Raw genomic sequence first — 72,089 nt, forward strand, 5'->3', positions numbered from 1 at the left:
ACCCCATGAAATCCATGGCGGTGAGCCGGGTCATGATCCCGCCGGCGGTAGTGTGACGGCCGCCGGGCTGGAGACCCAAGTCTCCAGCCCAGCGGTCGTCTCCGCCATGGCGGTCTGATCGGAGAAGTGGCGGATGACCATGGCGGTAACCGCCATGGTCATAATTAAAAAAATGTTACTGCCAGCCTGTTGGCAGTAAAACCGCCACTTCTCCATCAACCGCCAGGGTCGTAATGAGGGCCTATGTTTCTTACCTTAAAGCATCAATATTTCTGTCAGATATATTTTGTGTCACGATATTAAAAACTCAAAATGTCAACAACTCAATATTTTGTAATCAATATTTTGTCCGGATACACCACCAAGCATAAGAGATAGAGGAGCTCCTAGATGAAATGGCTCAGTTAGGATGTCAGATGAAGTTAGAACAATGATGTTAGTAGAGGTTTGTGAAAAATTAATAGAAAGTCTGAAGAGCAGAAAACAGAGAACGTACTTAATGGGTCTGAGTAAAAAGAGTTGGAACACACCAAAGCATGAGGACACTTAAATAATATGAAATATAGACATGAAGATACTGCATACATGAAGACATTTGCTTTGAAAATTGTAGCCAATTGAGTAGAAGCCAAAAGCAGAGTTGATTGATAAAAGACATTCATGTGCACCTCTTAGGGGAAGTGGAAAGTGGTAAAAGAATAATCAAACTATTAGAAGAAGTATGTATGATCATAGAAATATCCATGGGACAAAACACTGTGCAATAGGAAAATAAAATGTGAAGCTGGATGGAATGTACACCATAAAGGAGTGCAGATTGAAGGGAATCTGATTGTTTTCCTTCATCCTGGCAATATTATTTAAAGCTCAGGTTTATTGGTGTTCAATAGCAGTCTTAAAATGGGTATGGATGGGCAGCGGAATGGTTTATATTTTGTGCTAATTGCTCCTGGAGTATGGGCAGAGCAATAGTACATGGGGTGTCGACACCCTTGACAAAATCTTGACAAATCTTTCCCAAAAAAAGTTAATTAATCTCAGCTCCCTTCTGGAATGTTTTAAGGGTGATTCGTCAAGTGAGGGCAGAGGTTGTGAATAAGTGGGTATACCACAATTTCCCCATGCAATTTCCTTGCAGATTTTGGAACAACGCTATCGAAATGGCTGCACAGAATTACACCAAACTATAAGTCACACCCCGCAATGCACATTGTTGTCATCAAAGGTGTCATTGCAAATGTTGCAGTGACATTATCAAAGATGTCATAGATATCATGACTGATGCAAAACCCATAGAAATTCACACAAAAAAATAATGGTTACAGGGAAGGTATAGTTAGATTCACTGTTTACATGCACAACACCATAGAAATTCAGCAGTTATAAAAAGAGTTATCTCAAATAGCTATAACTCATGCTCTAAGGTAATAACTTGCACAGTTTTGTTATCAATAATTTCACAGCAAATGTTGCAGTGATATTATCAATGGTGCCATAGAAAATGTAATCAGTGATGTAATACGTGGGGTAATTAGCCGTGCATGGCGAGGGCATGAGTTGTAGTTACCTAAAGGCACAAGTTGATATAAGTATGACTGGTGAGTTTCAATGGTTTTGTATATTTAAAACAGCATTTTCACCTAACTATAATGTCCCTTTAAACTTTGATTTGTTTTAGTGAATTTCTAAGGTTACTTTATGCACAGTAAGATATTATTACCATTCCTAGCTATAATGTCAGTTTATGCTTTATTTTTTTCAGTGAATTTCTAGGTTTTGAAATGTAAATTTTCTTACCAAATGTAAGGTCAATCCCCCAACCACACATGACAGAGTACCCAACCCTGTATATATTAAGCAGATCTAACATCATTTAAAAAAAAAAAAAATCACTAATAACTTTAATCAAATGTGTATTTTAATACTACACAAAATGCAATGTTTATTACTATTATTACTTAAAATATTTAGTAATACTTTATTAAACTACATGTATGTGACTCTTTCATTTTACATCGTTTTCATTATTACATTTTAAGGATGAAAAATGTGTAATGTGGTTTTAAAAAAATGTCTCTGAATTTTCCTTTTTGCATTTTGTGGGCCATAATAAAAATCAACCACAAGAAAGCCTTGCATATTTGTATACATTTTCAGGCCACATAAAATGCAAACACAGTATCATCCTCCAGAGGGAGCTACCCTCCCAGCTGTATCACAAAAGCTCCAGCTTGGGAAATGCTTTCAAAAATTATGGCAAGTTCCTGGGGTCATGGTTTAAATAGGAATGGCTTAGGGGGTTGCATTGAGCCACTGCTCTCACATTCCATCTCAAAATGTGTTTTTAGATAAACCAGAGATCCCTAACATTAAAGGTGAAAATGTAGGTGCCCAAGGTAACTGATTTGGATCCCTACTTTATCCAGTTATACTTTATCGAAGAACTCCCTCCCTCTTCTTTGTCCCTGGAGGCTAAGTTCACCCTGGTTGTTGAGGTTTCCTATGATGAAGCACGCCACAAATAGTGAGTGAGTCTTCCTCTTCCAAAACATTGCCTTCCTACTTTTCACTACAAGCTTTATGTGACACCTAAAAAGGGCAGTGATTATTCATATCTTGAGGGAGAAGAAGTCCCCTCCCTTTCATAGCTACCATACTTGAGTGTGTAGTATTCCATTGTCAAGGGAAGATGTGTGGTGGGGTGACCTCTCCCATCTCTTCACTTGTGGGATTGGTGTCATGGTTTCAACGACCAAGGAGACATATTGCTTTTTAATGTTGCTGGTGTGCTGCCGAGCTCACTGTAGCTGCCCACAACATTTTAAAAAATGGTGGTGCCTTTGCCTTTTCTAGGTACATCACCAAAATCAAAAAATATGTAAATACCCCTCAGAGGGTAATATGGTGCTCCTTAAAGAAGTAGTGAATAGACTATGGCCACTCATTTATTATTCACATTTTAGCTTCCTATTTAATTTTCTGGGCAGCCCAGTCCCATCCGGGACACCCTTTATGTTTTATTTTTGATAGCAGGCTGTAGGAGGAGGCCTACGGTCCTTGCTGTCCCATTGGCTCTTTTCAAGGCTGAGTTTCTCAGGTCGTGCACGATAAGGCTTTTTTAAAAAAAAATTTAATGTCCTGGTGCCCACATGGGGCATTCCAAACATTTATTGTTCTTTGGGACCACAGGGTCCGTGCTGGCTCCTAGGTCCTGCAGGAGCCATACAACATATTTTTTTGTAATTAGTGGTGTGCCCCAGTGCTCACCCAGGGCATGCCACAGCTGCTCCCTCATTGGGGCTGCAGGGGTAGGCTTCCAGTCCCAGCAGCCATGCGGACTCCCTGATTGCACCCACCATGGGTGGAGCCAGAACCTTCATTGTACCCAAGTGATTGGAGTAGTTTTCTTTTGCTCCTGCAAGGTGAGCAAAATTGAATGAATGTCCCTTTCGAGGGCCTGGGCAGGGAACTGTTTTGTTCTCCCACTGGACAGGAGCAGTTTTCTGCTCCTACCCAGTGGGAGAACAGTTCTCTTTCCCTGTCTTTACCCATGGGCAGGGAAATAGATGGTGTTCCAGGGGTTGTCACTGACCCAGCCCCATTCTATGGCTCGAGAGAGGGCCCACATGGCTCTCTCTTCCTATCAACTGATTTGTGGCTGAAAGGAATGGAATTCCAAGGGCATCTTCTTGCTTGGGGAGGGAGCCGCATGGCCCTCCTCCCATTTATTAAAAATATGGACTCTGGGGATATGGTCACTGGACCTTTATAAGCTCAGGGAGGTTCGGCTGCATGCCCCTTTCTTATTGTTATGGCCCAGCTGAGTGGAGACCCCAGGGCATTTTTAGGCTTCAGGAGGTCCCTTCGTTAAAATATCATCCTCAGTGGATGGGGTCCTACAGGCCTCTAGTGTCTTCGAGAGGGGGGCCATACAACACTCTCCTCCTAAATTACAAATGAACTTCCTTGGGTCCTGTCCCACCTAGGGTTTTTATTTTTTTATTAGGTGGGAGTTTGTGCTTTAAAAAAATGTTTTACTGCACAATTGCAGATCCTCCACAAATTTGTGGCAAAAACTAAAAAAATATTTTTGATCACAAGTGGGAACCCTCTGACCAGGTCTTTTTGTAGACAGGGTATTCCGACCCTGTTTTCTTTATTTTAATGTTTTGCTTAAGACTATGGACTGAGTCCTAAGATTGCTACCGCCAAGCTGTTGTTGATGTTGTGACATCCTATCAGATCTCTCTAAGAGATCTGTGAGCCCTGCGGTCCTACACAGCATAAAAAATACAAAGTTTGTGAGCATCATTTACTCTAAAACAACTTAGTGGATTTACACCAAATCATAAAAATCACTCTTTTTAGACCAAGTTCTATGTTTCTGCCAAGTGTGGTGTAAATCTGTTCAACAATTTAGGTTGTAGCTGTGTCTAAATTTCCAATGGAAACATTTATGGGGAAAATACGTTTTGGACCCTCTTTTTTAATGTCCCTGTTGCTGGGTCACCCCAACAAACCTAAATGTTCCAACTAGTCACAAAGTAGCACTTTTTTGGAACGTTTCAGGACTATTTGTCAAATTTCACCACCAGAGTTATTTGTAACACAAAAAAGGCCTTTCCTAGATAAACATGATGCTAACTATAACTAAGCAGTGGCAACCGCCGCTAGGTAATTCACAAACACACACACACACATATAGAGAAAAAGAGAGAGATAGCGAGCGAGGGAGATTTGAAGAACATGATATTTTCAAACTGTTTCCAGACTTTATTATTAAATATTACAGGTTGATGAGCAAAATGTGTATACTACATAATTGGTTGACATGATACAGAGGACTGCTTTGTAAGGATGTGAGTGCAATGGTTAATAAACTGCAAGGGTAGACTCCTCTCTCTAGGAACTATCCTAGTGTGTACCTTCCATATGTGGCACACATTAGCTTTCACTGTTCGCATGTTGCAGCACAGACTCTTGGAGTAGGAAATGACTGTTTGGACACTTCTGGAAACTGCACATATATTCCATTTGAAAATTACTTTTTGACATCTGTAATTAATTGCAATGAATTTAATTACATCTAAGGCAACCAAAGCTGGATTCTCACTAAAAATACAGAAGGCAACGGTGGTTATTTGACAAGAGCAAGTTGTTTGTGATGCTTTGCCTTTTTATCATTAGCTTCTGGCGGTTTCTAACTTCAAAGCTGCAATAGTATTTATTTTCTTTTTTTTTGAGTGCTTTGTTTTTGTTTAAAGAATGGGTTGCCTGAATCACTCAGCAAAGTCTTTGAATCAGAGTTAGAGATTTTGTTTGATGTATTGAAGCATTTTGTGGGTGAAAAGTCTCATGAAGCCATATTAGCTATACAAATGGCAGTGAGCATAATCCCTGTGAAGGAGGAATCCCATTAAAACAACATGGCAAAGAGGGATATAGAGGATTTGATTAGGGGTGTGCGGAGCTCACGGAGTTCCTCTCTGGAGAATTCTGCAGAGTTGATTTAAAACTCTGTGGAATTCCGTGGAGGCGGAGTTTCATGAACGGCGTAGTGCCACTGCTGCCTGCCCTAGTGAACCCTTAAATTCAGGTCAGGGCCGTAGGTAGCAAAAGCTGCCATTGCAAGCCTCTTGCTCATGGGCCTGCACACAGGGCAGGCCGGTGCACAAGAGGCCTGAATCAGCAGCTTTCCCTGTGTTAACGCGTCCGTCTATGTCAATTTATACACATCAGGACTCGTTTTAGGTCGATGAATCTTTGGACCCAGTGGAGAGTCTCCGTAAGACGAGATTACCAACTATTAAATCAATAGCATTATTAAAGGTTAGTATCAAAATATATATATTTCACAATAACCATTGATGAACCTTCGGCGCATTCATCAATTCTCATACTCAAATAACCACACCTTGAAGGAGGATTTTGTGAATTTATTCCCTATTGATTACAATCTAATGATACGCATTAGTCTCAAAACCAAGAAGCATAAGAACATAATCACGAGGTAGCAACTACGATAAGCTTTCAATAATACGATGATCAGAAACATAAGATAGATGCGTCAGCGTGAATGGAACACAGTGCATAATAATCCATAGAATATCAGTTCAGCATAGCTACATGTAAGTCACGTCAGTTCCGTCAGTCAAATGAGCACCTCATCTAACCTCAAATTAGCATTAGCATGTTGGGCTTCATGCAAAACAATTTAGAATATCAATTTGAAACATCTAACTAAACTATCTAAATAAACATACAGCAGTTGGTACCTAGAAAGAAAGGCAAATAGATTTCGTTAGCATTAATAATTACCCTCCTCGAGATAGGTCAGCATTCAGGATCAGTCTTCGTCTTCAGGACATCAGTTAGTTCACCGTCAATCTATCTAAATTAAAGGCAAGGGACACTCTCCTCATAAGGAGAAAAGTGTAATAGGGCAGTCTATGGGCTAGGATGATTTCGTCTAAGTCTCAAATCACCAAATAAAGTGACAGAGTTTCTGGATGCAATCGATATCATTCCCTACCTAATGTGTCTCGTCTCTCGTGTCATGAGTTTTTTTCCCCTTTCGTAATACATTCCCCCAAAATTCTATTGGTTAATAACTACACCCCATTCTTGGTAACCAATCAAATTATACATTAAGTAATGCATTTGTCATTTCTTGATATTTGCTCGTCTTCTAATTGGTCTTCATAATCGACATCTCGTAGGTGGCATGTCCGGGGTTACTTCACCATTTTGGCACACATCTCAGGTCAAAAGTTCTCCTTCCTTCGTCTCATTGTCCTTGGAAGTGTCCATGTTTGTTTCGAATCACATAATTTTTTAGCTAAAAGCTACTAGCATACGAATGAGAACATTCCTTCATGTTTCTAACAAGTACAGAAAGAACAATAGCTGGGTCATGGTCGTTTGCAAGTCTGCATACTGGAAAAGCAGAAAAATACGCCTTTAAAATAAGAGTTTCACAGCTAGTTTGCGACTCATGCTAACTTAAGACATACGAGTTCTAGTGAATACAGTTTTGATCGTAATAATACATATAATCGAAGGATTATTATTATTAATTCAGCATTAGTGTTCACAAATGAGTAAATCACCATTTTTATTAATACATTTCAATTATTAATTATTAATATTGCATTGTCAAATGTAAGCGTTTCACGTCTATAATATATATTATTTAAATTACGCTCTCTCAGTCCCTCCTCTGATGACACTCGTCATCACACAATCCTTGATCTTCAATTTTTCACCTTGCGCATAATGAGCATTTCAACATCTTGCCCTTTATGTGAACTTTCCCATATTTCATTGAACATTTTCTCCCTTTCACTTTCTTCATTCAATCTGGCTCTTTTTGACAGGTTTCTTTTAATTTTGTCATTAATTTTGCATGCTCCCCATAATCCGAATAAACAAATCAAAACAATTAGTAAACCTAACATAATTTTAGCAAGAACTCCATTCCAAATGTTGGTAAACCAGCTTCCTACTCGGGCAATTCCTTTTCCAAATTTTTCCCAAACTCCAGATTCTTTTAGATCCTTCAAATCTGTACTATCTCTAGTAAGGTTAGTAAGCATACTTCTAATTTTCTTACTATTATCAGGTATGAATGAACAGCAGTGACGTTCATTAAGCATTTTGCACACACCTCCATTCTTTGCTAAAAGAATGTCTAAAGCAAGCCGATTTTGAAGAGTCATGGCTCTTTCTGCAGCAAGTTCAGTATCCATCAATAGTATTACTCCTGTAAAATTTTTCAGCATGTTATCCACAATAGTAGACAACTTTTGAATTTTCATAGAATTCAAGATAACCCCAACTGATGGGATTATTGCTCCAAATATGTCACCAATGACAGCAGCCACTGATTCTCGTTTCTGTCTAGAATGTTGTATTTCAGAAGATTTAGGTATTTGTTTTAAGTCATCAATCTGGTATATCTTTGGGAAAACTATTCCCAAATAACATGTCCCATACCATCCCTTTGGGAGACGGTAATATGCATTTAACCCACAGATGTAATAGATTCCAGGAATCGCTGGGTCTTGTCCATTTAACATGAAGGTCCATTTACTCTGAAACAAAAACACATGCCTACATTCACTCGTACCTACAAACAAATTGTCTTGATCAGATTTTGGTCTATATATACATAGCCTACCTACGTGTAATGCATGTTTTGCTAATTTGCCTTGTGTTTTAATAGCTGTGTAAGCATAATCATTTGCATAAGTACGTTTTTCTAAGACTTTTTCTAACTTCTCCTTTAATGCTTTGCGTCTATCATCTGTGTGATCTAAGAAGCTTTTCTCTACTGAAGACAATAAGCAAGTCAAGTTATTGCGATGTGCATAAGCAGTTCCAAATGTAAGTGTCGGCTCAAAGAATCCTCTAACTATTTTAATATCATGTTCTTTAGCTAACTTATTCAAAAATTCAATTACAGGCACAAAAGAAAACACGACATCCAGATTTGAATAAAAGTATTGTACATGCTCTTGATTATAGAATCTTGTTAGTAACAAGCTGCAGCTAATCCCATAAGTAAGAGGGAGGCTATGATAAGTAACTCCCTCCTGCACAGATGAAGGAATTTTAGTACACACATAACAATCTTTTGTATCCATAGTTTCCACATACTCATTTAATAAGCGATAGAACACATTAGTAGAAAGTTCCCCTTTTATATTAGTTCCCTCATGCAGATGTTTAGTATCTTGTTCAAATTTCTCCCATGGTGATAATTTATTAGCAGTAGTAGTAGTCTCTGGTTTTGAAGTCGCGTTAATAGTTTCTCTCTCTGTCCACGGCATTCCTACAATCACTCCTACAATCATTATTGCACATACAACACCTACCATACATCCTAACCAACCACACACCTTACTTCCTTTGTTACTATAAGCCATGTTTGTATAGAATCAGAATAGCAGATCAACAATCAACCCAAGATGGCAAACTCTTTCTGCGTATTTATAGCGTCTTCTCTCACTCCAGGACCCTTTTCGTCAGTTAAGATTAGCAGCGTGTCGTAATTCGGTTTCTTGATGTCAAGTCCAGGTTTAATTGTCTCTTTTTTTTTTTTGGTAAGTTTATAAAGTCTCTTTTCTTGTAATTTTTATCAAGGTTTTCTTTTGTTGTTTACCTTCAGGTACCGTAGTATTGGCCTGGCACTTCTCGATCAAAACAAAATGCTAAGAATTCTTGTTGCCATTCAGAAGTTGTAGCATATGCCCATTCAGGACCTGTGTACCTTCGGTTGGCTATTCTCTTTCTTTTTAATCTCCGTTCACCTTGCTGTTCTCCTTCACTCAGATCATCTGCCTGTGAAGTATCGCTTTCCTCTATTATTGTCTTGTTTGCTATTTCTCTTATCCTAAGATGTGATTTATCTGGCCATTTATCACCTCTATGTGTCTTGTTTTGGTGTTTTCCTTCAGGATGCTGAACAGCACCCTCCTCTTGTGATATGTTGTGTTCTCTTGACGAACCTGCAACTGATTCAGAAGACTCTGATCCGTTTTGATTTGAATCTATTATTTCTCCTTCTCTGCTGCCTTCTGGTACTATACTGTATTCAGGCTCAGAATTATATTTGTCTGCTTCTGGGAGAACCTCTCCTTGTCTTAGTTCTCCTGCTGCCTCAACTGAGATAGGCACTCTGTCACCTCTCTCGATCTCACTGTCAGCTTGAGTGACAAGGCTGTCCTCAGTGGGCTCATCCGCAGTCTCAGATCTTCCTTGGTTGATCTCTGTTTCTGTGGTCTCTCCACCTGAAGTGACTGTACCAGATTCTTCAGGTTCCTCTTCGACAGGACACGTTACCTTCTTCGTATGACTGGCATGTATCCAGTTGGGGATTCCAGCACACTTCACAGCAGTAGTGGTAGTCAGTATTACTTGATATGGCCCCTTCCAGCGTGGTTCAAGACACAATTTCCTCACGTGCTTCTTGACATCCACCCAGTCGCCAGCTTGCAAAGAATGTCCTGGTTCACCGATTGGTGGCAATGTGTTAGCTTCCACCTGGTGAGAGAAAGAGCGAATCACGTCAGCTAAACCTTTGCAGTAATCCAACACCATATCATCTGTAATATTCACTAGGGCATTTGCAGGTACCGCTGGTAACCTCATTGCTCTACCCATGAGGATTTCATGGGGGGACAGTCCCGTTTTCTTATCTGGTGTGTTTCTCATGGACATCAGTACTAGCAGTAATGCATCTGGCTATTTCATGTTCGTTGCTGCACACATTTTCGCTATCCTTGATTTTAAGGTACCATTCATCTGTTCAACTAGTCCTGATGCTTCAGGGCGATAGCTACAGTGCAACTTCTGCTCGATGTTAAGTGCTGCACACAGAAGCTTGATCACCTCATTGTCGAAGTGTCTTCCCCTATCTGATTCTATAGAAACCGGAAACCCGAATCTTGGTATTAACTCCCTGAGTGATAGTTTTGCAACTGTGAGACTGTCATTTCTGCGTGTAGGGTATGCCTCAATTCAATGACTGAAAACACATACAATTACCAACACGTACTTCAATCCTCCACAAACAGGCATTTCAATTAAATCCATTTGTATTCTATTAAATGGACCTCCAGCTCTTCCAATGTGGCTCAAATTTACCACTGTTCCTTTGCCAGCATTCATCTGTTGACAGATGATGCACCTCTGTCAAGTGATTTCTGCGGCATGTCTGAATTTTGGATTAAACCAAACAACCTTAAAAGATCTGATCATGGCATCTCTTCCTAAATGTGTTTGCCCATGATATAATCGGGCAAATTGTGACAGAAGACTATTTGGTAAGACCAATTTTCCATCATCTGAGACCCATATATCATCTGCTCTCTGTACACATTGCATTTTCTGCCAGGAACGTTTTTCTTCTTTGCTAGCACGATTTTGAAGTGTCTTTAATTCATCTAAGGTATCAACCACTCGTAATGCTAGATTCAAAGTTGTGTCATTTTCAGGCTGTGGTAGCAAATCCCACTGTTCTTTAAATGATATGCAGTTCAATGCACAAAACCTTGCAACCTGATCTGCATAACCATTTCCCATTGACACAAAATCTTGTGATCTGGTGTGAGCACTGCACTTTACCACAGCAATTTCAAGAGGTAACTGAATTGCATGTAACAAATCTCTTATTTGTTCTCCATTTTTCACTGGTGATCCAGAGGAAGTCATAAAACCCCTCTGTGACCAAATCTGACCAAAATCATGTACAATTCCGAATCCGTATCTGCTGTCAGTATAGATTGTAACTTTCAGATTCACAGCAGCATGGCAGGCCTTCGTAAGAACTATTAATTCTGCCACCTGTGCAGAGAATACCTTTTCAAGCCAAGAGGCCTCAACTATGCCAGATATTGTACATACTGCATAGCCGGCTCTCAATGTCCCTGTTGAATCTCTTAAACAGGACCCATCCACGAACATAATGCAATCGTTTTCTTTTAACTGGGTGTCCTGTATGTCTGGGCGAGGTTTGGTACAGAGGTCAGTCACCTCAAGACAATCATGCTCAAATTCTTCCCCATCTTTGATTTCTGTATTCTCATTGGGAAGTAGAGTTGCCGGGTTCAGTACTGTGCATCTTTTCAGTGTAACATTTGGTGACCCCAAAATAATCGTCTCATATTTGGTAAGTCGTGCATTTGTCATGTGTTGTGTCTTCGTTCTTGTCAACAGGATTTCAACAGAATGTGGGACTAATACTGTCAAAGGGTATCCCATGACTATGCCTTCACATTGGGAAAGGCTTTGACCAACTGCTGCAACTGCTCGCAAACAACCCGGTAAGGCTGCTGCGACAGGGTCCAAAGTAGCTGAAAAATATGCTACAGGGCGATTTGCATCTCCGTGGACCTGTGTTAAAACAGACAAAGAACAAGCATCACGTTCATGACAAAACAACAGGAAAGGTTTCTCATAATCAGGCATTCCTAATGCTGGTGCCATGCACATGCATTCCTTCAGCTCTAAAAATGACTCAAGCTCTTCCTTTGTCAAAGTGATTGTATATGGTTAATCTTTGACATCTTTCCCTGTCAATTTTATTAGGGGCTTTGCAATGATTGAGAAGTTGGGTATCCATTGACGGCAATAACCCACCATTCCCAAAAACATCCTGACATCTCTTTTTGTTGTTGGGGGATTCATCTGTATGATAGCTGTTATTCTCTCCTTTGATATCCTTCGGGATCCTTTCTCAATTAGATGCCCCAGATATTTTACTTCTTTCTGACAATATTGCAGTTTCTTAGGTGACACCTTATGCCCATTCTTTCCTAAATGGTTCAACAATGCAATGGTATCATATTTACAACTGTCTCTGGTTTTGGATGCAATCAGCAAATCATCAATGTACTGCACCAGAGTTGAATTAAAAGGCAGCACAAGAGGTTCCAGATCTTTCTTTAATATCTGATTAAAGATGGATGGTGACTCAGAAAACCCTTGAGGGATTCTGCACCAACTGTACACCTTATCCAGGAATTTGAAACTGAACAAAAATTGGCTGTCTTCATGTAGCGGTATTGAGAAAAATGCCTGTGATAGGTCTACCACAGTAAACCATTCAGCATCACAAGGAACTTGGAACATTATTACAGCTGGGTTAGGTACCACAGGGCAACATTTTATCACAATTTCATTTATTTTTCTCAAATCCTGCACAATTCGAGCCTTCCCACAGGGCTTCTTCAAACCCATAATAGGTGAGTTACATGGACTGCTCAAAACTTCTTTCAAAACTCCTTGTCTGAGAAAATCTGCAATTATCTGTGTCACTTCAATGAGTACATCTTGAGTCATGTGATATTGTGGTATTTGTGGGAATACTGCATTTAGTCTTATTTGCACCTTGACTGGTTTAACCCCTTTAATTAATCCAACCTCTTTTCCTGTCAAATCCCACACTCTCTCTGTTACGGACCCTTGTAGGTCAGCAGGTAAGTCGATTAGAGTGAACACTGGGAATAAAGTAATTAGAGGATAATCCTCACTCGTCTCCCCTCCTTCTATGAGCTGGCCCTCATCTCCTTCATCATCACTGTTTGTCTGAACTTCTATTCCATCGTTGGAACAGGTAATTGAACATTTAGTCTTACATAGTAAGTCCCTTCCCAGTAGGGATACTGGACTTGAGTCGCATACGACAAACCTATGCAGGCCTTGGAAATTTCCAATTTCAACCTGTACTGGGTCAGTAATTGGATTTGTCAAATACTGGTTAGCCACACCAACCACTCGTATAGTGCACCCTGACAAGGGTAGTCTCGGTACTTCTACGCTGCGAACTGTAGAGCGTGTAGCTCCAGTGTCAACCAAAAATGAAACCTTATAGCCCATCACCTTTCCCTCTACATATGGGCCTCTCTGATCTACTTCTAACGAGGCTGCAAGCCTACACTCTTCACTGTCTGAACTGTCATCTGACCATTCCTCATTCATTTCACTTTCACCTCGCAGTGGGAATGTTGTACAGTGTTGTTTTGACTTGTCACCTGACCTGTGACCTGCAGAGGAAGCGTCACCTGTTGCTGTCCCATCGGAGTTAAAGGTAACTGCATTTGCTGTCTAGGCACCATAGGAATCTGCTGTTGCATCGATTGTATTGGCACGTTTTGAAAACGCGGCATTAACATTTGTTGCATAGGTTGTACCCCTGGCATCTGCATCAAATTATTCTGTAAGTTCGGGTTCTGTTGTCTCATTCTTGGACCTCGCGTATTCTGTTGTGCACCAACATTAATGCTCTGCTGAACTGTACCATCATGCACCATATTTGGACAATCCCGTTTCCAATGTCCCATGCCCCCGCATGCATGGCATGGTGACATCCTTTTCACTACTTGCCCGTCATTTTGAACGACGACATTATTCATGTCCAAACTACGATTCACAAAACCTCGACCTCTACCTCTCGACTGTACCTGAAACCCACAGTTCGTTTGCGGTTGCTGATGCATCATTTGCTGAACACCATTTCCCTGAATTCCAGCTTGTGCAGCTCTTATCTGCATCACCATCACCTTCTCTTTCAGCTTTTTCTGCTTCAACTCGATTTCATCACTACAGTATTTCGCATACTGTAACACCTCATCAATCGGTTTAGCTTGCCAACAAATCAAATGATTCTTAATCATCTGACCAACCTCTGGTCTCAGCCCTTCAACGAATCTGAACACAAGATGATTCATGTCTTTCGGTTCGATCATCTCAGTACCACTGTAATGCTTAAATGCCTTTAACAATCTCTCATAATAGGCATGTATTGATTCCTTAACCTCTTGCGAAGTCCGATCGATTTTCTGCCAATCGGTCACCTTCGGTGACACCTTTTGTTTCAAAAACTCAATGACCTTATGATAATATTTCATCACCTCTTCAGAAGTTCTGCAGTTCTGAATTTCTCAGTTCTGCCTCAGTGTAGGATTCCAACCTGTTCACTCCCATTGTTCCTTCCACTAACTCGGCATCTTCTGCCCCTAGCCGTACAAGATTCAGATATTCATCTTGTTTTCCCTTCTCAGGATCAATTTCGGCTACTGTAGTTTTTCGAGAAGTAGAAGTTTTTTCTAACCACTCGTTTAATTGCTGTACTGTAAAACCTTGCAGGGAGATGTTTCCTGCATGTATCATTGGAGTATGTGAGGTATTCGTACTCAGTCAAAACTCCCAACCCTGCTTGTCGCATTGCTTCAAGAGGTGCCCCTATTGGACTAAGGTCCATTAAGGGTTTCTGTTGCTCACATACCCGTTCTTCCTGGGCCATTATCTGTGGAGTTCTAATAGACCCTCCTCTTATCGCTTCATGAGTCATAACTCCCTGTTCACATGTCCTGGTTTTCTCTTGGGCATATAATGGCACTGGGGGACCGACAGTGATAGGTAGTGATATAACGGCAGGTGTCTGACCTGCTCCCAGGCTTCTAGGAGCCTCAACACCATAGGTCTGTTCTAATGTACCTGGTACAGGTACTAACGGGGGTCCTGCTACAGGGTTATATCCTGGTATCAGCTGTGGCGGTTGAGACACTAGCCTTGGAGTTGACTCAATCTGAATCAGCCTTGGCTTTGTATATATCGGGTCTGGCGGCACCACCAAGTTCGTAGTAGTCTCAAGCACTGGAACATCGGGATAAATTATTTTTATCTGCGGTGGAGGCTGTAACTGTATCGACGCGTCTGGTGCAGTAGGTACACTGTCACCATTCTGTATCAAGGCTGTATCACTAGTCTGTACCGTATCAGTAACTCCCTTTTCCTGCGTCTGGTTCCCAGGATCCAAGCTAGTACTCGGAACGTCGTCGCTCACCGCATAAGGTGGTGGTCGATCATGTAGCAATCTATCCATAAACTCCTCATCCTCTGAGTCATCCTCTTCTTCCCAGGACCTTTTTTGTTCTTTAACTTTGCCTGAATCTTTGTTAGTTTTGCAAGAAGCTTTCTTTCCCTGTGTATCTTCTCCCTGTGTTATCGATGGAAACAGCTTTAACCCATCTACTATTCCCCGTCTCCACATTTTATTCTCGTTGTCCCATCTTGCTTCTGCATAGGATTTTTCTGCCCTTGTCAACCTCCTGTGAAACCTTTCTTGCCTATGTTTAAGAGCCATCAGGTCCCAAATCGCTAGAGCCTCATATTGTGCCGGTCTCGGAGGTGGTTTCTGCGTACTTAACATCCACCTCAGGTTTTCTAATACCTTTGGATTGAATGTCCCATGTTCCGGAAACGCTAGACACCCCTCTTTTTCTGTCAATTTGCGCCATTGTTTTATCCATAAAAAAGGTGCAACACCTTTTTCCTCCATAACTGTATAAGCTGGAGTACCCTCTGGTGGCGTAGGTTCCCCATCAGTTGCGACAATATACACATCTCCCCTCAAAGCGCTTTTGAATGCCTTAACAAAATTCATTTTTGCAATTCTTTTATTTCGTTTTAATCAGAAAATGGCTTAATTCCCAGGACACTCTTCGCCTACCCTTTCCTCAACCTGTTGCCTCTCATGGACGGCAGCCAATCCGTGCGCGACCCCTCTTAACATCTGACCTATCTCAGCGCGGCACCACTGACGTCACACTCACACACTCTGCAGCTGACAAAGTCTAGTGGCTTGTCCAATCTCACTAACTCATACACTTCATACAAACTAATGCGATTTATTGCAGACACTTTAAAATGACAGTACAAATCTGCCGGTTTACTACAGGAAGGGTAACACATTCGCTTCAGAACTTTACGGGGATTTCACTTGAAGCCTCGGCCGCTACTCTCTCCTTCTCAGTTCCCACATGCGCATGCAGAATTTGACCCGCAAATCCTACTCTCGACTTGTCAATGACTCCCTCTAGTGCACTTTAGAGCTCGTCAAATCTCCAGCGAAGGTTTCATACATACGTTATGACTCAAACCTGACTTGTCAATCACGCCCGATTGACCTATTAAACCACACAGATTACAACATGAACCATATTTCTCATTCTACTCCAGAGTCTTAGACCTCAACAGGTCCGTATACATTAACCAACCACGTGGATAATTTTGAACAATAAGCGCTGCATTCACATGAAGTACGCCGACTTCCCTACTCTCATACTGTAGAGTACGCCCACACCTACTAAACAACACTTAATTTGGCCTAAATACACACAAATCTTCACAATCTCCTGCAAGATGCATAAGCTTTAAGCAAGCGCAGAGATCCTAAACACACACACTATGGCGCCGAGAACATTCCCAACTCATCTAGACAGGCTCCGAGATCCCGGGAAAGCCCATGGTGAACCTAGCCACTCATCGTTTTGCCAACTTTCATTATCATAGAAAACAAAATTAACAATGAAAACTCCGTCCTAGGGCCCCCAAGGGCCAAACCGTCGCTCTGCTACCAGAACTGTTAACGCGTCCGTCTATGTCAATTTATACACATCAGGACTCGTTTTAGGTCGATGAATCTTTGGACCCAGTGGTGAGTCTCCGTAAGATGAGATTACCAACTATTAAATCAATAGCATTATTAAAGGTTAGTATCAAAATTCCAGTATGCGGACTTGCAAATGACTATATATTTCACAATAACCATTGATGAACCTTCGGCGCATTCATCAATTCTCATACTCAAATAACCACACCTTGAAGGAGGATTTTGTGAATTTATTCCCTATTGATTACAATCTAATTATACGCATTAGTCTCAAAACCAAGAAGCATAAGAACATAATCACGAGGTAGCAACTACGATAAGCTTTCAATAATACGATGATCAGAAACATAAGATAGATGCGTCAGCGTGAATGGAACACAGTGCATAATAATCCATAGAATATCAGTTCAGCATAGCTACATGTCAGTCACGTCAGTTCCGTCAGTCAAATGAGAACCTCATCTAACCTCAAATTAGCATTAGTATGTTGGGCTTCATGCAAAACAATTTAGAATATCAATTTGAAACATCTAACTAAAATATCTAATTAAACACACAGCAGTTGGTACCTAGAAAGAAAGGCAAATAGATTTCGTTAGCATTAATAATTACCCTCCTCGAGATAGGTCAGCATTCAGGATCAGTCTTCGTCTTCAGGACATCAGTTAGTTCACCGTAAATCTATCTAAATTAAAGGCAAGGGACACTCTCCTCATAAGGAGGAAAGTGTAATAGGGCAGTCTATGGTCTAGGATGATTTTGTCTAAGTCTCAAATCACCAAATAAAGTGACAGAGTTTCTGGATGCAATCGATATCATTCCCTACCTAATGTGTCTCGTCTCTCGTGTCATGAGTTTTTATCCCCTTTTCGTAATACATTCCCCCAAAATTCTATTGGTTAATAACTACACCCCATTATTGGTAACCAATCAAATTATACATTAAGTAATGCATTTGTCATTTCTTGATATTTGCTCGTCTTCTAATTGGTCTTCATAATCGACATCTCGTAGGTGGCATGTCCGGGGTTACTTCACCCTTTTGGCACACATCTCAGGTCAAAAGTTCTCCTCCCTTCGTCTCATTGTCCTTGGAAGTGTCCATGTTTGTTTCGAATCACATAATTTTTGAGCTAAAAGCTACTAGCATACGAATGAGAACATTCCTTCATGTTTCTAACAAGTACAGAAAGAACAATAGCCGGGTCATGGTCATTTGCAAGTCCGCATACTGGAAAAGCAGAAAAATACGCCTTTGAAATAAGAGTTTCACAGCTAGTTCGCGACTCATGCTAACTTAAGACATACGAGTTCTAGTGAATACAGTTTTGATCGTAATAATACATATAATCGAAGGATTATTATTATTAATTCAGCATTAGTGTTCACAAATGAGTAAATCACCATTTTTATTAATACATTTCAATTATTAATTATTAATATTGCATTGTCAAATGTAAGCATTTCACGTCTATAATATATATTATTTAAACTACGCTCTCTCACCTGCTTGCTGCTATATATAACTTGACACAGCCTTCTATGTGATATGATACTTGTTATAGGTTGGCTCAGGGGTATTGTCATTATGAGGGTCATGAACTTCTAGGGGTCAAATGTGATTTCAGAATGTTACCAAAGATATCTCACTCTGACTAACGTATACTTTTGTAATTAATGCCTATTGTTTAGTAGTGTGTGTATAATAAAATGCACATTCTCCTTTTCAAAGAAAAATTGACTATACAATGATTTATTAAGTGTTGTTTCTGTAGATTACAAGCCCACACTTAGTAGGTCTTGGACTGCTCTGCTTCGCTTCATTGAGAGAGTCAAGTGCTGCAATGGGGAACTTGTTTCTCATTAAGAAGACAACTGTGGATCTATAACTTGTACTGGCATCCTACACAACTAATAACCAATTTTCTTACACAGTTTCCTTCTTGAAAAGTTAGTTGACAAACATTTAATTGTTTATATCGATAACTATTAATTTAGTTGGTTTTAATGATTGATTCTAATGTGTTTGTATCATTGTAGTGACCTTTTACAGAGCCAATACATATGGGTTCTATATTGATGTGGTGACCCCAATGCTAAGCCAGTTAGCCTGCCTTACATAAAACGATATCCTTTCTCATCCAGGAATCCAATTTCCTACAGTTCCTCTTAGAATGAGGGCCTACATTTAAAGTGCTGCTAAAGTTAAGCTAATTGTCCAGCAAACCTTTTTAATCCATCTTCGAATATTTATTCCTTATTTGCCTAGCACTGAAAGCCATTGAATCCGAATAGATTGTAATGCACTGACACACTAAAATCAGAAAAAAACAGCAGTGCCTTTCAGTTACAACGCAGTAAACTGCCACAATCCGACAAATTAAACTCCATTCCGTCGGACAGTCTTCCAAAGACGTACTTCATCCTACTCCAGCAAAATATAGGCTTAAGCACAAGCACAAAAATACTCCACCTCCCATCTTTTACCTTATTAAGTACAGCATCAGAAGGAGGCATAAAGACACCTTCAACATGGTCGGGTGGCTGTATTGTTTCAGGAAACTGGGGTTAAAAGACATCGTACATGACAGTGAGTAGTTTGAAATTTCTCCTAGATACACTGAGGGGCAATAAAGATCTTTAAAAAATGGTGAGAAATAACAAAGTCCATCTTTCCTAAAAAATAGACTACTGGGTGTATTTAAAATCATTGTATATATACACATATAAAACATTTCATAGAAAACTTCAATTATATTTTAAAAAAGAGCTTAACAATCATATCTGAAAAATAGCATTCCAATTTCCGGCAGCTAATAAAAGGGTTCGGGGCGGGGTATGAAAATAGTTCATAGAAACAAAAAGAAAAATCAAGAAGATATCAAAGTGCTGAGCAGTTCATGAAGGCGCTGTGGCATGGCCTTTCACAACCAGGCTATTATTTCTTACAAGACAGTAGATGGGAGCTCTAGCCTGTGGTACATTCAATTTCTTTACCGCGTATCTCATATATTTTACAAAACAGGCGGTTAATCTGAGGTTATGGCTTGCAAGGACTGGATTACAGCACTTCTGCAGGAACGGATCGCTGCAGCAACAAAGGTGGATTTTAGCCAATATCTCCGATCAGTTAGCAAAAGTGAATAGGTGCATGTGATGTGCTGAAGTTTCTCTCTGTGGTAGTTGCATAAAACGCACTGTTGCCTTTTATCTAATCTTCCCTGGCTTGGGGCCAGATTGATGGTACCGGATAAATTACTCTTCATGGATCTTGACAGACAGGATGCTAGAAATGTTTGTGGATTGAGGGATGTGACGGGTATGGGACCGCTTAGGTACAACATTTTTGTCCTTGATGAAGAAAAGCTGTTGGATAGCCTTGTTGATTACAACTTTAACATTACAACTGACCAGGTTGCCTGGATGGGCCAGAATCGTCCTCAACGTCCACACATCCAGGAGTGTTGTCCTCACTGAGGGCTTCATCCATAGACGTAGTGGCAGTCTCTTGAGTGGTCTCTGTGTTCCAACCGGCAGGTAGACCTGTTGACGTGAGAGACACAATGTTACTGGTTGTATTGTGACATCTACCTTCAATAGTTAACAGTGACATTTGACTAAGGCCATGTACACATTGGATTTGCCGAATTGCCTTATGTGACAGGCGCAAATGCAAAAACTGTGTCAACCTGACATTTCGGTATGATAACAATTACAATTCAGTCAACTAGCTTCAGGATGTCTCAGTTTATTAGCACTTGGAGGGATGGTCATAGATCTCTATGTTGCCAACTGTGCAGTGAAAACAGTGGCTGGGCAGCATTTTTCTTAGGTCAGCTTAAGTTAAAGTTGACTATCATGCAGGCAAATCCAGAACCTTTTTGGATATGTGATAGTTGTCATCATGTGGTCTGTGCTTTGGGACCTTGTGTGCTGCCAATACCAATCAGATGATGCATTTGGGTGCCTTTGATCTGAATGTAATGTTTTTTAGCACACAGTTTGAGCTGTCCTTCCAGTCCACATTGTAGGCATCCTGGCATAGTTGACCAAGATGGATCTAGGTCGTTAGCCACATCACAGAGTGTACCATGATCTGTATCTTGGTCTCTCCCAGGTGGTTAAACATCATCTGTGAGTTCACAGGCAGATGCACATTGTCATATGGACACTGGCCTGGTTTGTGGAGTTACTGGGACAGGCCCTCCTTGGCTATACAGTCATGTTACTTCAAGGTGTACATACAATATACATGGGTTAACCTCTCAGGTGAGTACATTTTAATGGTTGAATAGAGGGAGAGGGATCATACTGGCAGATGACAGTGTTGTGTCTGAGTAGAATGAGAGTAGCAGTGCCTCCTGGCCTTAGCCTTGCTGTCAGGGCCTGTCATATACACAGACTATACAGATGCCATACTGTCAGGAGAGTACAGTTTATTGGTTGAGTGAGGGAATATGGTCATAGGGGCAGAGAACAGTGTTGTGGCTGAGTGGAGTGAAAGTAGCAGTGCCTCCTGGCTTTAGTATTGCTGTCAGGGCCTGCTACACTCATTGACTATATAGATGCCATCCTCTCAGGTGAGTACACTCCAAAGTGGAGTTTGTACTAAATTGTAACATTTATGTAGGCTACACTGTTATGGTTTTAGTGATGGTGGAACAGTTCCTGCTGGGATTTGTAACATTGTCAATCCCTGTACTACACCCACTATACAGAGAAGTAGTTCCCCCAGGTGAGTCTAGTTCACCTGTTGGTGGCCAATCAAAGGTCTGGGGACAGGTGGACACTGGACTGTTGAGTAGGGCAACAGTGAGGGTGGCAAAAGGTGAGCTGTGAGCATGCAAGAAAATATATTTTGGTGCCATTTTTATTGTTGTGACTTACCTGACTCCACTGCCCCAGGTATCCCAGACAAACACTCAGGATACAGGAAGGCCAAGACGTTCTCCTCCCTGGACATGCAGCTGGTGCCTGGATGCCATGGAAAAGACTTTCCCTCTAAGGTCATTACACCTCTTCCTGATGTCATCCTTTGTGCATGGGGTGGGGCCTACAGAATTCACTCTGCCGACTTTCCTTTGCTACATTTCCATTATCCTAGTAATAGTAGGAATACAAAGAGATGTGGTTCTACTCTATTGATTTCATCCACCATGACTCTTTACTCATCTTCAGTGGAACAGGGATTTTCTGATGATCCTCGTATAGGAGCAGGAAGACTATCACAGGGAGAATATGGGGTTCCGGCTCCATGGTGCCCTCCTTCGTCGTGGATTGTGCAGAGATGAGCGTTTTCTCTTTGAAATTCCTGTTTCCGCCGTGTTTTTATCCGCTGTGAATCCGCCCCGGAAAAGGTGGCTGATTGTTAGGTTGTGATACTGTGGGCGGTACATTGTCCTCCGCCTGTCTGTTGGCGGTGACCGCCGTGCTGTTTGTCTGTTTGTCTGTACCACCGTGGCGGTCTGAGTGTTAAAGTGGCTGTCTTTGTTGGCGGTTTCTGCCACGGTCATAATTCAAAAAATGTTACCGTCGGCCTGTTGGCGGTCTTACCGCCGCTTTAACACCATCCGCCAAGGTTGTAATGACCACCAATATCTTCAATATACATTGGTGGAGGAGCCTTTTTATAAGCCATTTTCCAACCTTGAAGAAATCCCTTATGCGTTGGCTGGGCTTTTATTATTTGTTTTAAAGGAGAAGAAATGAAGAATGAAGACTGAACAATATATTTTAAAACAGATGAGATCTGAGTTTCTATATTGAATGACCTAGGATAATGATGAGGCTCTCAGCAAAGAGGATTTTTGTAATGGTTGCTGCATTGTTGATGAACTAATATTGAATAAAATTGATGCATCAAGGGGGTCCTAGTTGAAGAATTGTTCATAAGTGTATTGGAGGGTTTTAAGGCAGTTCAACCCTGGGATTCAACTACCAAGCTGATTTGAGACTATACATCTGTGGGTTGAAAGCATAACAATTTCTGCCGAAAGGGTTGGGGTTTATTCTTCCTAACACTCTGATGGACCCAAACACATCAAACGCTTATTTGAACTACGGTACTGCATTGCTTGTAATAGGTGTAACAGGGGACATTACGGTAACCTTTCATTTATCACTTAACACACAAGTTTTACAGTCTGTTACACAGTGCTCCACAGCTTTGCCTATTCCAAGCCACCAGAAATCATCTCTGATCCTGTGTATTCACAGACTACACTCCAATATGTCATTTACTAGCCAATTCAAGCACTCTGGACCTAAGTGCTTGAAGAACAGCTAAACGCTTGCCATTCTGCAGTATTCTATTTACCAGAGTCAATTAATTATCTGACCTCCAATATGGAATTACAAAATAAACCATGTCGCTTGATTTGGGCCAAACACTTGGAACACACTTAATGACTTCCTGTAAAACTGTCTTCATCAACAGCCAACTTCAACTCATTTTCCTTTAAAGCACCACACGTGATGGCACCTACGGAGCACGCAAACTCTAAAGTACGGAGCACACAAACTCTAATTAAGCCTTTACTAGCAAACATGATGGACAATCAGCAACAAATTACTTTCTTCCAGAAATTTATTGATAATCCTGAAGCCTATACTCCCTCCTAGAAATACAGAAGTTACTTTCACACCTTTACTCATGATAAACAATTCTACCAGAGGTTTATGGTCTGTATGCAAAATGAATTGGCTCCCCCACACGAAATTATTGAAATGCTGAATACCCCAATATTAACATAAGGCTTCCATTTTAATGGTAGAGTATGTGAACTCAGCCGCACGTATTGTCCTGGGTGCAAATGCAATGATTTCTTTCTTGCCACAGCTCCTTCTCTACATTAGCACTGCACCCAAGCCCCATAACTACTGGCATCTCAACCAATTATACCGCTATCCTAAGTATGAAATGCTTTAAAGGGTTGAGCAGAAACTATGGGGGTCATTATGACCCTGGCGGTCAGAGATAATGTGGCGGTAGTACCGCTGACAGGCTGGCGGTACTTACTGCCACATTATGACATTGGCAGGTTGGCTGAAGCCAACCCACCAATGTACCACTCCGACCGCCATGGCGGTAGCAGCCACTGGGCTGAAGATAAGAACCTCCAGCCCGGAAGCTGCTATTGTACCGCCGGCGGTATCATGACTCTGCCTACCGCAATGGTTTCCGTGGCATTTGTAATGCCACGAAATTCATGGTGGTAGGCCCTATAAGTTACAGGGAATTCCTTCCCTGTCACTGATAGAAGGCCTCCTCCCCCCAACACTCCCTAGACGCCCCAGCCCCCCTTCATCCATGCTCCCCCTCCCTTCCAACCTCCCCCATACACACACACACACATGCAGACACACACTCATTCACACAGACAGACACGCATACATACACGCATGCATCCATTCATTCAGGCACACATCCGTACACACATTCACACTGACATGCAGACACACATTCACATTTCCATTCATACACGCACACACACACTCGCATTCACGCACACACACACACATTCATGCATACACACTCACACACAACATCCCCCACACCCTTCCCCTGTCGGAAACCCGACTTACCTGCACCCAGGGGGTCTTCCGGCTGGGGACGGGATGGGGCACTGCTACCTCCAGCAGCACCCACCAGTAGTACACCGACAGGCTGTAATATTTTTCATAATACGGCTGGCAGCAGTCTACTGGCGTGGCGTTGCTGGTGGTAACAGCGCCACCTTACCACCATCCGTCAGTATGGCCACAGCTGGATTTCCACCCTTCTTGTGGTGGAAATCCGGCTGTGGTCATAATTTGGCGAATGGATGGTAGCCGCGGCGACGGTCTTTTGGCGGCCAACGTTGCGGCGGTAGGCGGTTTTTACTGCCAAAGACAGAGGGGGTCATTACAACCTCGGCGGTCTTTTAACAAGACCGCAGAGGGACCGCCGTGCGGAAGACCGCCAGTGGTGGCGGTTTGCCGCTCGGCGTATTATGACTGTTGGCTGCTCTCCGTCCTTTTTACGACGGAGAGCCGCCAACAGCCATACTGGCGGGCGGCGGGGAAGTGGAGGTTGCTCCACCTCCACCGCCACGCCAACAGAACACTGCCCAGCGAATCACGTCTTGTGATTCGGCACGGCGGTGTTCTGTTGGCGGTGTGGTGTTGGCAGAGCAGCCCCCATGGCTCCTGTCCCCTCCCGGAGGATCGACGGACAAGGTAAGTCGATCGTCCGTTAGGGGAGGGGGGTGGGGGGGTGTTGTGTGTTGTGTGGGTGAATGGGGGTGTGCGTCTGTGTATGTAGAGGGTGGTGTGAGTGCGTGTATGCTTGCGGGTGTGTTGCGTGTGTTGGGAATGAGTGCGTGTATGTCTGTATGTATGTCTGTATGGATGTGTGCGTGTATGTCTGTATATGGGTGTGCGTGTCTGACTGAGTGTGTGGATGTAGACATGTATGTTGGTGTGTGTGCGTGTATGTGTGTTGGTGGTGCCTGCGTGCGTGTTGTGTGTGTGTGAGTTATGTGATGTTGGGGGTCGGGTGGGGAGGGGGCCCTGCCACCTTTGGGGGGATGGCAGGGGTGGTGGGGGGTGTAGGGGAGGGAGTCGTGGTGGGGGTGGGGGGTGGGGGAGACCCCTATCAGTGCCAGGGAAGGAATTCCCTGGCACTGATAGGGCATACCGCCATGGATTTCATGGCGGTTCCTACCGCTGGAAATCCACGGCGGTAAGCCAGGTCGAAATACCGGCGGCGGTATTGTGACAGCCGCCGGGCTGGAGACCCAGGTCTCCAGCCCAGCGGTCGTCTCCGCCCTGGCGGGCAGAACGGTGAAGCGGCGGATGACCATGGCGGTAACCGCCATGGTCATAATACTTAAAAAAAGACCGCCAGCCTGTTGGCGGTTTTACCCCCGCTTTAACACCATCCGCCGGGGTTGTAATGACCCCCATAATGAGGGCCTATGTCCTTTGATACTCTTAAAAAGATCATCACACTTGCTAACCCAAACATACTCTTTCTCAACAAATTCCACAAGCAATGTTCTTAACAAATTTGGCATAGTATTCGAATATGCCATGAAATGACTTAAGCTGATCCTTATCTTTGAGCACAGGCACCTCCCGAATCTTCATTTTAGGCTTCACGCCATTACCAGATTACCTAAATAACTACACTCTGGTGGAACTTGCACTCATTCTTCCTTATGTTTAAACCAGCTTAGTTGAGAATCTAAAATACTTTTTTTTAGTCTTTTATCATACTCCCAATCATTCTTACCGTAAACACAATATTATCCCAAAAACATGATACACCTGCAATGTCCCTGAAAAGATTATTCATTAACATTTTAATCCCGGCAGAGGCCAAACCAAACAGTATACATACATACAGATGAGCATTTTGTGATGTTACAAAGTCAGATGCCTGTACTCCCCACACAACTCTACCTGATAGTATGCTGCTGACATGCCTAACAAAGTAAACAGTACAACCTCTTTAAGAGTGGCCAAAAGTTAATTTATGTTGAGAAGTAACTGATGTTCTACACTAATGTTTGCATTCAACATTGTGCATATTTACATGTATCCTCAAAGTCTTATCAGATCTGCATGCCAGAACCACAAGTACCAATCATTGCAAACCCTCATTAAGCTCAATCATCCATAGGTCACACAACCTGTCCAAATCAGATTTGAGCTCCTTCCTTATTTTAGTGGGTACTTGCCATAGTTTGTGTATCACTGGTACGGCTTGTTCCTTAAGAACAATACAGTGTTGAAACACTCTCAATTTCCTGAGTTTATCAGAAAAAAAAAATCAGGATATTTACACATCATACAGCACTCATTAACATTACGCATTCCACTATTACACAATTCAAGAAAATGCTTTCTTGAAAAAACCATTTTGGGATGATTAGTATCAAGAGTCGTCTCGAGGTCTTCTTCATTCCGTCCCGAAAGATATGACCCATCTTTAGCCACTATTAGAAATGGGGTCTTTGGTTGGCAGTCATATTACTCCCTGTCCAAGCAAGGACCCTCACTCTAGTCAGTGTAAAAGAGAATCACCCTCAGCTAACCCCCGCTCTCCCCCTTGGTAGCTTGGCAGGAGCAGTAGGCTTAACTTCAGAGTACTAGGTGTAAAGTATTTGTACAAAACACACACAGTAACTCAATGAAAACATTACAAAATGACACAACACAGGTTTAGCAAAATAGAAAATATGTATCTAAGCAAAACAAGACCAAAACGACAAAAATCCACCATACCGAAGTCAAGTTACCAATTAAAAACCAAAAAGAGTCTTCATGTGATTTTAAACAAAACGCTAACGCTGTTAGCATGGAAATGTACCTGGGTGCGTCAAAAATAACCATGCATCAAAAGGGGCTTGCGATGCGTCAATATCACTCACTCACCAGACCGTGCATCGTTTCTCCTTCGGTCGGGTCAGCGTGCGTCATTTCTTCACTCCGCAGGAGAGCGATGCGTCGATGTGAACAGCACTCTCGGCTGGGCAGGCTTTGCATAGTTTTTACACACCCAGCGATGTTTGCATCAGAAATCCTGCCACACGCAGCGGTCTGTGCGTGGATTTATTACTCTTGTTCTGCCAGCTTCTCCTTTTAGGGTCCCAGGAACTGGATGGGCACCACGTGGCAGGGTAAGAGTCTCAGCAGATGCTCCACGTGCTGGCAGAGAGAAGCCTTTGCTGTCCCTGAGACTTCAACAACAGGAGGCAAGCTCTAGTTCAAGCCCTTGGAGAGCTCATCACCAGCAGGAAGGCAAACAAAGTCCAGCCTTTCTCCTCTTGCACAGGCAGAAGCAGAAACTGCAGGATAGCTTCACAAAGCACAACCACAGGCAGGGCAGCTCTTCTTCCTCAGCTATTCAACTCTTCTCCAGGCAGAGGTTCCTCTTGGTTTCCAGAAGTGTTCTAAAGTCTGTAGTTTTGGGTGCCCTTCTTACACGCATTTTGCCCTTTGAAGTAGGCTTACTTCAAAGAAAAGTCTCTCTTGTTTGTGAAATCCTGCCTTGCCTAGGTCAGGACCCAGACACACACCAGGGGGTTGGAGACTGCATTGTGTGAGAGCAAGCACAGCCCTTTCAGGTGTGAGTGGCCACTCCTCCCCTCCCTCCTAGCACAGATGGCTCATCAGGATATGCAGGCCACACCCCAGCTCCCTTTGTGTCACTGTCTAGTGTGAGGTGCAACCAGCCCAACTGTCAAATTGACCTAGACAGGGAAGCCACAAACAGACAGAATCACAGAATGGGTTAAGCAAGAAAATGCTCACTTTCTAAAAGTGGCATTTTCTAACACACAATCTCAAAATCAACTTTACTAAAAGATGTATTTTTAAATTGTGAGCTCAAAGACCCAAACCCCCACATGTCTATCAGCTCCCGAAGGGAATCTACACTTTAATCATTTATAAAGGTAGCCCCCATGTTAACCTACGAGAGGTATAGGCCTTGCAACAGTGAAAAACGAATTTAGCAGTATTTCACTGTTAGGACATATAAAACAAATTAGTACATGTCCTACCTTAAACATACACTGCACCCTGCCCATGGGGCTACTTAGGACCTACTTTAGGGGTGTCTTACATGTAAGAAAAGGGAAGGTTAAGGCCTGGCAAGTGGGTACACTTGCCAAGTCGAATTTGTAGTTTAAAACTACACACTCAGACACTGCAGTGGCAGGTCTGAGCCATGTTTACAGAGCTACTATTGTGGGTGGCACAACCAGTGCTGCAGGCCCACTAGTAGCATTTGATTTACAGGCCCTGGGCACCTCTAGTGGGCTGTACTAGGGACATAACAGTAAATCAAATATGACAATCATGGATGAACCAATTACATACACATTTTGTATAGGAGCACTTGCACTTTAGCACTGGTTAGCAGTGGTAAAGTGCCCAGAGTAACAAAAACAGCAAAACAGAGTTCCAGCACACATCAACAACCTGGTAAACAGAGGCAAAAAGTTAAGGGAGACCACGCCAAGGATGAAAAGTCTAACAGCCACAAATATAGTATTGTTGACTGTTTTATCCGAACTTAAATTGGCGACAAATTGGTTGACAACTTCCACCCTTTTTCACCTTAAGCAAAATCTTAATTTGTAAATCATTAACATTTGAATTACATTTTGAAACATCAGACTCTCCAAAGTGAAAGGTAAAGCACAATCAGCCACCACTCTCTCTTTAATGTAATTAATAATCACATCGCAAAGAGGGGATTTATTTTATTGACAGTACACAAAGAAGCAATTTGAACAAAACTATCCTCCTTTGCATTAAACGCAAATAATGACAAAATTACAGGGTCCTCATAATCAGACTTAGGGCCTGATTACAACTTTGGAGGAGGTGTTAATCCGTCCCAAATGTGACGGATATACCACCAGCCGTATTACAAGTTCCATAGGATATAATGGACTCGTAATACGGCTGGTGGTATATCCGTCACTTTACCACCACTTTTGGGATGGATTAACACCTCCTCCAAAGTTGTAATCAGGCCCTTAGTGCCTCATTACGACTTTGGCTGTCGGACCGCCAGACCACCGTAGTGGTGGCTGCCAAAACACCACCAACTTGGTGGTCATACATACCTTCATATTAAGAGTCACACAGTCAGGGCTGCGAAAACCCAGCCAAAAAAACAACAACGTCTGAACGTTGGAGGGTGGGAAATAGGCGGTCCAACCACCAGCATCAACAGCCCGTCAACCAACCACCAAACTTATTACAAGTTCAAAATTGCAGTTGCTGTCATGCCGTGGCAGTACTCCAATGGCGGTCTGAACCATGGCAGTTCACGACCACTACAATAATACACAACATCACATTGGATGATTTTAAACAAATACAGAGCTGACACACATTCAGACCCCTAACAAGCCTAAAAACCACACTATAAACACACCCCTTCACCCACCACAACCCTTTGCAACTCCCATGCAAAATACACTACCCAGAGTGCCCAAAAAAAAGAAATTCTCACTGAACAAATATCCTGCACCCTCAACACACCCACATCACACCCATTTGCACCCCAGCACTCCATTTACTACGTCATCTTCTCAATTACCAGTACCTATCTTTATCATTTATTATTGCATTGTGAAGACCACGGTGAGTACTGCACCTACAACATAGGGGTGGGGGGAGGCAAAAACACAGGGACACAATCAACATCCCAACCCCCACCCTGACCCTCACCCACTACAACACACACACCAATGCATATCTATACATTACAGTAACACCCCCCCGGAATAATGCAAAGACAAAAGGAAATTAGTGGAACCATTGTAATATATTAAAATCAAGTAGGCAAAAATATATATATACACCATAAACAAAATATACACCATGATCAGTAGTGCAGGTATTGCATCATTCATAGTCCGTGGACCACTGGGCCCAAAATGCATGGGCGAGGCCCACACAAGATACCCGATCAAAACGGAGAGAACACTGCAGGGGCATCAGATCGAAATACAACAGGCACCTCAGGGGGAAAGGAAGGGGGGGGCACCTCAGCCGGATGAGTGCACCACGCCAGATCCACGAGGGGGCTCCATGCCCATTGATGTATCCTGGGGAGTGCAGAGCCACAGTCTCTCAAGTCTCTGCAGTGGGTGGTTTGCCCACTGTACCATCCTGGGAAGTGCAAAGCCACAGTCTCACAAGTCTCTGCAGTGGGTGGCTTGCCCACTGTACCATCCTGGGGAGTGCAAAGCCACAGTCTCTCAAGTCTCTGCAGTGGGTGGTTTGCCCACTGTACCATCCTGGGGAGTGCAAAGCCACAGTCTCTCAAGTCTCTGCAGTGGGTGGGTTGCCCACTGTACCATCCTGGGGAGTGCAAAGCCACAGTCTCTCAAGTCTCTGCAGTGGGTGGTTTGCCCACTGTACCATCCTGGGGAGTGCAAAGCCACAGTCTCTCAAGTCTCTGCAGTGGGTGGTTTGCCCACTGTACCATCCTGGGGAGTGCAAAGCCACAGTCTCTCAAGTCTCTGCAGTGGGTGGGTTCCCCACTGTACCATCCTGGGGAGTGCAAAGCCACAGTCTCTCAAGTCTCTGCAGTGGGTGGTTTGCCCACTGTACCATCCTGGGGAGTGCAAAGCCACAGTCTCTCAAGTCTCTGCAGTGGGTGGTTTGCCCACTGTACCATCCTGGGGAGTGCAAAGCCACAGTCTCTCAAGTGGATAACAGTCTCCACTGGTTCTGGAGGGGGCTTTGTGCCCAGAGTGCTTCATCCTGCCAAGGACTGAGGTAGTGGATGTATTTCTCCACTGGTTCTGGAGGGGGCTTTGTGCCCAGAGTGCTTCATCCTGTGCAGGACAGACGGAGTGGATGCCTTTCTCCACTGGTTCTGGAGGGGGACTGGTGCCCCGAGTGCTTCATCCTGCCAAGGACTGAGGTAGTGGATGCCTTTCTCCACTGGTTCTGGAGGGGGCTTTGTGCCCAGAGTGCTTCATCCTGCCAAGGACTGAGGTAGTGGATGTATTTCTCCACTGGTTCTGGAGGGGGCTTTGTGCCCAGAGTGCTTCATCCTGTGCAGGACAGACGGAGTGGATGCCTTTCTCCACTGGTTCTGGCGGGGGCTTTGTGCCCAGAGTGCTTCATCCTGTGCAGGACAGATGGAGTGGATGCCTTTCTCCACTGGTTCTGGAGGGGGACTGGTGCCCAGAGTGCAGCACACACCCCGTGACGGTCCGAGTTGCGTCACTGCCCCTGCCGCAAATGGGCTAGCGGTGCATTCCATGGCGGTCTTCGCCCTGTTCAGCGGTACCTGGCCTGTTCAGCGGTGCTTGAGTTGCTAGTGTCAGACCTGTTCAGCGGTGCATTCCATGGTGGTCTTTGCCCTGTTCAGCGGTCTCTGGCCTGTTCAGCGGTGCTTGAGTTGCCAGTGTCAGACCTGTTCAGCGGTGCATTCCATGGCGGTCTTTGCCCTGTTCAGCGGTCCTTACCAAGGGGATCCTTCATTGCCCAGCAGGGCTGTGGCTGGCGGTCCTTCATGGGTCAGCTGGGCTGTGGCTGGTGGTGGCCTCCTGGCCAGTGACGATGGGGCTGGCCTCCTGGGCAGTGACTCTGGTGATGGCCTCCTGGCCACTGACGATGGGGCTGGCCTCCTGGGCAGTGACTCTGGCAGTGGCCTCCTGGCCAGTGACGAAGGGGCTGGCGGTGCCCTCCTGGGCAGCGGGGATGATGGCGGTCTTCTCCGCCGTGCTGATCCTCCCAGACTTTGGAGATTTCTTCTGCCCCTTCCCCACCTTGGGAGAAGTCACAGCTGAGTTGACACTCCCCCCGGGACCCTTGTGAGCGACTTTGCTGGCTGGAGTCTTCCCCCTCTCCCACCGGGCACTGTCCAACTTCTCGTGCTTCACAGGGGGGGGACTGGCTGTGCTGTGGCTCCGTGTCACACTGGCTGTCCTGGTGGCCGGTGCACTCCACATACCTGTAATAACAGGCACCACTGGTCCTGGAGATTTTTTGGCTGAGGTGCTAGTACGGGACCTATGAGTTGGAAGGTGGGGTGGTGGGAAATAGGTTAAGGGGGGACAGGAAAAGTTGTTTGTAGACACTGGGACGGGTAGCTGGAGGGGGTTTGGGAGTGGAGGAAGAGGTGGTGGTGGTAGTAGGAGGTGTAACTTTTGTGGATTTGGGTGCAGGTGCATGGGCTGTAGGCTGTCGTGAGGTGAATGCCTGTTGGGTGGGTGTGTGCCTGAGTTTGTGTATCTTGGGAGGGGGCGTCACAGACACACTGGTAGAGGACACAGGGGACGTGGGAATGGTAGTGGGGGTGGTGACTGCACATGAGCGGGGTGTGGTGGTGGGTGTGCTGGTGCGGGACGTAGGGGCTGTAGTGGTAGTGCATGCAGGTGTGAGTGTAGACGAGACTGGGAGGAAGGAGGGAGACGAGGAGGAGGGGGACACAGTGGAGCCACTGGATGTTGGTGTGTCTGTATGTGTGTGATGCTTGCGTGAGTGCCTGTGGGATGTGTGGTGCTTATGTTTGCCTGAGCTTCCCTTGTGTGTTGAGGTGTGTGCAGGCTGGTCTGAAGGTGTGCTTGGGATAGGCTGCGGTACAGGGGATTGGGTCTGGGTGGAGGTAGTTGGAAGGGGGAGGCTAGATACAGGGACAATGGCTGCCATCAGTGCTGAGGCACGAGTTTGCAGGGTTCGATGAAGGGCAGCCTGACCAGAATGAATACCCTCCAGGAATGCATTTGTGTGTTACAATTGCCTTTCTACACCCTGGATGGCATTCAAAATGGTAGACTGCCCAACAGTGAGTGACCTGAGGAGGTCAATGGCCTCCTCACTGAGGGCAGCAGAGGTGACAGGGGCATGGGCTGAGGTGCCTGGGGCGAAGGTGATGCCCACATTCCTGGGTGAGCGGGCACGGGGCGAAGGCTGAGGGGCTGCTGGGAGGGCGGTGCTTTTAGGGGGGGTGGCGGCTGTACCTGTAGAAGTGGGGGGCACAGATTTTGCCACCACCACAAGGGAGCTCCCATCGGAGGACGAGTCCGTGTCACTGGTTGCAGATCCTGTGACTGCCGTGGTGCTCCCCTCGCCCTCCGTCCCACTGGTGTATTCTGAGTCCGTGGTGTGGCCCTCCATGGCCATGTGGAATGCAGCTCCCTCGTGCTCCAGTGCCACTGTACCTCCGCCTGATGATGCTGATGCACACAAGAACAGGGAGACCACAAAAAGGGGGGGGCGACAGAAGAAAGACAGGTTGAGTGCATGGCTTACCGCTACAGTTGGCGGACAAGACAGACACAGCAGCCCCCTGCACTATGTCGCGCTGTTGGGCTCTACAAATGCAATTCCTGGGATATGGCCTACATGGCTATGGACGACATCTACACACATAGATGACACAGGGGCATGAATACCTGTACTTGTCACTCTACAGAGTTGGGGTGGGGTGCCACATGGCCTGCATTACGGAGGGGCTAGCCTACGGAACTCGCCCTGGCCTAGGGAAACCCACAGCCCTCCTCCCCCACCCAGAACCCTTCACTGCACGCAAAGTCCGCTGAATGATGTTGTACTCACCCCCTTATGTCTGCTGTGATGCCCTCAAGCACCCATCCAACTCAGGGTAGGCCACCGCCAGGATCCGGAACATCAGGGGGTCATGGTTCGACGGGCACCCCTCCCACGTTGGGAGGCCATCCCCAGTTGAGCCTCCGCCGTCTTCTTGCTCCAGCGGCGAATGTCCTTCCATCTTTTCCGGCAGTGGGTGCTCCGTCTGTGGTGGACCCCCAGGGTCCGGACGTCCTTGGCGATGGCACGCCAAATATCCTTCTTCTGGTGGGCGCTGACCTACATGACATGTACAGGGGAAGAAGAGAAGTCATTACCAACTGCACCGTCTAAGTGAGTGGCCCACATCCCTACCCTTGCCATGTGGCACATGCATTCACAGTCCTTCATGCACGCAGAACTGGGCCCCCTTCATTCTTACAATCAGCCCTCTCCACACAGGCATAGACCATACAGCGTGCTCCCTGTGTACTTGCCTGTTGGTCTGGAGGACCATAGAGTAGCGTGTACTGGGGGAGGACCCCGTCGACGAGCTTCTCCAACTCCTCTGCAGTGAAGGCAGGGGTCCTTTCCCCAGACGCACGAGCCATTGTCTCTTCCAGACCGATGTCACAGCAGCACTTGCAGTGTAGGTCCTCTCCTGTTGAAGATCAGGTATCGAGTGATTCAACAGATAGAAAATGGCGGTCACGTCTGCGGCGGTCACATCCGCGGCGGTGCGTACCATCACCGCCGGCGTACATCGTCATTGGCTCCTGGAACCCATAGGGTCCAATGTTAACCAATGCAGCATTGCGCTGCGGTCTTCGACCGCCTACCGCGACGGTGTACAATGCCAGCGCAGTTACCTAACATCCCATTGTCCCAGTTTAGAGGTCAGGCAGCCGCCATTTCAGGGGCCCACATGGCCTAATTACCAACTGCTTCACACATACCTAGGCCTTGTCTCACAACACAAATACAGGCCACATTTTGTGTATGAAGGGTGTTCTGTGTAGACTGTGGGTACATACCTCTGAGTTGTTTGATTCTGTGGTCGCTGTTGTCCTTCCTAGGCACCGTCCGCTGGGACATGTGAGGAGATGGCGGAATCCTCCGGTGTACCGACCGCTGGTGGACCTGTCGACAATGGAGGAAAGAAGTTTGATCATCACCTACAGGTTTGACAGTGCCACAATCCAGGAACTGTGTGCCCAGTTGGAGCCAGACCTGTTGTCAGCAATCCACCATCCCACAGGAATCCCCCCTCAAGTGCAGGTGCTATCAGTGGTCCATTTCCTGGCAAGTGGGTCATTTCAAACAACAGTGGCCATGGCATCAGGGATGTCCCAGCCTATGTTTTCTAATGTGTTGTCCAGAGTGTTGTCTGCCCTGCTGAAACACATGCGGAGCTACATCGTTTTCCCTCAGGTGGAGGATTTTCCTACAGTGAAAGGTGACTTCTATGCCCTTGGACATATCCCCAACATCATAGGTGCCATTGATGGGACCCATGTAGCTCTGGTCCCCCCCCCACAGGAGTGAACAGGTGTACAGGAACCGGAAGAGTTATCATTCCATGAATGTACAGATGGTATGTTTGGCAGACCAGTACATCTCCCAGGTAAATGCTATGTTCCCTGGCTCTGTGCATGATGCCTACATCCTGAGGAATAGCAGCATCCCTTATGTGATGGGTCAACTCCAGAAGCACTGGGTGTGGCTATTAGGGGATTCTGGAGTTGACCACAACCTGTCATGGCTACTGACCCTAGTAAGGAATCCCAGGACCAGGGCAGAGGAACGCTACAATGAGGCCCATGGGCAGACTAGGAGGGTGATCGAACGCACCTTCGGACTCCTGAAGGCCAGGTTCAGGTGCCTCCATATGACAGGTGGTTCCCTATTCTACTCACCAAAGAAGGTGTTTCAGATCATCGTGGCCTGCTGTATGCTTCACAATTTGGCTTTGTGACGACAGGTGCCTTTTCTGCAGGAGGATAGTCCAGATGACGGTGTTGTGGCAGCTGTGGAGCCTGTGGACAGTGATGAGGAGGAAGCAGAGGAAGAAGACATTGACAACAGGGACTCAGTTATCCAGCAATATTTCCAGTGACACACAGGTGAGAATACATTCCTGCCTACTACAAGTACTGAAACACTTCTACCTCTATCCTCTCTGTCGATTTCAACCAGTATATGGTCACTGAGTTGTACATTTCCCTTACGGTTTCAAAGGTGTGGTTTCCAACGTGTGTCATCTGCTTAGATTCCTCATTCTGTGGGTGGGGTGGAGATGTATGGACCCTCCTGTCTGGTGACATTGGGTAGTGGTCCTGCAGGGGTGGAAAAGCATGATTATTGCATGTGTGTGTCATGGTGTGCAGTGGGTGGGTGACCGTGTACCCCAGTGCTAGCATTCCTGTGTGGGGGCTTGTGTGATGATGGTTGAGGGGGGTGTTATGGGTATGTGCAGTGGGCATGCTTTAGTGATGGGTGTCCATGCTTTGTTGTGTCATGTAGGGCTTGCTGTTGGGATGTGTGGTTTGTGATATTGGGACATTTGTGAGGAGATGGGGTGCTGGGGGTGAGGGTGGGGGTATGTGATAGCATGCAGGTAGGGTGGGGGATATGATAGTTAAGATTTGACTTACCAGAGTCCATTCCTCCACCGACTCCTGCGAGGCCCTCAGGATGCAGAATCACCAAGACCTGCTCCTCCCATGTTGTTAGTTGTGGGTGAGGAGGTGGGGGTCCGCCGCCAGTCCGCTGTACCACCAGGTGGTGTCTGGAGACCACGAAACGCACCTTCCCCCGTAGGTCGTTCCACCTCTTCCTGATGTCGTCCCGATTTCTTAGGTGCTGTCCCACTGCGTTGACCCTGTCGACTATTCTTCGCCATAGCTCCATCTTCCTGGCTATGGAGGTGTGCTGCACCTATGCTCCAAATAGATGTGGCTCTACCTGTACGATTTCCTCCACCATGACCCTAAGCTCCTCCTCCGAGAACCTGGGGTGTCTTTGCCGTGCCATGGGGTGGTGAGGGTGATGTGTGGGTTGGTGTGTGTTGTGCTGTGTGGGGTGATATTTAGTGGTGTGTTGTGTGAGGTGCGTGGATGTTATGTGGGTGATGGTGTTGTGTGCCTGTGGATGCTAGTTTGTTGATGGTGGTGTCTCTCTCTGGCCTTCTCTCTGTAATATTGGTAGTAGGGGTTTGTGGGTGATGTGGGTGGGTGTTTTATATTGGATTGGGTGTGTGGGAGTGGTGTGTGTATGTGTATCAGGTGTGTGTATTTAAAATTGTCCAATGTGGTGGTGTTTTGGAGATGTGTGTGTATTTTGAGCGCGGCAGTGTGTCCCGCCAATGGAATACCGCGGTTGAAAGACCACCACGTGGATTCGTGGGTCGTGATAGCATGGGCGTATTTCTGTTGGCGTGACGGTGGAGGTTTTGTTTTCGCCAGTTTATCACTGACCTTTGGTGTGGTGGACTTGTGTGGGTGTCTGGATTTTGTCGGATTTCGAGATGTGGGTCGTAATAGCTGTTGCGGATTTCCGCGGCGGTGTGTTGGCGGTCTTCTGCACGGCGGTCAGCGGCTTTTACCGCCAATGTTGTAATGACCCCCATTATGTTTTTATAACCAGAAATTGAGACTATATGGAATGGTATAATCAAATGCTTCATTTGATGATGCTGAGGAAACCTAGTTAATATTGGAAACCAGAAGATGATTTCAAAATGTGTTGTATATGTTTGTTACAGCCCTGATGTAGTCTCCTATGGTGATAAAACACATTGGTTGAGCTGTTATTAAGATCTGAGCTTCTGTATTGGATAACTGAAATGTTTGCTGAATTGCAGATGAATCAGTTATGAATGAAATTGATTTACTGAGTGCTTCCTTGTTGGGAAACTGCTCAGGAGTATTTGGAAGTTCTCCCAAGTATTTGTTAGTACTAGTGAACTATATGTGAAAATGTACTATAGTAAAAAATTTCAGTGTTAATGCTGGTGTGATCATTGTGTTGTTTCAGGAATTATTCAGCAGGGAAGATTTTCCTGAGTAATTTGGAGCTGATAACAATTACCAATTAGTTTCAAAGGAGATGTATGAGATTTTGGAAACGAATGGGATCAAACACATAAAGACTTCATTATATAATCCCCATAATAACCGTATTCTTTAGACGGTAAATCGTATCATCAAAGATCAATTACAATTGGCTTTGGTGAATGATTTCTCTTGGAAGAAAGTAATAAAAGATGTGTTGTGGGCAGTGAGAATATGTCTCCTTTTTCCCTATTAAGGGACAGAGTTGCTAGATTACATTTGAATAAGGAGTGGATGGGTAGGAAGTATTTAGATGTGTACAAGGTAAAGAATGTACTGAATGTAAGGAAGAAAATGCAAGAGAAATACAATACCACTGTGAAAAGTCAGAAGCAGAAAGAATTGTGTGGAAAAGCTGACAATTATGTGAGGATAAAAATACCCTGCCATGTTAAAAAAAGGTCATTTCAAAATCTCTTCCCCTATTTTAGGGCCACACTCTGGGTGGTCCGACTGCCCAAGTACAATCCTAGTGAGCTGACCCACCAGGAGACCACCGTCCCTGCCGGGAAGATGGTTCTCAATGGCAATATGGCAGTCAGAGTTGTACTTTGCCAGGGTGGCACTGAATTCAGCGCCACCTGTCTGATTACATCTCCCCTCACTGCCAGTCTTTCCATGGTGGGCTGATGGGCATGAAAAGGCTGACAGCGAGGGTGTGCAGGGGCCACAGGGGGTCCCCTGCACTGCTCATATCAATGGCAATGCAGAGGCCCCCCTGCCCAGCACTATCGGAATGCGCACTGTGTGCTTTGCAGATAGTGCATATTCAAAGGGTGCTGCTCGGCCCACTCTGTGCTATCGAGATAGCACTTGGCTCCTTTAAGGGAGCAGAGTGCTATCTCGTAGCACTGTTCCTGCCGGTCTGACTGGTAGGAACGTTCTATTGCAATGTTCCCGCCAATCAGACTGGTGGTAGCATTGTAATAGGGTAGGGGGTGATGCCACCGCCATGGCGGTGGCGTCCTCCACGCAGCTTTGGCAGATCCTCGGTGGGACCACCAAAGTCAAAATGAGGCCCTTAGTTAAAAATGTAAAAGATCAGGTTGTGATTCTTGAAAATGGCAAACTATGGAACAAATGTACAGTGGTTGTGGTGCCAAGAGCCAAAGTGGAGTATGTACGTGAAAGACTGGGGGCAGGAAAATCCAGTGCTGTAGCCATTCTGGTCATGGAGCCACCACCTATGCAATCCTCCAAGAAAAGTTATGCTTTCAAGAATGAAGCTTTTGCATTCAAAATTTAATGATTATTTAATGTAAAGTTATTCTTAATAGTGTTTTCATCGTTTTTAACACATCTACATATTGTTTTTGTGTTAAATTGACTCTTATGACTCTAGGGAGGGGATGCTTATGCTATGGAGATTTGTTCCTATTTGTTGTCGGGAGGGATGTACAAATGTTTTGGTTTTATATTTTTATATTTTGTTGTAACAGAAGGTGATGTTTTGCTTTGTATTTAGTGGAATGCAAATGCAATGGAGATGTAGAATGATGAGGGGTGAATGTGGGAAGGGAATTCTAAGGTGGCAGTTGCTGGCTGACTGTCAGTGTTGTCAGCTGAATAAGCACTTGTTTCTTACTGGATGGTGTTATCTTTGCACTCTGGTAAAGCAACAAAACGTTTGATTACTACAGAGAACCTTTACTACTTTACATTTCTCAGAACTGTTCCTAAATTCTTTGATGAGTGACTAAACCAATGGTTTAGTGTTGGACTTTAGAAACCAAATGAATCTCTTCCAATTTCACACAATGCAGCTAGTTTTATGCGAGAAGTGCTCCCCACCAACATCATCCAACAACCTTGGACCTCATTCTTCAAACTTTTGTTCAGGCTTCTGTTGAAGATGTTGTGACTTCACTGTAGAAATTTCAGCAAATATATGTTGTAACTCTGGGCCTTCATTTTGAAAAACAAACCCCACCTGTTCTGATGAAGACACTCTACTCTTTGACCCAAAAAGCATATGATGGTTGATTCTGTGATGCTATGGTACCCGAGTTCTTCATTCATTCAGTCATTATCTTTAAAACAAACAAAATAAAATTGGCTGGTCTTTGCTCATATAAGCAGCACTAGATGTACTCTTTAGGAGACAACACTCAAAGAAATGTGGCTTAATTATTACAACTATAAGAGGCATATTCACTAGAAATTGGCATGGGGCAGTGCCACAAGCCTTTCTGCTTTGCTGCCCTATGCCAATTTGAAAGGGCAGAAATGCACCGTATTTAGAAGATACAGTGCATTTCTGTCCTTTCCCCTGCATTGGCACACAAATTGCTGCCTAGTGCCAACCCAGGCTCCCTTGAACCATGGTGTAAGTGTGTCTTCGTTGTTGGCGGGATTGTTTTTGTGCAGGAAGGAACACCTTCCTGCACACAAACTATCCAGAGAGGCATGTTCCTCTTTCTATGTGAGCCGCATTCTGCAGCAAACATAGAAAGAAGAAACAGTCAGGAGAAATTAGGATATTTCTCCTCATTGCGCCTGCCCCGGGTAGTGTAAGCCCTGGTCAAACATCAACCATAATCCTAGTCAGGGTAAGGCACAAGCAAACCCTAAATTAACCTCTGCTAAACTTCTGGTTGCTTTGCACAGAGCAGTCAGTCCTAACTGAAAGGCAAAGTACGTGTGCAACTCTTCAAATGATAAAATAGTGAAAACAACACACAAAAAGTTACTAGGATAGAGACTAGATCTGAATTTATTAAATAAATCAAGACCAAAGCAACAAAAATCCAATACGTAGAACTGGAGCTATTGAATGTCAAAGTTTTAAGTAAAAATAGTGTCAAGAATCAAGGATATCTGGTCTCACTAGACCAAGATAAAGTCAACAGTTCAGGCTGACCGCGATGGAGTGCGGGCTAGCTATAGGGACCCAATTAGACTCGCTGAACCAAAGTATCTTAAATCCTGGTTGCAGAGCATTGTCTAGGTCCAAAACACAGATCTGTCACGCATCTGATGCGATGCATTGGTTCTGAGCTGCGGTGAAGATGCGGTGGGAGGTCCTGTTGTATCGTCGTCAAGGATCTCATCAACGGGGCTTCCATAGAGAAGGCCAGTGTCAGGGATGTGTTGTGCAGGTGAGAAGCTGCATCATTTCTGAAATGTGGTGAGGCTGCGGTGCCCGGTTGTGTTGTGTCGACGTTGAGGATCTTGTCAACGAGACATGCAATGTGAAGGCCAGTGTTGAGGATCCTTTGCAGTCAAGAAGATGCATGTGGATTTTCATCATCGAGGTTGCTATTGCCAGGCGATGTGAGAAGCTTGTGCGGAGAAAACCCGCTGAGCAGTTGTGGTTCCTAAGGCGATGCATCCGAGCCAGGATGGGGCAGCGATGCAAGTCTGATGCGACGCATGCATTGTTCTGCTCAGAGATGCATCACTCAACAGAGGATGGCTCCACTGAGAAAACAACCGAGGCCCACTTTCAATGGCCCAGGACTGAGTTGGTACCAATTGGCAGGGTAGGCTCACTGATGGCAACATCTTCATGCAGAAGCAGGGTGGTTAGAAGTCTTTTATTTCACAGAGACTTCAGATCCTGAAGCCAGACAACTAGTCCTTGGAGTCACTTAAGGTTCGGGGATCAAGTGAAGCAGGTCCAGTTCTTCTCACCCAGGCACCATGCAGAAGGTCAGCTCAGCAGCGCAGAAGTCCAGCAGAGTGGCAGTCCTTAAGCAGCACAGTAGTTCATCCTGGCAGAGTATCCACAGGTCCAGAAGTGTACTGAAGTGGTAGTGTCCGAGGCTCAATTCTTGTACTCAGTGGTTCCTGTGAATTTGGCTAGATTTCATGAACAAGCCTTTGAAGTGCACATATGCTCTACCCTTCCTGTCCTGTCTCCATGTTCACTACAGGAGGGTAAGCAGCCCTTTGAGTGGCACACAGCATATTCAGGAGTAAGTGAGGCTGAGTCAATCTCCTCTCTCCCATACTGAGAAACAGCCTATCAAGTCATACCAAAGCTCCCATTGTCTATGGCTGCCTGGGGGGAATATTGAAAGCTCAGCTGTCACCTACCCCAGACATGTGAGCAGCTACCAATAGGAAAGTCCCAACTTTCTAAAAGTGGGATTTTCTGAATTGCAATTTAAAATAAGACTCTTCACAATTTATAATAACACTTAAAAAATGCAATAAGGTAATCCAAATGTTATCCTATGGGAAAGACAGGCCTTGCAGTTGTGAAAAACAACTTTGGGAATTATTCACTAGCAGGACATGTAAAACTTAAAAGTACAATTCCTGCCTTTTAAATACATTGCACCCTGCCCTTTGGTTTGTGAAGGGCCCACCTTAGGAGTGAGCTATATGTATGAAATAGGGAAGGTTTGGGCCTTGCAAAAATGGTTATTTGCTAGGTGGACATGGCAGTGTAAAACTACACACATAACTGCAGTAGCAGGCCTGAGACATAGCTAAGGGGCTACTTAAGTGGGTGGCACAATCAGTGTTGCAGACCCACTTGTAGCATTTAGTTTATATGCCCTGGGTACACATAGTACCACTTTAATATGGATGTATAAGTAAATTAAATATGCTAATTGGAGATAAGCCAACATCACTATGTTTAGGGGATAGGGCACAAACACATTATCTCGGGATAGCAGTGATAAAGTGCACAGAATCCTAATACCAACAAAAATTTCGGTCAGGAAAGTAGAGGAAGTAGGCAAAAATTTAGGGGGAGGACCACCCTAAGGCTGTCAGGACAAACAGTATACCATTTAGAACTCTTCAATCTCGATTTCTCCCCCATACAAATTTAAAGAGTTCTTTCCTTATGCAGAGTAGGGTAGATGTATGGCAAAGTAAGAATATAAATCTTGGGGCTATATTCATTTGAATTACCTGAATTTTACCCCATAGGGAAAGATTTAACCTACATCACCTTTGAAAGTTCCTTTATATGTTCTCAAACAGAGGAGATATATTGTCTCAAATTATTTCCATAAGGCCTTGGTTGATTAGTACCCATAGACACCCTCGTAATACCAAAGGTCAGGGGTGAGTTTTCACATTTTGTCCAATTGATCTTATACCTTAAGAACGCTGCAAATTATCTGCGCATTTCACTACTACCTCAGCCAATGTGATAGAGTGGGGTAGCATTAACAGGATATTTCCATGTAGTAAAACGCTTTGACTTCCCCCACCAGTATTATTATCCCACTAATCCAAATGTCTTCCTGTATCGCTATTGCCAGTGGTTCCAGGTCAGGAAAAATAGCAACGGGACAACAGGCAGCCCTGTCTTGCTAATCTATGGATCCGAAAATTAATACAATTATATCTTACTCAATTGATTAAGGCTGTTGGGTTATAATACAGACCTTTAGTCAAAGTTATACAATCCTGGGCAATACTCATTCTCTCCGTTGTGTGGAACAGGTAACTGCATTCTGTCCTGTCTAACGCTTTTTCTGCTTCTAGTAAGGAGAGTATTTTCTCATCCAGATCCTTCCAAACCTGCGAAAGGATGTGTGAAAGCATTTGCAAATGATTAGTTGATGATCTTCTGGGGACAAAACCCAGCTGCATCACGATTACCAAAAACAGAATAATGTGTCGAAATCAGTTCATCAGTACTGTGTCCAGTACTTTAATGTCAGCAATGATCAAAGAATTTGGTCAATAACTGGAACATTCTAGCAGATCTTATCCTCGGTTATTGATTACAGATATTCAGACTCATGAAATCAGCATTAAGGTAACCCTTCTCTGAGGCTTCCTTAAACTCTGAAGTCAACAGAGGACAATCATTGGTTTCCTTATTTTACATAATTTGATAGCGAATCCATCATTTCTGGGAACTTCATTGGTGGCCATGTCATCTATAGCTGCCATAATTAGGGTCGAGCCTGCGTTGCATGCGCTCGCGCATGCGTATCGCAGCGAGATGCTTTAGGTATCAGAAAAGTGCTCGGAGCCCTGTCGACGTCATGTCAGTCTTTTTCATTGGTTCGTGGGCTTGCCTATTAAAATCTGCTTGCTTTCATTAGTTGAAGGCATGCATACGTCATGCCTTTTCCGGTGGCTAGCCCTCCTCGAGCGCATCGACCAAGTACAGAAAACAAGCGAAGCTCGCTGTTTTCTGTCCGGCTCGTGGACTACTTTTTTTCCTAGTGCTATTTTGCTTGGCGGAAGTGGAGTGCTTTACACAGTTAATTGCACTTTTTCGGGTTACGCACATAAGAGCACTTTTGCAGATAGGTGAAAAGTCGGATTAGGAGTGTACATCGCGATCAGCTCAACATGAGCAAACGCGAGACCCGTTGCATTGCAAATGTTTGTTTTTGCTTTGGGGACACCCCTTCCCAACAGGTCTGCTTAATCTGTAGTCTGCCAGGGTATCTTAAGGGATCTCAAGAAGGTATCTTCTTCCTTGATTTTGCGATAAATATCTGAGATGTATAAGGACTCCTGTAATTCGGTAGTGATATCTGTTGCATGGGTAAGTAGTCCCATTTATGATGGCACAGAGCCGGAATCATCTTACCCACTTCTGACCTGCATAGCCAATAACCTGCCTGCTTTCTCTCCCAAATTAAAATGTCTCTGTTGGAGGAGAAAAGTGACTTCAGTGCATCATTTAAATTTGACCTGAAGTGACACCTTAATATCATTATGCAACCATGTTTTAGAATATTTGTTCATGAGTAATTTAACCTCTCCAGCCATACTCAAGTGCCAGCATTTTGTTTTTTGGTTGCAATCGTGTCTCTCAAAAGGAGCCCTCTTATTCTGGCTTTACCCACCCCCCACAGAACTTGAGCAGAAAACACTGATTCGCTGTTTTCCACTAGGAATAGCTTCAGATGAGAAAGTAGATGTTCCTTATCCTGAGGTTTATTGTACTTCCAGACATTTAGGCACCAGGAATTCTGGGTACTGTGAGATCAACATCTAGCTAAAATCCCACTCTGGACTATTGATGTCTAAACTAAATATCTCACAAGGAATGCTGTTGCTAAGAAGTAGTCTATGCTGGTGGGCATATTGTGTAAGGAAGTCGTAAAAGTTTAGTGACAATCTCGATAGTGAGTCAATTTCCATGGCTCAGTGGGAGGATGGCTCAGTGGGGTGATGTCTTTTATGAGATCATGCAGAATATGTCTGTCCTTATTGTTTCTAGTATCTGGGGTACCTATCTGTCTAGTATCAGGCCCATGTGATATTCTGATTCCCTGACAGTAGGACTTCGATACGTGCAAAGGAGAGAAGTCTGTAGAGACCACTAAGGAAACTCACCTTGTCACCCTTGTCACCCACAGGTGCGTAAAATGAAACAAGCATGATGTAAGTATTACAACCTTTAAGTTTTACGAAAACATATGACCATCTCGGTCTGTACGTGTTCGAAGGAGTTTAAACGAGAGTGGTTTATGGAGGAGTATTACCATTCTCTTTCTCTGCGTGGGTCCCGCCGTTGAAACCTCCCTGCGGGATGTGATTCGCAGGCATTAATAGCCTGCATGACCCAATCTCTCCTGAGTTTGTCTCGTTGTTCTGGGGTCCAAAGGGCTTCTTGTATGGGTGCCACTTCTGGTCGTTTTCTACCTAGAACTGTGAGGATTGGTTTGTGTCTGATCTAATATGTCAAAAAGTTAAAATTGAGGGATATTATCTTTAGCAGGTAATGAACTGGGAAACCTATGTCACCTGCCCTCAAAGTCACTTGTCTTCTGCGAGAAGTGAGTATGGTGGTGACATAACACTCTAGAGCAGAGAATCCTGTCTCAAGTAATAAATGTAAAGGGTTAAAGACCAACCCAAGTTTATGTCTATACCACATGCAGTCATTAAATCCTTTGTAGAAGGCATAGAGAAAACACTGCGTTATTTTAAGACCAATCTTTAACTTGGTGATTCGGGTTGCAACAAGACCTGGGGTGGCGTGGCCCTAACATTCACGTGTGTCCTGATGCGCTTGCATGCAGGCCTCCTGCGATCCTGGGATATACAGAGGCTTGTGTAACATTATTGCTAGGGCTCTCTGAAAGAGACTAGGAAGGGGAGGCCACCCCTTAAAGAAGGATGAGAAACCTGGGGAAGGGCGGTGTCAGGCATAGATAACACAGCCCAGCAATTCACTAAATATGTTGTGGTGCAAGGAACATGCATAATGATAGGAAAACACCAGGGTTTTCAAATGTAGAGCACTGCTTCAGTCAGTTACACGAGTAACAAGTAAATCATGTGGTGGGTCGAATCAACCGTTGCCGTTCGATCGCACTGTAAAATGTTGTATTATTTTCAGTGATCCGAGGTGCAGTCTAATCTTGGTTCGATAGATTTCTCACAGCTAGTTGGTAGCATGTCTGCCTGTCCCACTGTATTTAAAAGTCTCAGCCGTGTACCTCCTGAGAAAAAACAAGTACAGTTTAGTGTAAGAAAGTTCACAGCTCTCCAGCACATACTTCAGTTCTATCCAGTGATTGTTTGCAATGCAGACACATACACACCTCCCTGTGAATTCTGGCTTACACCTCATACAGAGAGGCATGCAATGTGACTCGGCATTTTCACACGATGAACGTGGCTTCCTGGTCCAGACAGAGGTTGTTTGAATAACCTGGTTAGCTTGTCATTTCACTGAAATTGTATCCAATCACTTTCCCCAAACGCTGGCACTGTTTCTTAATTTCCCTTGTTCTGTCAAGATTAGACCAATAATTCTGAGTAATTTGCCTCATGTTCTCCAGGGACAAGCCCTGAAAGAAGGCAGTGTTTATTTTTATTTTGATTCTCACAGTACATCATTATTCCAGCGATTTCCTGGGATGTTTCTCGTGTTTTTCGCAGCCATGTTTAGAGGTAGCCCCTTCACGAAAACCTAAAAATGGCATTTTCCCACATAAGCAGTTTATCAGGAAGTTAAAAGTTCAGATGTTAAGTGAAAAATGAAAAAGAGGGCTCGGTCTCCTTTGACCACGAAGAGCCATTTGTCTGCTTTGTTCACAATAGAAGGACATGTAAAAATGAGACAAAAAACGTCGCATGTAAAATATAACTTTCATTCTAAAAGCTTAATTCTGTAATAAACTCTAGTCCTCAAATAGCTATTAAGCCAAGACTCTATGCTTGAATCTCTTCAGGTGTGCTGTTTACATGGACATATTTGTGGAACAATTACACATTCCTTAACAACTTTTCTTTTTAGAGAATGATTCTTCAGCACGTGTGGGTCTCTGTGGTCTGCTTAAATATTTGATGGAAAAGAAATAAGCCAACACCTAAAAAGAGAGTTAAGATGTGCATTTCTCGTACTCTAGGAAGGAACAATATTGCCAGTTCATAGTTGGAACGATTCACAGAGGTTTCAGTGTGGGTTACTGGCTCTCACGACTGATTCTATGCTAAATTGAGGTTTGTGCAGGGATCAGAATTCAGAGTTGTGTTCTAATGTAGCCCCTGCATTTTCCCTCACACAGACTAGGGTAACAAAATTCTAAGGAAATGTAATGGAATTTATCGATAGGATTAGCTACACTATTAGACGTCAGGTATCAAAAATACCACATGCACCGTCAGCAATTAATTAGAATAGCATTAAAATCACATGATGTAAAGTGGCTTGTATAATGATGCAGTACTATCCAGATGTTTTCATAGGTACAGTATGCTTGCTGGTTTAATTATTCCCTATTTTCTCAAATTCATATATCAATATAATAAACCATTGAACAGTTCCTTGATGATCTTATGCAGTTACATTCAATAATACAATCAAAGAACTACCTGCCTCGAAGTAGATGCTCTCTCCATCATCCTTGGAGTTCAACTATACCAGTTGTTGCACTGTATAAGGAGGATGGGACTCTTAACACTATTGTAGGTATCCATTTTGTCACATTTGTGGGGCTCTTTTGCGGTAGGCTGGCTATATAGTGTACAAAAATCATGTGCACTGTGCAGAGAGTCTGAACAACCCCACCTTAGATTACAGAGGTAAAAATTAGACCACCAAACGCTCTAATTTGTATCGTAGCTTGGTCAGTTAGGCCAGTTAAGCCAATCTTGGAAAACTGCAAAGTATTTTTGGTACTCACAGTATCAATAAATATGGACACACGCTCAAAGGGATAACTTGAGACTAATTTACAAAAATACTTCAGATTCTTATGAACCTTTGAAGACCAAGATAATCAAAACCTGATAAGTAATTGTTAAGGTATGATTTTTCAAAGTTTAGAAAATGTCTTGGTTTTGTGCATAATTGCAAACCATAGGAATCAATGGGAGAAAACTTTAAAATTGCATATATAATCAGGCAATGCTTTCACCAGTTTGTCCTTTTGTTTTTCTGTTGAGATCGTCAAGGGGTCCTGTGGACTTGCTGGGAAAGTTCAGGCAGTTCCCGGTTTTGGCGGGAGCAGCTGCTGAATAGTCCTTGGAGCTGGTGCAGGACTACAGTGAGGGACCACTATGGAAAGCAATGTACAGGTGAACTACAAGGTGAGTCCTTTGGGTCCCCTTAGAATGTAGAAGTCACAAGGGGTGGGGACCCTTAGTGCACAGCTGGTTCTCCGATGCAGGGCCCAGAGAGGCCAGGTGCAGAGCAGATAGGTGAGCCAGGAGCGGTGTGTAAAGGGGCCCTTAGAAGCAGGAGGCAGGTCACTTAGGTTTTTTCCTCTGAGTCATTTGGGTGAAATTTGGTCCGGCTGCTATGTCCAGTTCCTTGGTCAGTGGCCAGTCAGTGACCTGGACTTCACCTGTCTTTTGCTTCTTTGTTGCACGGAGTGATGAGATTTTGAGAAAGGTGGAGGTCCTCTGGGATTTTGTAGAGTCCGTCTTATGTCCATGCAACCCATCAGTGGTGATTGTCGAGTCCTTAGTGCAGCAGGCAGGGTTTGGCACCTTTTAATTTGTGAAGCAGGAATGCATTTATTAAACCTTGGATCTTCTTTGTTGCAGGCCTTCTTCTGTCCTTGGAATCTGATCTGCAGGTCTAGGGGTGTCCACTAAATACTGCATTTAGTGGGCATTTAGGGGAGTACCTAATAGTGACCAATGGGGCATCTACCTTAGGGGGGATAAGCCCACTGTGTCACCACTTCCACATGACAGACTACTTGCCTACAATACAAGATGGAGGAAAATGAAATGGAGAAGTCACCTCGCATGCAGCACCTTTAAGGGTGGTGCAAGCTGGGGGCGGCCACTCTTCTTGTGCATTTTCATGTTGTTTCTCCTGCCAAAAGTGGGGATTTGCAATGGGGCAGCCATTTGATGCTAGCAGCAGGGGTAGGTGTTGGGTTTCAAGGGGAATCAAGCACTACAAAGCTCAGAGGCAGGGCTGTGCACATTCCTGAGGGAGAGGTATAAAAACTCTGCCCAGGAAGAACTTTGTTCTCTGGACCCAGAGAGCACAGGCTCTCAACCCAGGGTTCCAGAATGTTGTATGGTGGTGGCAGGCTAATTGAGACCAACCAGAAACCATGCCAGGGTTAGTTAGCTTTTGTAGGGGTACCTTAGGTACATTTTGCAATAATTCCAACACTGGTACCAGTTTTGATTGATTGCCCTGAGTTGTTTGATACCAAACAACACAGGGTGAAGAGTGGCCATCATGTAGCCGTGAAAATTACACTAACCATGTGTCCAGCACATGAATGTAAAATGGCTGCTCTGTTCACTTAGTATGTCCCAGATTTGGCAGGGGCACAGTAAGAGCACAATGCTCATGCATCTATGCCCACACCTGCAGTATAGGGCACCATGATTTAGGGCTCAAAGGCCTCCCAGAGGGATGACTAACCTATATTGCATGCAGTGTATAGTGGACAGGTCACACAGGCTGTGCTCCATGTCAGTTTTGCATTTTAGGATTGCACCATGACACTCAGCCTGCAATGTTAGCACTTGTTACACTTGGATGCATGGTCCCTGAGGGTGGCACAATCTGTGCCGATGCCCTCAGGGGCCTGCCCTTAGTACCCCATGCCCTGGGAACAAAAGTGCCATTCACTAGGGACTTACAGTGGCAGCTAATGGTGTTACCAATTGAGTCAATGCATCACAACAGTTTTGGGAAAGAGATCTGCCCTAGGGAACCTGGTTAGCAGGGGCCCTGGGCACTGACAACTTTGAAACCGCATCAAATATCAGGCAAAAAGCAAAGGGGTTAACCATGTAAAAAAAGGCACTTTCTCCCACCTTCATACCCAATTCAGTTTCTCAGGAGTTGGACCCATTAGGTGCTGCCTAAGTGGGTCGCAGAAAATGTTGCTACGGGCTGCCCTCTCTTCCTTGCTGTTTGAAAATGGTTGTCTCCGAAGGGTCACCCCAAACCTTTTGCTCTTTTTCTGACCTCATTTCTGTTGGCTTTAGGACTCTGGGCACTTTACCTCTACTAACTAATGTTAAAGGGATGATTGATGGAACAACGCATGCATCTACCACGCATTAGATACTACCATGAATGTCATTTTCATCCATGCCATTACAACGCTCACTCAAACTACCATTGCAACACACAGAGTCACCATGCACACCACTACCATGAAAACATTTGAATATTTACTTATGGATGGGTGAGAAATAAATTGCTCAAAAATATTAAAGACTCATTAATATGAACAACATTTGAAATATTTGTTTCAAAATTACACCTAGGCAGAAATGCGTTGAAAAATATAAGGAAATACGGCAGAGGAATCTAAAAGATATAATTAAAATGAAACAGCTCATTCTACATTAACTTGGAAAACATAAAGGTGGTCATTACAACCCTGGCGGTCGGTGTTAAAGAGGCGGTAAGACCGCCAACAGGCTGGCGGTAAAAAATTTGCAATTACGACCGTGGTGGAAACCGCCAACAAAGACAGCCACTTTAATAGTCCGACCGCCACGGCGGTACAAACAAACAGCGCAGCGGTAACCGCCAACAGACAGGCGGAGGACAAATTAACGCCCACAGTATCACAACCTACCAATCCGCCACCTATTCGGGGGCGGATTCACCGCGGATAAAAACACGGTGGAAACAGGAATCCCAAAGGAAAAACACTCACCTCTACACACCCCACAAGGAACGAGGACGCCATGGATCCGGAACTCCAAATTCTACCTGCAATAGTCTTCCTGCTCCTCTACCAGGAACACGAACGCCGGCGTCGAAGACCACGGTGAGTACTGCACCTACGCCACAGGGGAGGGGGGAGGGAAAAAATAAGGAGACGCAACACCCCCACCCTCACCCACCACAACACGCACACTAATGCATATCAATACATCACAGTTACACCCCCCAAACCCCCTGGAAGAATGCAAAGACAATAGAAAATGAGTGTAACCATTGTAATATATTAAAAGCAAGTAGGCAGAAACATATATATACATCATGTACAAAATATATACCAAGCATAGTAGTTCAGTTAGTGCTCTAATAAAGTCAGTGTAACACTGGGACCACACGGTATGGGCGAGGCCCACACAAGATCCCCGACCATGACGGAGAGAACACTGCAGGGGCATCAGAGAGCAACTAAACAGGCACCTCAGGGGGAGGGAAAGGGGGAGCACCTCATCCGCTTGAGTGCACAACGCCAAATCCACGAGGGGGCCACATACCCACTGTTCATTCCTGGGGAGTGCAAAGCCAAAGTCTCACAAGTCTCTACAGTAGGTGGTTTGCCCACTGTTCAATCCTGGGGAGTGCAAAGCCACAGTCTCTACAGTGGGTGGTTTGCCCACTGTTCAATCCTGGGGAGCGCATGCCCCAGTCTCACAAGTCTCTACAGTGGGTGGGTGAGTACTGCACCTATGCCACAGGGGAGAGGGGAGGGAAAAAACAAGGACACGCAACACGCAACACCCCTACCCTCACCCACCACAACACACACACTAATGCATATCAGTACATCACAGTTACACCCCCCAAACCCCCCGGAAGAATGCAAAGACAATAAAAAATTGAGTGTAACCATTGTAATATATTAAAAGCAAGTAGGCAGAAACATATATATACACCATGTACAAAATATATACCAAGCATAGTAGTCCAGGTAGTGCTCTAAAAAAGTCAGTGGAACACTGGGACCACACGGTATGGGTGAGGCCCACACAAGATCCCCGACCATGACGGAGAGAACACTGCAGGGGCATCAGAGAGCAATTAAACAGGCACCTCAGGGGGAGGGAAGGGGGGGCACCTCAGCTGCTTGAGTGCACAAATCCAAATCCACGAGGGGGCCACATGCCCACTGTTCAATCCTGGGGAGTGCAAAGCCACAGACTCACAAGTCTCTACAGTGGGTGGTTTGCCCACTGTTCAATCCTGGGGAGTGCAAAGCCACAGTCTCTCAGGTGGATGACAGTCTCCACTGGTTCTGGAGGGGGCTTTGTGCCCAGAGTGCTTCATCCTGCTAAGGACAGAGGTAGTGGATGACAGTCTCCACTAGTTCTGGAGGGGGCTTTGTGCCCAGAGTGCTTCATCCTGCAAAGGACAGAGGTAGTGGATGACAGTCTCCACTGGTTCTGGAGGGGGCTTTGTGCCCAGAGTGCTTCATCCTGCCAAGGACAGAGGTAGTGGATAACAGTCTCCACTGGTTCTGGAGGGGGCATGGTGCCCAGAGTGCTTCATCCTGCCAAGGACAGAGGTAGTGGATGACAGTCTCCACTGGTTCTGGAGGGGCTTTGTGCCCAGAGTGTTTCATCCTGCTAAGGACAGAGGTAGTGGATGACAGTCACCACTGGTTCTGGAGGGGGCATGGTGCCCAGAGTGCATCATTCACCCCGTGACAGACTCAGTTGCATCAGTGCTCTTGCCGCTCATGGGCCAGCGGTGCTTGAGACGGCGGTGCCCTGTTCAGCGGTGCTTGAGACGGTGGTGCCCTGTTCAGCGGTGCTTGAGACCGCAGTGCCCTGTTCAGTGGTGCTTGAGACGACGGTGCCCTGTTCAGCGGTGCTTGAGACGGCGGTGCTCTGTTCAGCGGTGCTTGAGACAGCGGTGCCCTGTTCAGCGGTGCTTGAGATGGCGGTGCCCTGTGCAGCGGTGCTTGAGGCGGTGGTCTCCATTGCAGGGACTCAGCTGCTGGTGGTCCTTCATGGCCTAGCGGGGCTTTTGCTGGCGGTCCTTCATGGCCCAGCTGGGCTTTTGCTGGCGGTGGCCTCCTGGGCAGGGGGGCTCGTGCTGGCGGGCCTGTCCTGGGCAGCTGGGCTGGTGCTGGCGGTCCTGTCCTGGGCAGGTGGGCTTATGCTGCCGGTCCTGTCCTGGGCAGCTGAGCTTGTGCTGGCAGTCCTGTCCCTGGCAGGTGGGCTTGTGCTGGCGGTCCTGTCCTGGGCAGCTGGGCTGGTGCTGGTGGTCCTGTCCTGGGCAGCTGGGCTTGTACTGGTGGTCCTGTCCTGGGCAGGTGGGCTTGTGCTGGCGGTCCTGTCCTGGGCAGCTGGCCTTGTGCTGGTGGTCCTGTCCTGGGCAGCTGGGCTGGTGCTGGAGGTGGCCTCCTGGGCAGCGGGGATGATGGCGGTCTTCTCTGCCGTGCTGCTTTTCCCAGACTTTCCTGGTTTCTTGTGGCCCTTCCCCACCTTGGAAGGTGTCACAGCTGACTCTACACTCTCACCGGGACCCCTGGGAGCGGCTTGGGTGGCGGGAGTCTTCCCCCTCTCCAGCCGGGCACTGGCCAACTTCTGATGCTTCACAGGTGGGGGACTGTCTGTGCTGTGGCTCCGTGCCACACTGGCTGCCCTGGTGGCCGGTGCACTCCAGATTCCGGTGACTACAGGCACCACTGGTCCCGGAGATTTTGTGGCTGAGGTGCTAGTTCGGGACCTAGGAGACGGACGGGGTGGGTGATGTGTGGGAAAGAGGTCAAGGTTGGACAGGAAAAGTTTTTTTGACACAATGGGATGGGTAGCTGGAGGGGGTTTGGGAGTGGAGGAAGAGGTTGTGGTTGTAGGAGGTGTTCGTTTGCTGACTTTGGGTGATGGTGCATGCGCTGGAGGCTGTCGTGAGGTGGATGGCTGTTGGGTGTGTGTGTGCCTGCGTTTGTGTATCTTGGGAGGGGGCGTCACAGACACACTGGGAGAGGACACAGGGGACGTGTGAATGGTAGTGGGGGTGGTGACTGCACGTGAGCGGGGTGTGGTGGTGGGTGTGTTGGAGAGGGACGTAGTGGCTGTAGAGGTAGTGCATGCAGGTGTGAGTGTAGACGAGACTGGGAGGGAGGAGGGAGATGAGGAGGAGGGGGACACAGTGGAGGCAGTGGATGTTGGTGTGTGTGCATGTGTGTGATGCTTGCGTGAGTGCCTGTGGGATGTGTGGTGCTTATGTTTGCCTGAGCTTCCCTTATGTGTTGAGGTGTGTGCATGCTGGTCTTTAGGTGTGCTTGGGCTAGGCTGAGGTACAGGGGATTGGGTCGGGGTGGAGGAAGTTGGAGGGGGGAGGCTAGACACAGGGACAATGGCTGCCATCAGTGCTGAGGCCAGAGTCTGAAAAGCTCACTGAAGGGCCGCCTGACCAGAATGAATGCCCTCCAGGAATGCATTGGTTTGTTGCAACTGCCTTTCTACACCCTGGATGGCATTCAAAATGATAGACTGCCCAACAGTGAGGATGTCAATGGCCTCCTCACTGAGGGCAGCAGGGGTGACTGGGGCAGGGCCTGAGGTGATGCCCACTCTCCCGGGTGAGCGGGTACTGGGCGAAGGCTGAGGGGCTGCTGGGAGGGCTGTGCTGGAAGGGGGGGTGGCGGCTGTACCTGTAGATGGGGGTGGCACAGATGTTGCCACCACCACAAGGGAGCTGTCACTGGTCTCAGCTCCTGTCCCCGCCGTGGAGCTCCCCTCGCCCTCTGTCCCACTGGTGAAGTCCGAGTCTGTAGTGTGGCCCTCCATGGCCATGTGGGATGCAGCCCCCTGGTGCTCCGGTGCCACTGCTCCTCCGCCTGATGATGCTAATGCACACAGGAACAGGGAGAACAGGGAGACCACAAAAAGGGGGGGGCGACAGAAGAAAGACATGTTGAGTACATGCATTACCGCTACCGTTGGCAGACACGACAGACACAGAAGCCCCCTGCACTACGCCGCGCTCTTGGGCTCCACTGTTCAATTCCTGGGAAATGCCCTACAAGGCTATGGACGACATCTGCACACATAGATGACACAGGGGCATGACTAGGTGTATTTGGCACTCTACAGAGGTGGGGTGGGGTGCCACATGGCCTGCCTTACGGAGGGACCTTGCCTACGGAACTCGCCCTGGCCTAGGGAAACCCACAGCCCACCTCCCCCACCCAGACACCTCCACTGCGCACAAAGTCAGCAGAATGAGAGTCTACTCACTCCCTTGTGTCTGCTGTGATGCCCTCAAGCGCCCATCCAACTCCAGGTAGGTCACTGCCAGGATCCTGAACATTAGGGGGGTCATGGTGCAAGGGGCACCCCTCCCACGTTGGGAGGCCATCCCCAGCTGAGCCTCCGCTATCTTCTTGCTCCAGCGGTGAATGTCCTCCCATCTTTTCCGGCAGTGCGTGCTCCGTCTGTGGTAGACCCCCATGGTCCGAAGGTCCTTGGCGATGGCACGCCAAATATGTTTTTTCTGGTGGGCGCTGACCTACATGAAATGTACAGGGGGAAGAGTAAGTTATTACCAACTGCACCGTCAAAGTAATTGGCCCCCATCCCTACCCTTGCCATGTGGCACATGCATTCACCGTCGTTTTATGCATGCCGCACTCTCCCCCCTTCCTTCTTACATCCAGCCCTCTCCACACAGGCATAGCCCATACAGCATGCTCCCAGTGTACTTACCTGTTTGTCTGGAGGACCGTAGAGTAGCGTGTACTGGGGGAGGACCCCATCCACGAGTTTCTCCAACTCCTCCGATGTGAAGGCAGGGGCCCTTTCCCAGACACTCAAGTCATTAACTCTTCCAGACCGAGGTCACAGCAGCACTTGCAGTGTAGGTCCTCTCCTGTCGAAGATCAGGTATCGAGTGATTGAACAGATAGAAAATGGCGGTCACGTCTGCGGCGGTGCATACCGTCACCGCCGGCGTACATCGTCATTGGCTGCTGGGACCCATAGAGTCCAATGCTAACCAATGCAGCATTGCGCTGCGGTCTTCGACCGCCTACCGCGACGGTGTACAACGCCAGCGCAGTTACCTCACATCCCATTGTCCCACTTTAGAGGTCAGGCAGCTGCCATTTCAGGGGCCCACATGGATTAATTTTCAACTGCGTCACACATACCTAGGCCTAGACTCAACACACATACAGGCCACCTTTTGTGTTTGAATGGTGTTCTGTGGAAAGTGTGGGTACGTACCTCTGAGTTGTTTGACTCTGTGCTCGCTGTTGTCCTTCATAGGCACCGTCCGCTTGGACATGTGAGGAGATGGTGGCATCCTCCGGTGTACCGACCGTTGGTGGACTTGTCGACAATGGAGGAGCGACATGTGATTATCACATACAGGCTTGACCGTGCCACAATTCAGGAACTGTGTACCCAGTTGGATCCAGACCTGATGTCAGCAATCCACCATCCCACAGGAATTCCTCCTCAAGTGCAGGTGCTGTCAGTGCTCCATTTCCTTGCAAGTGCGTCATTTCAAACCACAGTGGCCATAGCATCAGGGATGTCCCAGCCTATGTTTTCCAACGTGTTGTCCAGAGTGTTGTCTGCTCTTCTGAAACATATGCGGAGCTACATCGTTTTCCCTCAGGTGGAGGATTTGCCTACAGTGAAGGGTGATTTCTATGCCCTGGGACATATCCCCAACATCAGAGGTGCCATTGATGGGACCCATGTGGCTTTGGTCCCCCCCCACAGGAGTGAACAGGTGTACAGAAACAGGAAGAGTTATCATTACCTACTACATGTACTTTAACACTACTACCTCTCTACTGTCTGTCGTTTTCACCCAGTGTGTTGGCACTGAGGTGTCACTTTCCCTTACGATTTCACAGATGTGGGTCCCACTGTGTGACATCTGCTTAGATTCCTCATGGACTAGAGCTGCGTGACATAGGTATGTTGACATTACAATTGTAAGAGCATTTTGTCACTGTAATTGCTAATACACTATTTCGAAATCACAGACAGACTCCAGATTGTTTTGTGCTTTAGGTGTGTTTATTTAAGTGCTCAATATTGGAGGGGGTAGTAAAATGGGGTGATGGCGGAGGAAGGTCCATGGCAGAGTCCAGTCTATTAGTCTCACAGGTGCATTGCCCATATGGGCATAGGAAGTGGAGCTGGGGCAGTTTAAGTATGGACAGGATGACAAAGTGGGACAGTAGGATGACAATCAGGGTGGTCTCATTTCTTGGTGGGGGTCTTGGCATCGTGCTCTGTCTTTGTCCTGGATCTCAGGGACCGTTTGCGGGGTGGTTCTCCCTCTGCAGGGGGTGTGGTGCTGGTGTGGTGGTCCTGTGGTGGGGCGTCCTGTCCACTAGCGCCGGCGGAGGTGGTGGGCAGTTCATCGTCCATGCTAGTGTCAGGGGCCCCTTGTAGTGCCACAGTGTCCCTCCTGGTGTTCACGAGTTCCTTCAGCACCCCTACGATGGTGCCCAGGGTGGAGCTGATGGTTCTGAGTTCCTCCCTGAAGCCCATATACTGTTCCTCCTGCAGCCCCTGGGTCTCCTGAAACTTGGCCAGTACCATTGCCATCGTCTCCTGGGAGTGGTGGTAGGCTCCCATGATGGAGGAGAGGGCCTCGTGGAGAGTGGGTTCCCTTGGCCTGTCCGGCCCCTGTCGCACAGCAGCCCTCCCAGTTCCCCTGTTTTCCTGGGCCTCCGTCCCCTGGACCGTGTTCCCACTGCCACTGCCCCCACGTCCCTGTTGTTGTTGGGGTGGTGGGTTAGCCTGGTTTCACTGTAGTGGTGGACACACAGCTGATTGACGTGTCCTGGGGACGGAGGTATGGGCCCGCTGGGTGGGTGCTGTGCTGGTGTTTCCAGAGGGGGGAAGTCTGTAGTGGCCTGTGACTGTGTCAGGGGAACCGACTGTCCAGAGGTCCCCGATGGTCCAGGCTGGTCATCTAGATCTAGGTGGTGTGGACATGTGTGGACCCTCCTGTACAGTGACATTGGGTAGGGGTCCTGAAGGGGTATAAAAGGATGGTTATTACATGTGTATGTGCCATGGTGTTCAATGGGTGGGTGACCGTGTACCCCAGTGCTTGCATTCCTGTGTGGGACATGGTGTGATGATGGTTTAGGGGGTTGTATGGGTATGTGCAGTGGGCATGCTTTGGTGATGGGTGTCCACGCTTTGTTGTTGCATACAGGGATTGGTGTTGGGATGGGTGGTTTGTGATTTTGGGACATATGTGAGGAGTTGGAGTGCTGGGGGTGAAGGTGAGGGTGGGGGTATGTGCTGGCATGCAGGTACGGTGGGGGATGTAATAGGAAAGCTTTGACTTACCAGAGTCCATTCCTCCACCTACTCCTGCGAGGCCCTCAGGATGCAGAATCGCCAAGGCCTGCTCCTCCCATGTTGTTAGATGTGGGGGAGGAGGTTGGGGTCCGCCGCCAGTCCGCTGAACCGCCAGGTGGTGTCTTGAGACCACAGAACGCACCTTCCCCCATAGGTCGTTCCAACTCTTCCTGATGTCCTACCGATTTCTTGTATGCAGTCCCACTGCGTTTACCCTGTCTAAGATTCTTCACCATAGCTCCATCTTCCTTGCAATTGAGGTGTTCTGCACCTGTGATCCGAATAGCTGTGGCTCTACCCAGACGATTTCCTCCACCATGACCCTGAGCTCCTCCTCCGAGAACCTGGGGTGTCTTTGCCGTGCCATGGGGTGGTGTAGGTGATGTGTGGGGTGGAGTGTGTGGTGATAAGTGTGCTGATATGTGGGGTGTTGTGTGAGGTGCTTGGAAGTTCTGTGGGTGATGGTGTTGTGTGCCTGAGGATGCTGTTATTCTTGCTGCTGCTGTCTCTCTCTGGCTTTCTTTCGGAATTTTTGGTAGTTGGGGTTTGTGGGTGATGTGGGTGTGTGTTTTATATTGTTTTGGGTGTGTGGGAGTGGTGTGTGTATGTGTATCAGGTGTGTATATTTTGAATTGTCCAATGTGGATGTGTTTTGTAAATGTGTGTGTATTTTGAGCGCAGCGGTGTGTACCGCCAATGGAATACCGCAGTTGAAAGACCGCCGCGTGGATTCGTGGGTCGTGGTAGTGTGGGCTTATTTCTGTTGGCGTGACGGTGGAGGTTTTGTTTTCGCCAGTTTATCACTGACCTTTGGTGTGGCGGACTTGTGTGGGTCTCTGAATTTTGGCGGATTCCGAACTGTGGGTCATAATAGCTGTGGCGGAATTCCGTGGCCGCGGCGGTTTGTTGGCGGTCTTCTGCACGGTGGTAAGCAGCTTTTACCACCAATGTTGTAATGAGGGCCAAAGTCCTTTGTCCAATCTCTATTTCAGTGACTTTCGCCATTTTCCCCCACCAAAATGGCTGACAAACGTTACCAAGAAGGTGCAATAGAAATTTTCACTGTATCAAAACAAATATACATTTAGTCAGCAAATAAATAAGAAAAAAAACAATTCCAAAACATATTTTACTTAAAATTATAATACATTAATTACAAACACTATAAAATAGGCCTGGGCGGAGTTTGAGTTCTGCTATGCAGAATTTTGCGAAGTGCTGACAAAACTCTGCTGTGCTATGAATAGTTCCTCGAGCAGCTGAGTTTGGTAAGTGTTGCTGTTTGTGCTGATTTTCAGTGGCAAGAGTTTCTCTGGTACTGTAAATGCTCACTCGCATTCACCAACTCAGCAATTTCTCTTGCTTGCCAACTTAACGTTCGTGAACGTGAGTGAGAGAAAAAATTCCACTCTGTCTCACTTCGCAGAGTTTTTCCAGACTCCGCGTGGAGTCAGGATATTTCCTCAAACTCTGCCGGCGGAGTGTAGTTCTTCACCCACCCCTACTATAACAACTGCTGTCCACCATTTTGTCACCACTGGTGCACTATTAAGTGAAGTGACCACACGTGACCTAGAGAGCTGTAAGAACAAATAAAGAAATCTAGTGAAACACTGCCACCTATAATTTCATATAAGTATTGTACAAGTGTACAGTCCCTTAAGGAAGCATACATTTTTGCAAAATTTATTTTCAAATATTTTATGCATATTATGCAGAGATTCCTGCAAATCAAAGGGGGTATTACCGATTACAGCAAATCAGCGTCGTATTAAAATCAGGTAAATATACAATACTGAAAAATTAAAAAAATTTGCATGTATGTTTAACTTAATAGATTATCATTTGATAAAACAATATGGCAAAAAATAGATTTACATGTTGTTTATAAACATTCACAAAGTAGTACTACACGATGAGTAGAGGAAAAATTACTATTGTAACTTTATATTGTAGTTATCTTACGGAAGGTTGTGCACAGTAACTGGGGAAAATTATTTGTACTCCAATGGGTGCTTCCCTCAGTGAAGGTGCTGGACAATGACTGGGAGCAAAATTACTATTCTAACTCCACCGGGTACTTACCTCAAGGAAGGTGCTGAACAGTTCCTGAGCACAAAATTACTATTATAACACTGCTGGGTACTTACCTCACAGAAGGTGCTCGGCAGAGTGTGGTGGCAAAATTACTATTCAAAGTCCACTGGGTACTTACCTCAGGGAAGGTGCAGGACAGTGACTGGGGTCAAAATTACGATTCTAACTCCACTGGGTACTTACTTCAGGGAAGGTGCTGGACACTTGCTGAGGGCAAAAGTACTGTTCTAACTCCACCAGGTATTTACCTCAGGGAAGGTGCTGGACAGTGACTGGAGAGCAAAATTACTATTGTAACTTCGCCGGGTACTTACCTCAGGGAAGGTGCTGGACAGTGACTTAGTCAAAATTACTATTCTGACTCCACCTGGTACTTACCTCAGGGAAGTTGGTGATCAGTAAGTGGAGAGACAATTTACTGTTCTAAATCCAGTAGGTACTTACCTCAGGGAATTTATTGATTATGAGATAAGTCGAGCATCTACAGGATCATGATGTATATATAATGTTTACATTACATAACAGGGGTGTCTTGTGGGCTATATTCACATATTGTAAACATATACATTGTATGCGGAGAGATTATACTATATTTTTAACAATGTGTTAAAATGAACAAAAGAACCTTTGAGAAGCGATTCAGTAATAAAAATGAAGACAGATTACTTTATTTCAGCCCACTTGGGCACAATGGTTAGTATAAACATATAGGGGGTCATTCTGACGGTCATGGACCGCCAGGGCCAACGACCGCGGGAGCACCGCCAACAGGCTGGCGGTGCTCCCATGGCATTCTGACCGCGGCGGTACAGCCGCGGTCAGATACGGGAAACCGGCGGTGTACCGCCGGTTTCCCGCTGCCCAAGGGAATCCTCCATGGCAAGCAGCGCCGCCATGGGGATTCCGACCCCCTTACCGCCAGCCTTGTTCTGGCGGTTTTGACCGCCAGAACCTGGTTGGCGGTAACGGGTGTCGTGGGGCCCCTGGGGGCCCCTGCAGTGCCCATGCCAACAGCATGGGCACTGCAGGGGCCCCCTAACAGGGCCCCACCAAGATTTTCAGTGTCTGCCACGCAGACACTGAAAATCGCGACGGGTGCAACTGCACCCGTCGCACCCCTTCCACTACGCCGGCTTCATTCGGAGCCGGCATCCTCATGGAAGGGGGTTTCCCGCTGGGCTGGCGGGCGGCCTTCTGGCGGTCGCCCGCCAGCCCAGCGGGAAACTCAGAATTACTGCAGCGGTCTTTTGACCGCGCAGCGGTATTCTGCCGGCGGGACTTTGGCGGGCGGCCTCCGCCGCCCGCCAAAGTCAGAATGACCCCCATAATTTGCTTTGAGCCAATTGGGGCGTTATCATGGGTAGTAATTTTTTAACTATAAATTATGAATGAATAGATTATTATAAAGTAATTTATCCTTTTCTAAAATTGATATACGTAGATATCTTGAGTATGAGTGTGCCACATGGGAGTCTTATAGACACAATGAGTTGGAGAAAAACCAGAATTATTGATTTGGTAATTTATATATCTGTGAATAAATTGTTTGTATAGGCACCTACGATGCAACATGATGGCTTCCATTTGTATTACGAAATATTTTCATATTGACATCCGTTAATATATTTTGTATGGCATGTGTGTTTTCTACTGTTGAAGAATAGACTGTAAAATAATAATGAATTTGGTAGGACTGACATTTCATCTTGGTGGCCGCTTTTTATGTGATATGTTTACACTATGGTGTTAGTCTTCTTTTTATGTTTTTAGTATTTAGTATGCACATTTTATGGCCATCCCATCTGTGATTAAGGCTACGGCTGAAACGCCTTGGGAAGAAGACTCTTGTAACAAGTAAAGACAGATTTGCAATTTACAGAAGGTGCCCGAGCTTTCCTTTCACATGTAAGGATGTAAAAGTGTATAATTTGGATTTCCGGATCCACGCTGGGACCTTCACGCTGTAAGCTTCCGTATTCTTTGATACTTTGCAGTTTTGAATATATATATATATATATATTATTATATATATATATATATATATTGTCACTTTCCTCCAGGATTCACACAAAGGATACGGCACTCCGCAGCTACTATAAATCAATTTATTGACTCAAAACGGAACGCGTTTCTGCGTCTACCGCCTTTGTCAACATTGCAGTCGCCATTTTGAAACCACCTTATATACCTGATACTTGTGTACATAATTCGAATCACTTCCAAATCACAAATAATTTTTAACACGGTGACCACCTTGCATAATTATTAACTTTTCTTCAAATAATCACCATCCTATTTTACAGTTATACTGATATGTATGGTCATTTTCATCAGACTTAACCAAATATTCATAACAATGTCAAAAAGTTGAACAATAAAATGGCGACATCACCATATTGGACTTTCTTTACTATAATACATGAATAACTACGTGATTCGAGTTACTTATGCCTTTACTATAATTTGAACTCTGATGACCTCCTATAATCACTATCATCTGCTTCATTGCAGATTTGTGAATTTGTACTTTTACACCCACCCAATTTGACCTTAAGCAAAAATATCCATCACACATGGAATGAAATAAAATAAAAAATAAAATAAACCAAAATAAGAATGAAAATAAAATTAAATAGAGTGACTGAATGAATAAATCAATACCCATATAAATTGTCGATCTAAATCTAATTAACCAATCATATGTTATAAGTGATCATGAATGTGATATTTGATATGAATCTAACATATTTTTTGTTTAAGATCTTGTACTAAAATGTAAACGTAAATGTTGAATAACTAAAATTAATTAGAAGTGTATTGCATCATTCGAATTCATTTGGTTGATGTTAACTGTTTGCTATGACTCTCCCTATGAGAGTGTCTACTTGGAGGCAGGTGGTTCTTTGTTTATTTTGTTGTGTTGTTCTCATCCCTCTCCAATATCAGAGTTTTGTTTTCAGCTACTTTCAATAAATCCTCACCTCTTCCATGTGAGTGCAAACGATATCTACATCCCTCAAAGGTGAGGGGAGTCTCAACATTTTTAACAGGTCTTATTTTACATGTTGGAATTGTCAGAAACACCCTTATAATATTTATAATATTATAATATTTATTTGGTGAAAAGGAGATAGGCTCCATTCCCTGCGATGAGCACACATCCAGGACAAAAGAAGAAAATAAACCTCAGGTTTAACAATCTCCTTATACATAGCATAATGAAGAGTAGACATACTCCTGTTGTTCCATCTTGCCATAAATTGTGCCAAGAGCCGGTGCCTGGAATGAATTTAATAAACAATACCTTCAATCTGATCCAAATGATTCTCAAAACCCCTGCCCCGTGAAGGCATAATTAAGTGTTAGGGAACTAGAAGTTTGTTTATCAAATTTTATAGTGTGAAGGCAAAAGAGGTCATGTTTCTTCACTTAAAAAACAATACTTCTGGGTTCATATTGTAGATTGATTACACTGAATAGGCCTGCACCACAGCTCTTCTTTACCTGAGTAAGGAAAGCACAGACTGGGTGCTCCATATCACAATGAATGCTTGCCCCAGGGCAGCTGTGGCTCTGACCTGCGCTAGGGCAGCACACTAGGATAGTGAGGCCAGATCTCTGAATTTACTGCTAGTTGCTGTCTTCTCAGAGTGCAGGTATACGCCTAATAAACAAAATGCAGATCAGTGCCACTTATGATTGTAGTCAGGATTTGTGTGAACTTCTTTCAGTAGTGTTTAAGGTGTATTTAGACATGTTGATACTTGTTTGGTACAACCTTGTCACCTTAATCTTCCCCATTCCTATAGGAAAGAGTAAACATAGAATCCTGTGTATAAGAGGGTCCAGGTCGCCCTCTACCCAAATTCATCAACATTCACTGGGAATTGCCCCATATTATTAGAATTCTCATGTAGGCATTTCATAATCATTAACAAAGGCCCTCATTATAGTAGACCCATTCTTTACTGATCTCTAGAGAAACTATTGTTTGCAAAGGGTTTAGAAATATATTTTTTGCTGTAATTACCATGTCCTTCTCCTTTTATTTAGGGAACATTGCTCAGTAAATAACAATGCATGGAATTTAAGTGAAATAAGCACCCAAAACACATGTTATTCCCCATTGTAAAGTGCAATACTTGTAATAGGTGTTAATTAACATACCTTTTAGATTTTGGTGCCTACATTATTGAGTTTTAAAAGGTGTGAAATTTATCTCATCCTTTATGGGACACATGTAATGATGACCTAGGTCAGAAAAAATTTCAGCTCTCCAGATTCATAACATTTGCCCAACCTTTCTTCACCTGTCCCTAAACCAAACAACCCAAACATTGTGAATCCATACACTCCACTAAGCACACTTGGATCAGACTTGAAAAGCAAGGAAATATTCCAGGTTTGATAGTGTTCTTTTCAGACATCACTCCCAGTAATACCTGCCTATTCTCACCTATGTCTTGAGTTTTCCACATGCACACTTAGGGCCTCATTACGAGTGTGGCAGTCTTAGTACTGCCACACTTGCATTGAGGGTCAGACTGGTGCAGTCTGGATGGTCCGTCAGCCAAATTACAACCCTAGCGAGCCGACTCACCAGGGGACTTACGTCCCCACCGGAAACAAGGTTCCCAATGGCATGACAGCGGTCAGAGTTGAATTCAGGCAGGTCGGCGCTGATCTCAGCACCACCTGACTGATTACGACTCCCCTCACCTCCATCCATTCTTGGGTAGTTTCACCGACAAGGAAAGGCTGGCAGTGAGGATGTGCTGGGCCCCCTACCCAGCACTGTTGTAATGCATACTGCCTGCTTTGCAGACAGCATTCATTCCCTGGGTGCTGGTGGTCCCCCTCTGTGCTGCGAGATAGCACTTGGCTCCTTTAAGGGAGCACTGATCCTGCCAGTCTAACTGGCGGTAATGCTCTGTTGCAATGTTCCCACCGATCAGACAGGCGGGAACATTGTAATAGGGCAGAGGGGGATGCTACCGCCAAGGTGGTGGCATCCTCCCACGTGTTTGGCAGTCCCATGCTGGGACCGCTAAACAGTAATGAGGCCATTAGGCATAAAAAACAAAGACATTAAGGGGGTCATTCTGACCCTGGCGGTAATTACCGCCATGGTGGAGGTCGGCGGTAGCACCGCCAACAGGCTGGCGGTGCACCGCTGGGCATTCTGACCGCGGCGGTTCAGCCGCGGCCAGAAACGGAAAGTCGGCGGTGTACCGCCGACTTCCCGCTGCCCTTGAGAATCCTCCATGGCGGCGGAGCGCGCTCCGCCGCCATGGGGATTCTGACACCCCCTACCGCCATCCGGTTCCTGGCGGTTCTCCCGCCAGGAACAGGATGGCGGTAGGGGGTGCCGCGGGGCCCCTGGGGGCCCCTGCAGTGCCCATGCCAATGGCATGGGCACTGCAGGGGCCCCCGTAAGAGGGCCCCACGGAGAATTTCAGTGTCTGCTTTGCAGACACTGAAATTCGCGACGGGTGCAACTGCACCCGTCGCACCTTCCCACTCCGCCGGCTCCATTCTGAGCCGGCGTCCTCGTGGGAAGGGTGTTTCCCGCTGGGCTGGCGGGCGGACTTTCAGCGGTCGCCCGCCGGCCCAGTGGGAAAGCCAGAATGACCGCCGCGGTCTCTTGACCGCGGAGCGGTGTTTCGGCTTGAACCGCTTGGCGGGCGGCGACCGCCGTCCGCCGCGGTCAGAATCACCCCCTAAGTCACCTCTGAAAAACGTCCTTAATGTGTCATGACCTTGTTATCTCATTCTTTGGCAAACTATCTCGCTGTCCATTGAAATTGTGTCACCAAATAATGTATCTTGAAAAGTGAGACACCCAAACTGCCTTCAGCTATCTAAAGCCATGGTTTATATAATGCCACACACATCACATCTGGCTGAACTCCAGAGCAAATCATAAAGAATTGAGTCCAGGACCTTAAATATTTTTCGAGACAGTTGCGTGGGTAAATTGCTGAAGTGGTTGCCTGTTTAATGTTGTAAATCTTAAACCACTATGGTCCTCTGTTCCTCTAAATTGCACCATCTTGTTATCTGTCATATGATTTTGTGAGTTTATCAACCACACCAACTGGATAAGTGGGCCAAATTGCCACTTTAAGAAGGTGTAAAAGGAGTCAGGGATCAATTAGAGATTGTCCAATTAATAAACAAGTACTTTTTGTAAGTGAGCAATTGAGGGCTGGCTGCAAACACCGGCAGCCTGCTCCTGTCCACAGCCCCTCATGAGGACTCTGAGGCCAGTAATGTCTTAGCAGACAGCACAATCACATTGGTAACCAAGCCGTCATAGAGAAGCATAACCCACCTTGCCTTGCTGTTTATTGCTCAGTTGTGCAACAAAAGTGTGTCTCTTGTAATTTTATTGATTTCATGCTCATGAATTTCTTCGGGTAAATTCTTAATCATGCTTTCCCATGCACCACCCAGCCCTCGAGCCACAAGGTCTCCCTACAAGATAATTCTCTCAAAACTTGTTGATAGTTGGCCGTTACCTGGTGTACTATTGCGTTGCTCTGTTACGCCCCATATTCTGTGGACCTTAATGCTATTTTCTCAAGGCAAGCACACTCAAAATCAGCACCAACTCCTTACTGGGTGCTTTTTTCTCTGGACACCTATAATTCTTCAACCACAGATGCTGGGTTATGCTGCCCTCTTGGGCTGAGTTCCCATTCAGGCAACCACACTCATCTCAGCCTTGGGATATGTACAGCCTCATCACTTTTCCAAAGACACAAAAACAACCCCTGATGTGAATATGACTTCCATCTTGAAAGGTGCTGCTGGCAGACTTCACTCCCCACTCGATGTCTTCTCCATCTCAGATTCTTTCTTTGCCACAGTCTGACCAGTTTCAGGCATTTTTTGGTAAGTCAAAGGAAAAGACTTCACTTGAAAAAGCCTTCATATGAAGGTAGGGTCATTGACATTTGGGAGACTAGTGAGGAGCTCTGGATGGAACATGTTACTCCATGAGCTGCTAACTTCACGCCCCACCTCCTATTTCCCCACCCCCATTAAAAAAATATAACTTAAAGTTCTTGACACACTCTTGATATGAAATCTTAGGATACCTGTAAATCACTGCACACTGTTGCACTGCACAAGACATTTTTCACTATTAAATGTTTTGTGTCTATATATTAACAGTAACGTCCAATGCAAGTGTACTTATTTTTGCATGTTTTTTAACATCCACATTGACTATTTGCTTGCATTTAAAAAATGCCACATGTTAGTTGATTACCTTGCTTTTAAAATATGGATTTTTTGTTAACAGGTTGAAGCAATATTTAAAACATATAGGCCCTCATTACAACCCTGGGGGTCAGTGTTAAAGTGGCAGTAATACCGCCAACAGGCCGGCGGTAAAACAAATTGAATCACAACCATGGCAGAAATGGCCAACATAGACAGCCACTTTAACACTCAGACCGTCACGGCAGTAGAAACAAACACTGCGGCGGTAAACGCCAACAGACAGGCGGAAGACAAAGTACCGCCCACAGTATTTCAACACACCTATCTGCCACCTTTTCCGGGGCGGAACCAACGCTATCAAAAGCACGGCGGAAACAGTACACAGAAGGGAAAACACTCACCTCTTGACACCCAGCGAGGAACCAGGACGACATGGAGCCCGAACTACAGGTGTTACCTATGCTGGTCTTGCTCCTGCTCTATCAGCCGTCGATGACCACGGTGAGTACTGCACCTACAACACAGGGGAGGGGGGGAAAGAAAGTGACACACACACGCAACACGCAATACCCCACCCCCACTCTCACCCACAACACCATACACACAAATACATGCAGCAACATTACATATACCCCCCCCCCATCCCTGGAAGAACGCAAGGACAAAAGGAAATGATTGTAACCAGTGTAATCATGAAAAATCTGATGGTCAAAAATCAAAATTCAGTATATACGAATATGTACACCAACTACACAAGTCCGGAGAGTGTACCAATCATTGTCCGTGGACCACTGGTCCCAAAATGCATGGGCGAAGCCCACACAAGATACCTGACTGGAAACGGAGAGAACACTGCTGGGGCATCAGATCGAAAATATACAGGCACCTCAGGGGGAGGGGGGCACCTCAGCCAGATGAACACACAACTCCACTGCTGCACGAGGGTGCTCCATGCCCATTGCTGTATCCTGGGGAGTGCAAAGCCACAGTCTCTCAAGTCTTTCCAGTGGGTGGTTTGCCCACTGCTCTATCCTGGGGAGTGCAAAGCCACAGTCTCTCAAGTCTCTCCAGTGGGTGGTTTGCCCACTGCTTCATCCTGGGGAATGCAAAGCCACAGTCTCTCAAGTGGATGTCATTCTCCACTGGTTCTGGAGGGGGCCTGGTGCCCAGAGTGCTTCATCCTGCCAAGGACTGAGGTAGTGGATGTATCTCTCCACTGGTTCTGGAAGGGGGCTGGTGCCCAGAGTGCTTCATCCTGCCAAGGACTGAGGTAGTGGATCTATCTCTCCACTGGTTCTGGAGGGGTCCTGGTGCCCAGAGTGCTTCATCCTGCCAAGGACTGAGGTAGTAGATGTATCTCTCCACTGGTTCTGGAGGGAGCCAGGTGCCCAGAGTGCTCCACATGCAGTGTGGCCAGTACAAATTCCCTCACCTGGGTGTGTGTGCCACGAGATTGGCGAGGTACAGGTAGCATGAAACGCCATGGAGGCAGCGACATACCCCACACTGATGCGGCTTCGCCTTCCACCTGCAGGTGCAAACAGTGATGGAAGTCATGCCTCATGAAAGCTGCCCAGGGTCCAGGAACTCCTCCAGCCTCGGACGACTGACCACTGGGGATGGTAGCCATGTCAGCAGTGGTGCCACTGTCCAAGTACATCGCGGGGCCGGTGGCGGTGCTTGCGGCGGTGTCTTAGGCGGCGGTGCTGGCGGCGGTGCATGGGTCAGCACCTGCTGAGGGACACAGCAGGATGTCCCCTGCAGCCTCAGATGGCTGCCCACTGGGGAAGAGGCTGGGGACTGTCGCTGAGGCTGTAGACGTGCCAGTGGCGGTGCAGGTGGCGGTGCAGGTGGCGGTTGTGGTGGTGGGGCAGCTAGCTGTGTTCGCCACCGTACAGGTTGGTGTGGTCGTGGACAGAAGGTGTGACACTGGTACCTCAGTCAGTGCCACCGTGCCCTCTCCTGACCTGCTCTTCTGCTTTTGGCCCTTCACCACCTTTGATGGTGCCGCAGTTGTCTTGCCACAATCTCCTGTTGTTTTTGCTGAGCCCTTGGTGGCTGGCAGTTTCGGCTTCTCCCTCTGGGATGTGGGCACCTTTTTCACCTTGGCAGGTGGCGGAATGTCCTTGCCCTCGCTACATGGCACACTGGCAGCCCTAATGGGTGGCGCACTCGATGACCCCGCAGTAGCTGGCACCACTGTGATTGGGGATTTGGTGGCTGAGGTGCTGGGCTGGGACCTGGGAAGCCTGGCCCTAGGGGGAAGATGGGGGGGAGGTGAAGGGAAGAGGTCAATGTTAGCCAGGAAAAGTTTTTTAGATACACTGGGACAGGAAGATGGAGGGGGTTTGGGAGTGGAGGAAGAGGTAGTGGTTGTAGGAGGTGTACGTCTGCTGAATTTGGGTGAAGGTGCATGGGCCGGAGGCTGTTGTGAGGTGGATGGCTGTTGGGTGGGTGTGTGCCTCTGTTTGTGTACTTTGGGAGGAGGGCTCACAGACACACTGGGAGAGGACACAGGGGATGTGTGAATGGTAGTGGGGGTGGTGATTGCACGTGAGCGGTGTGTGGTGATGGGTGTGCTGGTGATGGAGGTAGTGGTGGAGGATGTAGTGCATGCAGGTGTGAGTGGAGAGGAGACAGAGACGGAGGAGGAGGACGTGGAGGAGGGGGACACAGTGGAGGCAGTGGATGTTGCTGTGTCGGAATGGGTATGCCGGTGGGATGTGTGGTGCTTATGTTTGCCATGTCCACTCTTTTGTGTTGATGTGTGTGCATGCTGGTCTGATGGTGTGCTTGGGATAGGCTGAGGTACAGGGGATTGGGTCTGGGTGGAAGAAGTTAGAGGGGGGAGGCTGGACACAGGGACAATGGCTGCCATCAGTGCTGAGGCCAGAGCCTGAAATGCTCTCTGTTGGACCGCCTGCCCAGAATGAATGCCCTCCAGGTATGCATTTGTTTGTTGCAAATGCATCTCAACACCCTGGATGGCATTCAAAATGGTAGATTGCCCAACAGTGAGGGATCTCAGGAGGTCAATAGCCTCCCCACTGAGGGCAGCAGGGCTGACAGGGGCAGGGCCTGAGGTGCCTGGGGCAAAGGAGATGCCCACCCTCCTGAGTGAGCGGGCACAGGACACACGCTGAGGGGCTGATGGGAGGGCGGTGCTGGTAGGGGGGGTGGCGGCTGTACCTGTTGATGCGGTGGGCACAGAGGGGCCTGCCAATTCAAGGGAGCTCCCATCAGAGGAGTCCGTGTCTCTGGTGTCTTCTCCTGTCCCCGCTGTGGAGCTCCCCTCGCCCTCTGTCCCACTGGTGGCTTCAGATTCCGTTGCTTCACCCTCCAGGGCCAAGTGGGTTGCAGCTCCCTCCTGTGCCAATGCTCCTCCGCCTGAAGATGCTATTGCACACAAGAACAGGGAGACCACAAAAAGGGGGGGGAGACAGAAGAAAAACATGTTCAGTGCATGCAACACCACTACCGTTGACGGACACAACACAGAGGGAGCAGCCCTCTGCACTACGCCATGCACTAACAGTTCCTAGAAAATTCACCTGACCATGGGGTACGAGGCCTAAGCCCAATTGCTGCACACCTGGAAGTCACAGGAGCCTGATTAGGTGTAAATGGCTCTTACCACTAGTTGGGTTGGGGTGCCACATAGCCTGCCTCACAAGGGGCATTGCTTACCAAGTTCACCCTGGCCTAGGGGAACCCACTGCCCACCTCCCCCACCCAGACACCTCATAATACACGCAGAGTCAGCTGAATGAGAGTGTACTCACCCCCTTGTGGCTGCTGTGATGCCCTTAAGCGCCCATCCAACTCCGGATAAGCCACCGCCAGGATCTGGGACATCAGGGGGGTCATGGTGCGACGGGCACCCCTTCCACGTTGGGAGGCCATCCCCAGCTGGGCCTCCGCCATCTTCTTGCTCCAGCGGCGCATGTCCTCCCATCTTTTACGGCAGTGGGTGCTCCGTCTGTGGTAGACCCCGAGGGTCCGGACATCCTTGGCGATGGCACGCCAAAAACCTTTCTTCTGGTGAGCGCTGACCTAGAGGAATGGTACGGGGGAAAGGAAATTACTCACCCGTCAGGACCGTCATACCCATGCCCTGACGCACATACACTCACCATCCGCATATGCAGGCCTCAGCCCCCCCATGTATCTTCCATCCACACCACTCACAGCAGGCATTGCCCATGCAGCATGCTGACAGTGTACTCACCTGTTTGTCT

The sequence above is a fragment of the Pleurodeles waltl genome, chromosome 1_1 (genome assembly GCF_031143425.1).
Source record: "Pleurodeles waltl isolate 20211129_DDA chromosome 1_1, aPleWal1.hap1.20221129, whole genome shotgun sequence".
NCBI lineage: Eukaryota > Metazoa > Chordata > Amphibia > Caudata > Salamandridae > Pleurodeles > Pleurodeles waltl.